The sequence below is a fragment of the Hibiscus syriacus genome, unplaced genomic scaffold, assembly GCF_006381635.1.
Source record: "Hibiscus syriacus cultivar Baekdansim isolate YM2019G1 unplaced genomic scaffold, ASM638163v2 tig00110785_pilon, whole genome shotgun sequence".
Taxonomy (NCBI): domain Eukaryota; kingdom Viridiplantae; phylum Streptophyta; class Magnoliopsida; order Malvales; family Malvaceae; genus Hibiscus; species Hibiscus syriacus.
This window is the reverse complement of record NW_024062862.1, coordinates 198,321-270,409: the sequence shown is the minus strand read 5'-3', so window position 1 is coordinate 270,409 and position 72,089 is coordinate 198,321. Positions and strand designations below refer to the sequence as shown.

Genomic DNA, 72,089 nt, shown 5'->3' with positions numbered 1-72,089 from the left:
TCCAAAATTTACGTGCACATGTTATCACGAGGGAAAACATCTGTGTCATTTCAGATCGCGGAGCTGGGATCAAAACAGCAGTAGAGTCTTTGGGTCCAATGTGACAACCACCCTTTGTCCAACATAGGTATTGTCTCCGACACATTGCTGTGAACTATCATGGAAGATACAAGAAGAATGATGAGCGTCAATTAATTGTGCGCATGGGTAAGTGAAACTGATGTAGTTTGTTTTCTTTCAATCGTTTTAATTTTGCAAAGAAAGCAAGTTAGTAAGTTATACATTTTTTGATCAGGTTACGAACTACTTCCTCGAACGTTTGAATCAATGCTTCAAGATTTGCGGGTGAAGAACGAGGAAGGATACGATTATATCAGGCTCGTCGATAAAGAAATGTGGACGAACACATATGATGGTGGATATCGATATGGACACATGACGACCAATTTGGATGAGGCAATCAATTCAACCTTAAAGGGTGCACGTCACTTACCTGTAGCGGCTTTGGTAAAAACTACATATTTTTGTTTGGGGCACTTTTTGCGAAGCTCAGGGGACAAGCTCAAACCTGGATGCAAGGCGGTCATGTCTATCACCCTAGATTAGTTGCAGATCTACAAAAAAAATTGATCCATAAAATGGAATGTTTGTAACAAGCTTCTCTATATGGCATGAAATATTTCGTGTCACAGAGTTGACGTGACCTCTTCAGGGGATTGAAGTTGTGTCTTTAAGAGTAAATCTAAGGGACAAAACGTGTTACTGCGGGTTTTTTCAAGCTCTGAAGTATCCATGCTCTCATGTGATAGCAGTTTGCTCGCATATATGTCAAGACTATAACCATTTTGTGGATCCCGTATACCTACTATTTGAAGTTTTTAAGGTATACGAATTTGAGTTTCCCCCCAAAGGTAATGACAAAGACCCTGATGAGGTTCAAGATTGGCTTCCGATTGTACCAAATCCGAGTTTATTGAGGGAGTGTGGTCGTCCAAAATCCAATCGAATTCATTGCGATATAGATATTCGAGAAAGATCTAGACAAGACAGAAGATGTGACCATTATAGAAACTCAGGACACACTAGAAAAACATGTCCACTTCTGTTGTCATCAAGTAACAATTGATGAGAAAATGATGTATTTGTTTATCAAATAATAATTCTTGTACTTTAATTTGCATTTACTTCAAGTTAATGTCATTCGATAATCGCTGATGAAGATTAAAAAAACGAACACAGTCATTAAATTTTATCAAACTAATAACAATTTGGTATTTAAATACAACAAACTTACAATAAGAATTAAATGGTAAATAATAACCAAATTACAAAAATGATATTAAATGGTAATAAACAAAATTAACTGAAATACATTAAAAAAAGTCCAACAAATTTAACAAAATAAAGTAAGTATTTAATGAGAAATAATAAAAAATTACAATTTAACAAAATAAAGTAAATACAAATATAATAAAAAAATCTATGGGCGGTGGCTGTCGGTCTCGAGGAGGATTTCTTCGTATCACTGGTTCTGACTCCTTGCTGTCGTCGTCGTCTTCCTGAGCAGGTACATTAGGTTGATGAGGAGCTGATGACGATGAAGCACCTCCATAGAATAAGGACGCTGGAGGTGTATGACTGACTATCCCACCGGCCTGCGAAAACTGGGAAAACTCATAAAACCCAGACATCACTGAGTGTGAAAACTGTACAGGAGGTGTATGTGCTGCGACCATGGGTGATGAGGCTGAACCCGCCAGATATCCAGCTTATGAACACCAAGTTAGATATGCAAACATAGACCCATAATAGCCTCTAGGAGGGGTTATCTGTGATGGTGGTGGCGGCGGTGTCATAAAACCAGGTGAAGGTAGCGACGGCGGTGGCGACATCTGGTAATGGAAAGGCGGCGACATCATATATGGTTGCGGCATCATAAATGGTTGTGGTGGCTGCTGTGAAGGTCCTGTTGGTGCAGTTGAGGATGAACCGAAAGCACCTACTCTCCGTACACGAGTCGGGAGATGATGGTGTTGTGTCGGTGAACGTCTCTGTCGACGTCGCGAAAAGGTCTGCCCTCGTGTATCCTCGGAAAGCATAAACAATTTCTCGTTACTTTTGAACCACTCATAATAACCGTAAGCAAACATCAAGAGGTCATCAAAAATGGGCTCTCTACAGGGAAGGCGCCGATGTCGATCCTCCCACAACACGACCCACTCATGATGCCTGACCAGCCAATCTGTATCTGTGTTGCCGCGTCTATCTAAGCTATGCAACTCGTCCATATTGCGAGGTGCTTCCGGAATTGGTTGAAACTGTCGGAGCACGCGATTAGTAGAGTGTCACTCGACGGTCGCATAACATATCAGAGGGACCATCGCCATCCAAACATCTGATGGGCCCTTAACTCTGGTGGGATCACCGCCCTCACATCATCAGTACAATATGGCACCCATTCAAACTAAAACAAATATTATATAATTTTTTATCAAAATAATAATCTAATTATATAACTATAATCTAAAATCGATTTTTAAACATTAAAATTCATACATGTGTGCCAACCTTCTGATCGATTAGCACCCTGATTTTTTTCTATCAGTAGACCACCTATTCAAGGAAAAAAATTATTATACGATGTATAAAATTATTAATATACAAACTCAATTTTATAATTACCTGAGAAGTAGTGGAAATACGAATGGGTTCTTCACAACGGGACATAAAAAAGGCAATCGATACCATGCCCAAGACTGCAGCAGCAGGAGACATCCACCGATGGCATTACGCCTGTAGTCAGTGGCTCCACACATCTCCCTGTACAACAAAGCCAAAACTGCCGAGCCCCAACTGAATGATCCGGCCAGACGAAAGTCGCTAAGATGTCGCAACCACATGCAGTGAACTAGGTTACGCGATTTGTCCGGCATCAGCAACCTTCCTATCAACTGTAGTCTGCATGCCCGTCCATACATCTTAACTTCATCATCAGAGGCGTCTGCGCTTAACTCCCGAAAATTGGCATCTAACCAATTTAACGGTATCCTACCTTCGATAAAACTTTCCGGGACACGTCATAGATTATCCCGACACAAAGTAGTCCATGAACCCTGTGAGATCTCTGATATCACATCTCCATCCACCGGAAGCCCTAGGTGCATAGCAACATCCTCAAGTGTAATCGTGCACTCTCCGCACGGAATATGAAATGTGTGGGTCTCCGACCTCCACCGCTCTACTAAGGCATAAATAAGGTCTGGTTATATCTTACAATGACCCTGATATCTACCTATGTAATCAAATCCAGCCTCTATTAAATACGGCAAGACACGGCTAGGTATCACTAACTTAAGATTCCTAACAAAATGATCTAATACATGGTCATTCTCCTAAAAAATAATAATTACACAAATTAATTCTTAATCTAATAATCATGCATTAAATAAATCAACAAATTTGTAATACCCTAATTTTGTCCGGGCCATTTAAATTCATTTGAAGACGACCAAGAAATAATTTGAAGGAGTTGATGCTCGATGAAGATTTAATTCAAGTGACGAATTATGGAAATTGAGAAACTTTGGTGCTTAATTGGATTGACATCGTATGCGTTTACTTTTGGAGATCGAAATATAAATTTGAAATTCAATCCAAATCCGAAATAAGTTCCAAGGGTCCATTTACATCTTACAAGTCCAAAATTGATTACAAATATTTATGGACTCCAACACTAGAGCAGCCCACGTGAGGACATCACCAAATTCGACCCATTTTGCACTATTTTCAGCTCTAAAACGTTGCAACGGTTGCCCACGTGAAGCATCAGAAGTGAGCAGAGCCTTGGCGTGGAGCACCACGCCCGACAGCACCCAACCCGGATCTGTTTGCACAGGTCACCAGCAGCCCCACGTGAGGCTCCTCTGCCCATCCGAGCACCAAGCCCGAGCATTCCTCGGCTCCCACATACTTGTGCACCCATGTGAAGCACTGCAACCGAGCATCACACGTGAAGACCCTGTGCCCAGGCTCCACTGAACGAGACTCCCAGAAGCTCCTGCCAGGACCATACCCGAGCAGACAAGCTCGGCTCCCCATCACCCGTGACCCACAACACGCGATAAACAAGGGGCTCGGAACCAGCAAGAAAGAGGAACCCATTGAGCAGTAACGAAAAAACAGAGGCAATTACGAACAGTAGCCAGCAACATACAAAAACGAGAGGAGGAAAAAAAAGAACAAGGAGAAACGAACAGCAGGGGAAGCCATGAACCATTAACAGAGGAGGAATCGATAAAAAAACTACTTTGTAAAAGGGGAATCAAGGGCTTTCGGTTTTTCAGCTTGAAAATGTAAAAGGGGAGAGGGGTTCCAACGAAAGGAATGTAAGAACGAATTACCCAGCAATCAAAATCAGAACCTAAGATTTTAAGGTATTCTAATTATCTTTTTTTCCTCTTTCGTTCTATGCTAACTCCATAATTGAATAAGTAAATAGAGATAGGAGTTGAGTTTACCTTAGCGGTTTGAGCCTCTAGATCGGGTTGCCGAATTGTAGCGCGTCTAGTCCTCGGTTTAAAGCATGGCAGCGTTGTTTGAGGAGAAGAGAGAGTAGAGAGGGACGAGTGAAACGACTGGGGTTGTGGTCTTGGATTTTCAGTTGGTTTCGGTATAGAGAGGTTTGGTCTGGTTTGGTATCGGCCTTGGTGGCCGTCGTGAGTGGTGGCTAGGGTAGATACGGGTTTCGTCGAACCATGGCCGTAGTTTCTAGGGCTGTTGGGGTAGTCCGCCGTGTAGGGTTGCGTTTAGAGCAGCACTGTTCGTGAAGCAGAGTCGTTGAGAGGATGGAGGCCGCGGTGGCCGGCTTTGGTTGTTCTGAATTTCTCAGTTGCTTTCGAAGAGGAAGATGAGAGAATGAGAGTTTGGAGAGTTGAGGAAGAACGGCGCAGGGGGGAAGAAATTAGGCTTAGCAGAGTTTTGATCTGTTTTAGGTTAGATATTATTTAGGTTTTAGTCAAAACGTCGTCGTTTCAGCTGATGCTTTCCTAGTTTCTAATTCTGACTCTGTTTTCTGCGCGCATTCCATTTCGGTCCCCAAGTCAGGCATAATCAAGTTTTATTGTGTTTTTAATATTGTCTCCTAATTTTCGGATGTTGCATCTTGGTCCATAAACCATTGTTTGCATGTTTGTAATTTTGTTTCCATATTTTACCCGTATTTAATTTCAGTCCCAAATGTTGTGTCATTTAGCTTTTGTTACTTTAGACATTTAACTTCTGAATTGTTGCATGTTCGTTTTAGTCCATAAATCAACATTTGCATGTTTATAATTTTGTCTCTTTATTTTACCCGCATTTAATTTTAGTCCTAAGTAGTGTTGTAGTTGAATCTTTACTGTTTTAAACATTTGACCCTCGTGTTCTGCAGGTTGCATTTTAGTCCTGAGTGGTAATATACTTAGTTTCTGTTTTCTTAGACTTTTGACTTTGAATGTTTTGCATGTTTCTTTTTAGTCCTATGTATGTTTAGGGTTTATTATAATTTTAGTCCATTATGGTGATGATTTGTTTTATTCTGGTTTCATTGTTTACTATGTGTACTACTCGTATGTTCATTTCAATGATTATTTTGTTTACATTTTGGATATTAAAATTCGATTTTAATGTGATTTGGTTTTTAGTGTAACATGTATAGTTTGGTATGTTATGTTTTTATTTTTTTTCGTATTTAAGTTCATTAGTATGTTACATATTAATATGTTAAGTAATGTTAGTGCATGTTAGTTTTTCATATATTATTTATTAATTAGATAATTTTTAATATCGTGTGTTAACCTCGTGTGCATAACTCGATGTATTTACATAATTTAATTAAGGGTAATATCTTTTTAATTTAAAATTGTTTTAAGTGGTTGTCTTAATGATTAGATATCCGCTTTGACGATTTTAAATTAAAGTATATCCCACCAGTACGCCTAATTAAATTTGGATTAATCACTTTAAAATTTGGGAATGAAAGAAAAAGAAATATTCGGCTATTTAAATTATTTGAGAAAAGATCGTTAGAACTCACCTAAAGATCTGGTCTCAATATTTGTAAATAATCGAATATTCTTTATCTTTCTAATGGCTTGGTAATTTTAATTTAACCTATTTTGTTGCTTTTTGAATGTTATAAAATTTGCATTTATTATGGTTTTAAGGGATCATTAATCAAATTAAGCTCGAACTCGTGAAATTCGTTGCCAAGACAATAATTAATCGACTAGGTACCGATTTAGGGCGTTGTGGGGGTGCTAATCCTTCCCCACACGTAATCGACTCCCGAACTCAGATTTTGATAACGCAGACCTCTACTTGTCGTTTTAATTAAAATTAATTTTTATTTAAAATGACAAAATGTTTTTGGGTGCCCAATCACACCCTAATCAAAGATTGGTGGCGACTCCTCGAACCTTATATTTTTACCGTAACGGAATTTCCAATTTTTCGAAACGAGAGGTTTTCTAAAATTGCATCGTTTTTAATTAAAAATTCAATTGAAAAGATAATAACTAAAGATGATGCGGTTTTCAAAAATCTCACCCCACGCCCCGTTTAAAAATCGTATCGACAGCTTGGCGACTCCGCTGGGGACTTTTTAGAGAGTCAAGCCTATAGTTGATTAATTAATTGTCTTTGCAAACGAAAGTTGTAAGTTCACTTCAATTTGATTTTTGATCCCTGATTTGTTTTAAATTGTTGTTTGCATTTTAATTTGCGTTTTAATTATAAATAAATAGTTGTACTAACGTGTGATCTACATGTTTCAGTTTTCTGACCTTCACTTTGTTGTGATTCTTTGATCGAGGCAAAGGATTATGAGTTTCCCCATTGTTGCTATAACTTTTTCTAGAGCCTTCTAACTGTGCTCTGTCCTATTAAGTAGGGGTGAAAGCTACGCTTACGTGAGAAAAATTATTTTTCTCCGTACGGGCTTTAGCTAGTAACCTCTGGGGTACATGCTTTATGTCTACGAGAAAACATTGAGTTTTATCGCATGGATATAGGGAAATGTATCCTCTCGGATGAACTTGATTCGTTTTAAGCCTATAATGGGTGAGAATCGAGGGTCTGGCAAGCCCAAGGGGGCACCAGCAAAGGACAATTCGAGGACCCTTTTTAGTGATACCGAAACTCTGCCCGTTTTATACTGAATCTCTGTCCGTGGTTCTTCAAAAGTCACAGAGGGGAAACTCATTCTATCCTTTTTCCTCAAATTTATTTATTTTTGCAAGAAGTATGAGAACTAGAAAAGCATGCGGTTAGGTTTTTATTTTCGCACAAAACATGTGAATTAGATACCATGCGGTTAGGATCTTTTATGAATGACAAAACATGTGGGTAGATATCATGTCGGGTAGGATCTACTAAAGCATGATCGGGTAGCCAGCATGTGAGGGTAGGTTTTATGTGATGTTTACGGTATCCACTATCTTGTTGTTTATCTTATGTGTACTAACCCGTTTTTGTTCTATGTCTATTTTATTGTGATTTTATTGCATTTGCATCCTATGTCATCGAGGGGTGTTATTCATAAGTGATTGACTAACAAGAAGGCTGACCATATTGAGGCAAGAAATTCTCCACTATGTAGTCAAAACCAGAAGATCCAGAGATGTTCAAATGATCCATGAAGGACACCCGATGAATGAAGAGATCTGAAGCTGATTGAAGAAACTGTAAAGGCCAAGATGTTGAGTTAAGGGATAGATACAATTGTACCAAGGACGAGAAGAGCATTCATCAAGACGAGAATGTCATTCATCAAGACGAGAATGCCATTCATCAAGACGAGAAGGCAATTCATCAAGACGAGAAGACCTTTCATAACGACGAGAAGACCTTCATAACGACATGAAGACCACTTCACATTGGAGGTGAGAATGGAGAGTTCAAGATTCAATTAAAGACATTCGACGTCATCAAAGGTGATGAAATACGCCAACAACTTTGGAGGTGCGATACCAGATCCCATGAAGAGTACGACTCAAGGAAATGAAGAGATGAAAAATCGCAGTTGTATTTTGACTACATGGTGTACTTACGAAATTCTTTTTGTCTAAGTGAACGGTTGTTCTTAAGTGGTCACTTTTGGGATTAACACCTCGTGTATTTGCATTTGCATTTTGCATTTTCGTATTGCATGTATTAATTTAAGCATTTTTACATGCATCAATCATGAAAATATGAGAGTAACTCGTGAATGATGATGTGGCAGAAGCTCTGAAAGCAATTGAAGTTATCCCGAGACGTGTTTCTGGAAAGATAGAGAGCAATGAATGAGATATTAGCACGAGTTAGTAGGATCGAGAGAATTCAAGAACGGCTCGTAAAGACCCAACAAGAAATGATTGATGAAGTAAAGAGTTCCAAGTTGAATCTAGGGAACAAATGTCCAAGTTGATGAGCATGATGATTACAGTGATATATGGGGAGAAATCATCAGATGACCCTGTTACACAAGAAAAGATGAAGACTTCGGGTGAGAATCTGAAGGTTAGCGCTGCAGCCAATGTGATGATAGCAAATGATCAAGAACCTGTTAGGGGATGTGGTAATCAAGTCAACTCCAAAAATCAAGTAAGATTCCAGAAGATGCTACGGAGATCATACTGGGAAAAGCAGAAGTTAAGGGTGAAACTTCTAATACGAAAGTGGAGCCGGACTCAAAGAAGAGAGGCATAGAGGATGTTCAAATGCCAGTGAAGAAGGCCAAAAAGAATAGAAAGAAGAAGAAGTGGATGTCTCTGATTTCGATTCCGATCTCATATTCAGACTTGTTACCCTTTCTTTTTGAAAGTGGGCTCCTAAAGCCTTTTCCTCCGAGGTATAATACTTATTTGCGTCCAGACTGGCAAGGTGTCAAAGATCATGCGGTTATCATTCTCAAGAGTTTAGTCACTCTACAGAAGATTGTACGATCCTGAGATATAAAGTTCAAAACTTCATCACGGAAGGGTGTTATGCTTTGAAAATGGAAAACCTAAGCTCCCCGGAAGCTCAAACTTGTCGATGAAGGGAGATATGCAAATCAATGTCTCTCCCAAGATGTTGGTCAAACGTTAACCTTCAAAGTGAACGTTCCAGTGGTCAGTCACAGGGTCTTCAATATGATCATAATAACGGCAAGGAGAAAGTAGGGTCAAAAGAGCTTTCATATAGCCAGATATATCCCAAGTTGCTCCAAGCCCAGCTGATTGCTCCACGTCTGGCCAAGCCTTTGTTGTCCCCTTATCCGAGTTGGTATAATGAGAAAGTTTCCTGTGAATATCATGCGGGAGCCCGAGGACACTCCATCGATAATTGTAGCAACTTCAAACGACAAGTCCGAGATCTTTTGGCTCAAGGAGTTATAGAGGTGGATGCTAAACAGCTGAAAGTCAATCCCCAGAATAGAGTTGACGGGGTCAAAACAAGTGAAGTACACACGGAAGAGAGTGTTGAAAAAGAGAAGAGCAAAGTCAAGGAAATCGAGGTATGTGAAGCAGAGATAAATTACCCAACTCTTGAGACCTCTCTGACACTAAAAAAGAAGATAGAAGTGGGAAGTGACAAGATAAAAGTCAAAGGAGAGGTAGTCCGAGACTGGCCGCAGAAGATGTCGTGGGAAAATACGACCCTCAAGGTTTTTCAAGTGCCCATTTCTGACTTGCTATCCCCTTTAATCAAAAATCAATACCTCACTCCAAGGCCATTAAGAATGAAGACTAGCCATCGCTTATGGCTATGACCCGAATAGTGCTTGCGATTTTCATCTAGGGGCATTGGGCCATCACACTGATAAGTGTATACCATTGATGGAAGAGATAGAAGGGCTCGTTGAAAAAGGAGTCCTGACAAGAGAAGTGATCGAGAAATGGGGAGTAAATGAGGGTAAAAACCCTAATCCAACGGGGCACCCGCTATTCTAGGGAAAGTAGGGCCTTTTGGTTGAACAAGTGAAGGTTGTGCTCCACCACAATCGCATTTTTCATTTGCGGCATCTTGTTTGAACATGTTTTTTTTTGTACTTTCTCATCTTTCTGTTTGTAAGGATATTTTAAATGAATTCATGTTACTTTAAGGATGGTGAGCATTGAATCGAATTTTCAACTTGAAATTCTTTGAATATCAATTGAATTAAAAGCTCTTTAATGATTAGAGTTATAAATCTTTGACAAAATGACAAGATTGAAACCCGATAAAACAAGGACCTTGACCTTACCCCCAGAAGATACAATCGAACACCATACCCTTTTCTTGCAGGAACCGATATAGCCTTCTCCTATCATAAGAGAATGAACCATAGGCTTGGTATTCAGGTATGCATAGGAGCGGACAACATGGGTCATCTTTTGCGTATGACATTACAAAATTGACTAGACCATTTTTGTTGACGACGTTCGATGATGATTATGATCTTTACGGATGAAATAGTCGAGTAGGTGAATCTAGTTTAGGTCAGTTGCTTGGAAATTGAACTCTAACGATGAGATTTTCTGACATTCAACAACACCTATGACAGGTTCTTCTTGACAAGCTTAAGAAATTGAATCCACATACTCATCAAAATATATAATATACATGTATACAATAAAGCTGAGCTATTCCACTAAGGCAATTGGTTATAGAGGAAACTTGAAAACCCTGGCTTTATGAATAGATTATACCAAACCATGACCTTGATCGGGTACCTGGCAATTCGGTGTATGCTCCACTGTGATTGTCAAGTCAAAGACTTTGTGATGAGATGAACCCTTCAGCTAGCCTGATAAAGGCAAATTACAATAAAGCTGATTTCAGCTAGCCCGATAATGGCAAATTAAATCAAGTTTATCTAAATAAGGAGTTGCGATAAAAATGGACTAAGGGAGTTAAGGAACACCTGTCATAGTCAATTTCACACGAGCACTCAGAAATTTCATTTTTAGATCGATATTTCTGCACTACCTTGGTTAGAGGAGTCTACGAAGCTTGAACAAATGGAAGATTTCAGAGAACTGAAATGGAAGTGTTCTGGAAAGTCTAGTAATGGAGTATACTATTTGCGTCATTTTGTCCGCATCCGATTAAAATACCAAGCCAAGAAAGAAGGGCATGTTGTGATGGTCACAACGATCAAGAAAGAGATGGTATTTTGGTGGTCGAAGCCTTAGAAAATAGGAAGCCAACCTAAAACCAACCCTCAATTTTGACACTTGTCAAAGATTTATAACCCTGAAAACATTAAAGAGCTATTGATTCTTTTGATATTATGTGAATTCATGTTTATGATTTGATTTGATTGTGAGTCTGAATTAAGGGACAATATTTTATAATATTCTTTCATTCTTTACTCCCTAAAATAAGGGAAAGAGAAAAGCATTTTCAAACAGGACAATTCAAATGTAAAAGGTCCTTGAAGCGGGTGAGGCTCATTGTGCCTCTATTGGAGAAAAAGAATAAGCGGCGCCATAACATGAAGCATTCCGCGACCTTGAAGCAGAAGGTCCAAGAGATCAGAATGGATGAAGAATAAGAGCTTTTAGCATTTCCAGATGACGTTGTCAATACCCATCAAGGAGTAGATGCTCGCCATATTTGAAAGGGGCACATATCTTCCCAAGACAGTTGTTAGAAGGGTTGATCACTTCTTAAGTAGCACGAGAAATGCCCTCAAACTATTTGACAACACTACTGTGTAGTGACACCAGAATGAGAACATTCAAGTTGTGATATGTTGGGGCAGATTGAACCCACATCATGTTGAGAAGACAAGATTCAGACCAGGAGGTATTAAGAATGAGCCTTACAATTTGAGGTGTTGGGGCATTTTGATGCCCGTACCAGTATAAATAATGTTGGGCATGACTGAACCCACATCATGTTGAGATGAAACGATTCAGACCAAGGAGGCATAAAGAATGAGCCTCACAATTTGAGGTGATGGGCATTTTGAAGGCCCTTACCAGTGTAAGATAATGTTGGGGCGAGACCAAACCCACGTCATGTTGAGATGAAAAGATTCAGACCAAGAAATTATTGAGAATGAGTCTCGCAACTTGAAGTGTCAGGGGGAGACTGTGAATTTTAGCAGAGCTTACTTTGTGAAGCAAATCAACTGATTATTGATCAATGTCAGAGTCCTGGAAGAAAACTCTGAAGTATATTGAGCCAATGGCAGAAATGGGGCAACACAATCATGCTTCTGACCATGTCGAGAGAGAAAACACTTTCTCCAAAATGTATACAGAAAACAAAGATGACAAGAAGATAAAAGAAGATCAATGGCTCTTCAAGATGCAAGTTGAAACTATGAGTTGCTCCGAGTATATAAAGCAGACCATAAAAGAATGATCCAGAGAAGAACTGGTTCGCCATTTTGAAGGCAAATGAACATTAAATCGACATTTATGCATTCATGAAAGCATCATTTGCATAAAGAAAATGCATTACACTGATACATTGAATTGCATTCGTGTTTCTTGCATAAATACATGATTTTGACAGATCTTCCGGCGCAAAGAGAAGATGCAGAATGTTAAAATCCCAATGATCGAAAGGAGATTTTAAACCTCAAATGCAAAGTGTTTAAAGAGGCATACCCTGAAAATAGAGAGGTCTAATCCCAGAAGAGCATTGCTTTGAAGTGAAGACCATCAGATGTAGAAGAAAAAACGAAGATTTTCGTGTGTGAAGAAAGACTTGCACACAGATTGGAGAAAGTCAATCCTAAGCCTCACTGGAGAATATGAAGCAAACCATCTGAAGCCTTCACCGAGAATAGTGAAGCATCAATCTGAAGCCTTCACCGGAGAATAGTGAAGCAAACCATCATAAGTCTTCACCAGAGAGTAGTGAAGCAACCATCTAAGTCTTCACCAAAAGTAGTGAAGCAGATCCATTTTAAGCCTTCTCAGAAGAGTGTTGGAACAAACCATCCGACCATCAGATGTAGGAGAAAAAGAAAAGTTTTCGAGTACAAAGAAGCTGATCGAGTGATTAAAAGGAAACGCGCGCGATGAGTCATTACCGATTCAAGGTCTCAGAAAGGGAGAGGTTCAAATGGCAGTCAAGTCAAGGAAGACTCTCGTATTCAATTGCGGCGAGACAAGCTCTCACAAGAGAAATGATTTCGAAAAGATTCTCTTAAATTCTAAATTTTGAGTATAATGTTTTTTGAATCTTCAAGCATACATTAATGATTGATAATGTTTGATTTTCAGGTTCGACCTTTGAAGCAAATCAAACTCAAGCCTTCACAGTAAAGTGGTGAAGCAAATGAAGATTATTTGAGTTCCATACTCCCTAGAGAAGAGGGAGCGAACCTGTTTGAAGATGTCCGAGTTCCATACTCCCTAGAGAAAGGAAGGAGCGAACCCGTGTGAAGATATTGAGTTCTATACTCCTTAAGAAAGAATGAGCGAACCTGTTAAAGATGTCCGAGTTCCATACTCCCTAGAGAAGGAAGGAGCGAACCCGCGTGAAGATATGCGAGTTCTATAATCCTTAAAGAAGAAGGAGCGAAACCGTTTAAGATGTTCGAGTTCCATACTCCTTAAAGAAAAAGGAGCGAGCCCGTTTGAATAGATGTCTGAGTTCCATACTCCCTAGAGAAAGAGGGAGCGAACCCGTGTGAAGATAGCGAGTTCTATAATCCTTAAAGAAAGAAGGAGCGAACCCGTTTAAGATGTTCAGTTCCATACTCCTTAAGAAAGAGGACGAACCCAGTTGAAGATGTTCGAGTTCCATACTCCCTAAGAAAGAGGGAGCGAACCCGTGAAGAGATGTTCGAGTTCCATACTCCCTAAGAAAGGGGCAAACCCATTTGAAGATGTTCGAGTTCTATACTCCTTAAAGAAAAGGAGCGAACCCGTTTGGAGATGTTCGAGTTCTATACTCCTAAAGAAAGAAGAGCGAACCCGTTGAAGATGTTCGAGTTCTATACTCCTTAAGAAGGAAGGAGCGACCCGTTTGAAGAGATGTTCGAGTTCTATACTCCCTAGAGAAATAGGGAGCGAACCCATTTGTTGAAGATTGTGGGCCTTATACTCCTTGAAGAAATAGGGGGCACGCGATCGTGGAAGATTGTTCGAGTCTTATACTCTCTGACGCGATCGTGGAAGATTGTTCGAGTCTTATACTCTCTGAAAAATAGGGGGCAGACGCGATTGATGAAGATTGTGAGTCTTATACTCTCTGAAGAAATAGGGGCAGACGCGATTGATGAAGATTGTGGGTCTTATACTCTCTGAAGATATAGGGGGCAGACACAATCGTTGAAGACGTTCGAGTCTTATACTCTTGAAGAAATAGGGGCAGACGCGATTGTGAAGATTATGGTTTATACTCTCTGAAGAATAGGGGGCAGACAAGTTTGTTGAAGATGATTCAAGTCTTATACCTCTGAAGAAAAGGGAGCGAACCCATTTTTCCGAAGATTTATGAATTCTATACTCCTGAAAAGAATAAGGAGCAAGTACGCTGATTGAAGATTAATCGAGTCCTATACTCTCTGAAAGAATAGGGAGCAGACATTTTTCCAAAGATTTCAAGTCTCACTTACCCCGAAGGAGGAGTGAAGGAGATCTCTTATCAAATTTTGAAGCAAGAAGATGGAATTGGACAAAAACGCCCAAGTACAATATGAGTCGTCCGAGCCATTTTAAGCTTCTTAGAAGAATGTTGGAGCAAACCATCGGATAAAAAAAAAAGGGGGTCGAATATTCTCGGGTTTGTGCACGTGAGATAGAGGCAAAGTCAAGAAATAAGACTAAAGAAGGGAAATAGACGGTGCGGTCAGACAAAATTAGGTTATTTTTTGTCTTTGCCAGTCTTGTGTTCACAACAACGAGCAAAGAGGGGCAGCTGTAATACCCTAATTTTGTCCGGGCCATTTAAATTCATTTGAAGACGACCAAGAAATAATTTGAAGGAGTTGATGCTCGATGAAGATTAATCAAGTGACGAATTATGGAAATTGAGAAACTTTGGTGCTTAATTGGATTGACATCGTATGCGTTACTTTTGGAGATCGAAAATAAATTTGAAATTCAATCCAAATCCGAAATAAGTTCCAAGGTCCATTTACATCTTACAAGTCCAAATGATTACAAATATTATGGACTCCAACACTAGAGCAGCCCACGTGAGGACATCACAAATTCGACCCATTTTGCACTATTTCAGCTCTAAAACGTTGCAACGGTTGCCCACGTGAAGCATCAGAAGTGAGCAGAGCCTTGGCGTGGAGCACCACGCCCGACAGCACCCAACCCGGATCTGTTGCACAGGTCACCAGCAGCCCCACGTGAGGCTCCTTGCCCATCCGAGCACCAAGCCGAGCATTCCTCGGCTCCCACACTTGTGCACCCATGTGAAGCACTGCAACCGAGCATCACACGTGAAGACCCTGTGCCCAGGCTCCACTGAACGAGACTCCCAGAAGCTCCTGCAAGGACCATACCCGAGCAGACAAGCTCGGCTCCCCATCACCCGTGACCCACAACACGCGATAAACAAGGGGCTCGGAACCAGCAAGAAAGAGGAACCCATTGAGCAGTAACGAAAAACAGGGCAATTACGAACAGTAGCCAGCAACATACAAAAACGAGAGGAGGAAAAAAAAGAACAAGGAGAAACGAACAGCAGGGGAAGCCATGAACCATTAACAGAGGAGGAATCGATAAAAAACTACTTTGTAAAGGGGAATCAGGGCTTTCGTTTTTTTCAGCTTGAAAATGTAAAAGGGGAGAGGGTTCCAACGAAAGGAATGTAAGAACGAATTACCCAGCAATCAAAATCAGAACCTAAGATTTTAAGGTATTCTAATTATCTTTTTTCCTCTTTCGTTCTATGCTAACTCCATATTGAATAAGTAAATAGAGATAGGAGTTGAGTTTACCTTAGCGGTTTGAGCCTCTAGATCGGTTGCCGAATTGTAGCGCGTCTAGTCCTCGGTTTAAAGCATGGCAGCGTTGTTTGAGGAGAAAGAGAGTAGAGAGGGACGAGTGAAACGACTGGGGTTGTGGTCTTGGATTTTCAGTTGGTTTCGGTATAGAGAGGTTTTGGTCGGTTTGGTATCGGCCTGGTGGCCGTCGTGAGTGGTGGCTAGGGTAGATACGGGTTTCGTCGAACCATGCCGTAGTTTCTAGGGCTGTTGGGGTAGTCCGCGTGTAGGGTTTGCGTTTTAGAGCAGCACTGTTCGTGAAGCAGAGTCGTTGAGAGGATGGAGGCCGCGGTGGCCGGCTTTGGTTGTTCTGAATTTCTCAGTTTGCTTTCGAAGAGGAGATGAGAGAATGAGAGTTTGGAGAGTGAGGAGAACGGCGCAGGGGGAAGAAATTAGGCTTAGCAGTTTTGATCTGTTTTAGGTTAGATTATTTAGGTTTTAGTCAAAACGTCGTCGTTTCAGCTGATGCTTTCCTAGTTTCTAATTCTGACTCTGTTTTCTGCGCGCATTCCATTTCGGTCCCCAAGTCAGGCATATCAAGTTTTATTGTGTTTTTAATATTGTCTCCTAATTTCGGATGTGCATCTTGGTCCTAAACCATTGTTTGCATGTTGTAATTTTGTTTCATATTTTACCGTATTTAATTTCAGTCCCAAATGTTGTGTCATTTAGCTTTTGTTACTTTAGACATTTAACTTCTGAATTGTTGCATGTTCGTTTTAGTCCATAAATCAACATTTGCATGTTTATAATTTTGTCTCTTTATTTTACCCATTTAATTTTAGTCCTAATAGTTGTAGTTGAATCTTTACTGTTTTAAACATTTGACCCTCGTGTTCTGCAGGTTGCATTTTAGTCCTGAGTGGTATACTTAGTTTCTGTTTTCTAGACTTTTGACTTTGAATGTTTTGCATGTTTCTTTTTAGTCCTATGTATGTTTAGGTTTATTATAATTTTAGTCCTTATGGTGATGATTTGTTTTATTCGGTTTCATTGTTACTATGTGTACTACTCGTATGTTCATTTCAATGATTATTTTGTTTACATTTTGGATATTAAAATTCGATTTAATGTGATTTGGTTTTAGTGTAACATGTATAGTTTGGTATGTTATGTTTTTATTTTTTCGTATTTAAGTTCATTAGTATGTTCATATTAATATGTTAAGTAATGTTAGTGCATGTTAGTTTTTCATATATTATTTATTAATTAGATAATTTTTAATATCGTGTTAACCTCGTGTGCATAACTCGATGTATTTACATAATTTAATTAAGGGTAATATCTTTTTAATTTAAAATTGTTTTAAGTGGTTATCTTAACTGATTAGATATCCGCTTTGACGATTTTAATTAAAAGTATATCCCACCAGTAACGCCTAATTAAATTTGGATTAATCACTTTTAAATTTGGGAATGAAAGAAAAGAAATATTCGGCTATTTAAATTATTTGAGAAAAGATCGTTAGAACTCACCTAAAGATCTGGTCTCAATATTTGTAAATAATCGAATATTCTTTATCTTTCTAATGGCTTGGTAATTTTAATTTAACCTATTTTGTTGCTTTTTGAATGTTATAAAATTTGCATTTATTATGGTTTTAAGGGATCATTAATCAAATTAAGCTCGAACTCGTGAAATTCGTTGCCACAATAATTAATCGACTAGGTACCGATTTAGGGCGTTGTGGGGGTGCTAATCCTTCCCCACACGTAATCGACTCCCGAACTCAGATTTTGATAACGCAGACCTCTACTTGTCGTTTTAATTAAAATTAATTTTTATTTAAAATGACAAAATGTTTTTGGGTGCCCAATCACACCCTAATCAAAGATTGGTGGCGACTCCTCGAACCTTATATTTTTACCGTAACGGAATTTCCAATTTTTCGAAACGAGAGGTTTTCTAAAATTGCATCGTTTTTAATTAAAAATTCAATTGAAAAGATAATAACTAAAGATGATGCGGTTTTCAAAAATCTCACCCCACGCCCCGTTTAAAAATCGTATCGACAAAATTATTACAAATAATTTAAATTAAATTAAAACGTTAAAATGTTACCGTATCAGCAAAGTGTCGAGATATATGATTTCTATCCAAGCGAAGTAGACCTCCTTCCATTATATATCTGCAAAAAAAAATATATTAGTAAAATATTAAATAAAGTAAAATGCTTAAATAAATTAAATACATAATATTAAAAATATTATAAAATATACCTTAAACAGAGAGAGTATTTGAGAGAATTTGAGAGAATATGGTATGATGAATGTAATGGACGAGGGGTATTTATAGGGAAGGTTGAGGGTATTTATAGGGAAGGTTGGGGGTAATTAAAGGTATAGTGCGTCCTCTGTACCACGCTATACCCCACGTGTCAGATAAACAGCTATAGCGCGTAACAGGGCGCGCGCTATACCCACGTGTAAGCCATGTCAGCGTATAGCGCGGTACAGGGGGCGTGTTATACCCCACGTGACGCCAAATCAGCATATAGCGTAGGGCAGGGAGCGCGTTTTACTGCTACGGGTGTTAGATCGGGAAATATAATCTGACCGGTGTTAGATCGATAAATATACCGGTCACCGATAATTTTCGATAAAAACGCTGAAATAAGTAAGATAAAAAATGTTATAAAAAATATAATATTTTAATTTGAACACAACTTAAAATATTACATTCTTCATAAAATTTTCAGTTGACAATAAAAAATATTATCCTCATCGTTACATTATTAGTTTACAATAAAAAAAATGTTACATTTTTCATAATATTTTAGAATCAATAAAAAATTACAAAATGTAATATTATAGATTGTGTCCAATATTTTTTTTTGATAACACTTTCAATTGAGTTTATTTCTGTCGTTTGTAATTTTAAATTATATATTATTATTTTAAATTTTCTCTAATTTTTTCGAGCTTTAATTGTTTTACTTTTTAAAGGCTAGTTTTTGTTTTAAAAGTCTTGTCAGCTGACATTAAATATTCTAACCTAACCACCCCACAAAGTTTTCTTTATACCATAGGTTATGCTTTTTCCTAAATAAAGAGGCTATTTTTTTTATAACATGTTAGATTTTTTAAATAAGTTTTAGAAGTTATAATTTTGATGTTCGTGAATGGAAATTGAATTGAAAGAGTTATTTTCATCTTTACAAGATCCAATCTATATTAATCAATCAATAGATTAATATCGATGATTATATCAAAAAATAAAGAAGTTAGTCTAGACAAAATGTCAACAAATTGTGAAATTCTTAATAATCAAAATTTAATTTTAACACCTCCCTTCTCCTATGGTTGTGTTCAATATTTATTAGAAACAAAATTCTTTTCTCCTTTTCCCTAGGTAGGAATTGTTAAAAAAAATAAAAATATATCATTAAATTAATTAAATGTCAACTTATATTCATTTTTATACTATTTCAGAATTTATTAAAAGTTAAATTTTCTTTTAAGTTATAATCAACCCAATTATACATCTAAAATTAAATTAAATAACGTAAGAGTTAAGTATTAAAAATTAATAAAAAATTAAAATTTTGAATACATCTAAAATGAAATTAAATAAGTCTAGGAATAATTTATACATGATGAAAATTCAACATCGTACGCATATTTATTGTATTTTGAAAAAAGAAAAGCATGCTTTGCTCAATGCTCTAGCCTAGTTGTAAGGTTTAATTATTTAAGCCTAACCATTACGTAAGGTTACCTTATAAAGTGGGTTAAAATTTAATATCTAATGAATGTTTAGGTTAGTTTCTAAAGAAAAATTAACTCATATTTAATACATAAAAGTCAATTTGTTATTGAATTTCTTCATGCATCTAAAGTAAATTAGTGTCGTACACACCACATGTAAATCCACTTATTATTTGATTAAATGTTGAAATTTTAATTTTCTAATTATAATTATATTATAATTAGAAATAAGAAAATTACGGTTAGAAATACAATTGAATATCTTGTTATCGTTCATTATTTTAACTATGCATACGCGTATGGTTCATTTAATATTTGTAAAAATCGAAATAAATGACGATTAATAATACATTAGAAAGATGTATTAAAAAAGTAAAATAAAAACCATAGTTTTAACCATACTCGAATAAATAAACAAAATAAACTTAAAAAAAATATTCCGTCTCTCACATAAAAATATCATTTTTGTATTTTAAAATTGACCGATTGAAAAAATCAACAACTTTTATTAAACATTTTACTTTTTTTACTTTTTTTATTTCCCAACAAAATAAATTTAACTTTTCAAAATTAAATATCATTCATTTTTTTATAATATATCTCTTACATAATTTTTTTTAAATTGCATAAAAATCAACAATAGACAATAAAAATGAGAAGGAGAGAGTAACAATTTATGTATGTAAAAGATTCAAACTTAAGATATTATATTAAAAAAATAAACCTTACCATCAAATTAAGGTATATTTTGTTTTATTTATATTTTTTAATAAATTCTCAGCTATCACGGAGCCCAATATTGTCAATAAGCTCTTTGCCCAACCTAATGTGTTGTCCTAATTATAGTAAACCTCTTCTTTCAATATGGCTATAGTTGTTCGAGAGAGAGGGATGGTCACTGTTTGAGTTGAGTTTTTGGCCTACTCAAATTTAACTTAAAAATTAATTTATATATTCACATTCGATTCAAGTTAAAGATAATCTTATCTAATTCAAATTTAGTATAAATTTTTAGGTTCAAATTCATATCTAACTCGATTGGATATATATATATATATATAATTTATTTTTATTAGGTAAAATAAAGATTTAATTAAAATAAAAAAGAAAAAATATTATTATATTAGTCATAAAAATATAATGGATAATTATAATATTATATTAGGCTTGATTGTTTCCTTTTGTTCACACTAACTCAAATCTAATTTGAATACAATCTTAAAAAAATCAACATGATTCAAACTCAAAATTTTAAAATAAAAAACTAATATGATGGAATAAAATTAAATTATTTTTAATGAATTTAATTAATTATATAAATCAATTAGATGAATGGGATACCTCCCATCAAGACAGTCTATCAACTGCTATGACAATTGACAACAATCAATGATTCAATCAAAATATTTGATCAATTAAATATTAATTTATCACAATTATCACGTACACAAAAACATTTTATATATAAAAATTAAAATATCGATAATAATTATATATAAAGATTAAAAAAATATAAATATATTGCAAATACTATTTTAACAAATCTATATTTTTAATAAAAAATCATTTAGAATTATGACAATTTAATATCTCAAAAGCATTGTTTGCAATTTGAGTATTTGGGTTTTCCAGAAGTATTTTATCACGAATAAGGGCTTGTGTAGTTGAAAAAATATCAGGACTATCTTTAGAAAATAAAATAGCTTAAGGGTTTTTTAAAATATATTACCCTTTTTTTCTAAAATTTTATATAAAACGTTAAATACTGTAGCAGATCCACGTGTATTTAAGAAGTACGTGTCTATTATAAAATTAAATTTATTTCAATTAATTAATTATTTTAATAATTATATATGTCCTATAATTTTAATTGTACTGATTCTATATTATTATTATATATGTTTCATAATTAAAAATATTTTTAAATCCATTGTTTATCGAATATATTTCAAAGTCATTAATTTAGGACGAAACATCCTTTTAATTTCGAATAAAATACCAGTTATATTCATAAATAACGCCACGTGATAAATTTAGTCCACATTCCATTCAAATTAATGTTATCAAAAATAAAAGATAAAATAATTATTTTTATCAAAATAAAAATAAAATAAATATTATCCAAAAAATAAAAGCCTAATTTTTTTTTAACACTAATGATATATGATTTATTAGTCGATTAATTTAGATCGAATCTTACAAAGATTAATTTTTGTGGCAGTTCTCTTAATCCATCTTTATCCATTTACCAAATCATTAATATCCAATAGATCCAGTTTACTCTGCTTGCAATGGGTTACTATTAAGTTATTCTCTATCATAACCAAAATTAGATTCTAAGGAAAGAATAAAAATCTGAGAATTTCAAAATGTGTTTCTTTTGTTTCATTGTTCCTAATCTTATCTTTTTCCTTTAGAAGAAACAAGATATTCAAAGCATATATTTCTTACCATAGTGCTTAGCCTTCTCAAAACTGAAAGAAAATTCCAAGAGAGCATGTTTATACAATATAACTTTATGATATCTTCTCCAATTTGAAGAACCAACTTTGAGAAAATAATATTTCTTTTACAATGAACGTTACGAAAACTTTAAGATTTAAGTTCGAATTTTATCTTATGTAAATTACGTATAATTACGAAAACTTTATATAAATAAATATCACTATCGATAGAGAAATATAGATATTGTGGTCACTAACATAATAATAGAGCATGGTAACAGTTGATAACTAGTTTTGTTACAACTTAAGTGTGACGTATCTAAGTGAATATGAGCGCATATAAAGATGACAAAGTCTATTGATGGTTAAAACATATGTATATCAACAAAATAACTAAACAACTAACAATTGGAGACAACGAGAAGATAGACTTTCAAAAGATACATAAGTAAAACTAAAATTTACATAGAGTAATAATAAGACATCTATATTTATAAATAATTGAGAAGCTTATTAAACAGAAGAAAATAAAAAATTGGATATGAAAATCAATTCATAAAGAGGGAGGAAGGAAGAGAAGGAGAACAAAATATGGTGGAAAAAGGACGACTGATTCTTAAACTGTCATAATGATTGTCAGTTTTATTTATCAATTTTAAAAACTTAAATAGGATCAGAGTGAGAGAAAAAGTTTAGTTAAATATGTATATTCATTGCATTACATATGATCCTTCAAAAACATGTTAGAAAATCAATCAAGGGTCTAAATATAATAGATAAATAAAATAATTAACAACAGTAAATTAAAAAAAGGACGTCAATAAATATATAAAAATAAAAAGACTTATTAAACAAAAGAAATTAAAATATCCAAATTCTGGATAGACGGGGAAAAAAAGAATAAATGAATATGAAAGAATGAATACGGAGAGATGAAATTTAAACAATAGATTTACATATCATCGAAGGCGACAATCAATTAAATTTATAAATTTTGATAAATAAAAAACAATATGAAAGAAAAACCAGAATTAAAATATTTAAATATACTGTTTTGTAATTATAGTAAATTATATTTATAGAACTCATCAAGTGATTTTAATGGTTAAAAAATATTATTTTTCTTATAAATTTTGAGTTAGAGTAATTATATTTGTAAGGTACGTACATTGTTAATGATTAAAAAAATTATAAATATATATTATCATATAATAACTTGATATTATTAAAAAATTATATTTGAAACTTTATTTTAAAAAATATGTTTTCTCTTTCCTTTATAGTAAAAAAATGGCTGTCCATTTTTCCCATATATATGGGTAAGGGGGAGGTAAGATAGTAGGCTACCCCAACACAAGTTGAGAGCAGCTTCCGTAAAAGACCTCCAAATTATGAAATGTCCTCCATGAGACTCGATCCCACGACTTCAAGGTTAAGAACCTTGTGCTCTACCAACTGAGCTAAATGGTCTTTCCTTTATAGTACTATTTAGTAAATTATTTAAACAGTCGATGCAGTCCACATATCCCACGAAAACAAAAACATCGCCATCTCATTGAATTTGACATTCAGCCTATAGCTCACCCGAAATGGTGCCTACCTACGCAAACCTCAGTGCTGATATTATAGTTACGATAATATAAAACATAATAAATATAATAATATAAAATTGTATTAAAATTTATACATTACAAGTAATTAATATTTTACGATTCATGTAATACAATGAATATTAAAGGGTATGAAAGAATTTTACCCTTTGTTAAATTACCAAAGATTAATAAATTATTTTATAATTTTTAGCCCTTGTTCCAATGAACATACGTATTTTTCACCATTCCAGAAAATAATAATATTAATTTAAACCCTTTTAATGCATACTTTTTGGCTTTAGTCCCAAATTTTTATAGGATATAGCTAACAAAAGTCAGTGTACTTGTTAAAATCATCGTTTTGATCATTAAATTTATAAATGTATAATATAATTATTAAAATTTTAAATGATTTTGAATTAGTTATTAAATTATTGAACATACAAATTATATTATTTTTATATATAATATTCAATGATTATTTTATAATAATTTGATAAATTTAATGTTCTTTTTATAACTTTAAAAATTAAATGATCAAAGCAATCATTTTAGCATAATTCAAGTATATCGATATACTTTATCAAAATTTATAAAACATTGTCTATGAATTTAGATTTTTTTCCTCCAATTGGGTAAACTTTTATTGGTCACATTAGTCTTTGAAATTGACATTTTTTAATATTCTTGATGATACGATATTATGATATTGTGTCACAATATATAGTCATATAACATATTATATTACAAGAAATCAATTCAAAGATTAACATAAACAGAAAAATTAGAGAACATATAAAAAAAATTATTTTTATCTCTATTTTATTCTTTTAAACATGATAAAATAAAATCTGAATATTATATACAATTCTATTTCTCCCTTTTTATCTTGTATGGTTCTATTCATTGATTTGTTGTTTAGGTTTATTTATCGGGAAAAAAATCCAAGAGAGATCATGACAACCAACAAATGTGCGGTTAGCAATGATGGAGAATTCAAAAGAAAGAAAGCAAAATAAAAGGAGGAATCATAATGTTGGTGGGTGGAGGAGCCTGGTTTCATGTTAAATGAATGAACCACATTTTGTTACAAAGGAAGGTTTCCAAATCAAACAATAAGGGTGAAACAGGCACGTGGACGGAATTAGGATTAAATTATGAGAAGGGTAAATTGTTTGTTTTAAAATATACAAGATTTACGAAGTAATTAAACCAAAAAATAAGAGATTAAAAGTTTAATTTCATTAATTTAAAAATTCAAAGGTCTTAAAAAAATAATTAAACCAGCTAAATTTGACGTACGAATTTAATTTTACTAATTTTAAAATTGATAGTATCATAAAAAATAATTATACCAAAATTATTTTTAAGAGACATTGAAAGTTTTACTGTATGACAGACTTAATATATGGTTAAGAAATGCTCTATCGGTTTTATTATTATTATTTTAACAAAACCAGTAAAAAATTACCTAAAACATTATTTTTTTCTACCGAATATATTACCAAACCCGGTAAAGCGTCTAATAATAACAAAATCGATATAAATAATAATGTTTTCAGTAATTTTTTACTGGATTTATTAAAAAAATAATAACAAAATTAATAGCGTTTTTCTTTAGTCATATACTAAACTGCCGCACGTGAGAATTCCTCGGGGCCATTGCCCCTCTCACCTGGAACATGGCTCCATCTCTAAACAGATAGGCACAATCTACTCAATAGTAGAGTTCAACATTATTAATTAGAGGTTATTCAAAAATATTAAAATTTGTTAGGAGTTAATAATGAATTATATATTTTTGAGAGAACAATAGATAATTTTATTATCATCTCAGTTATTATATTTTTGAAAAGGGACACTCTCTAATTCTGCTCCTGTCCACTACTAAGATTTGAGAATAAAAGTATAAAAGGCGAAGGCAATGCAATCATACAAAGTGTTAATCTTGTTATTGCTTGCCAACCGCAATATGTTTATATCAAAGTTGAAACCCACTTCAAGATGCTAATTCTACTTTAGTTAATATACTTTAATTTGATAAAAACTTTATTAACACGCTTTAGAGTTTAAAAAAATAAATAAAATTAATTAATAATCTTTAGAATATATGATTAAAAGCTCTCGGTTGATATGTCATCTCTTTCTTAGATTGTGAGTTCAATATCCATTAGGAAAATTTCTATTCTCCGTAGGAATTGTATAAAATAAATAAATAAAAATAAAAAACATTAGCTTGTGAATCTAGCTTGACCTACTAATCAATGATGCCACTTATATAAGGGAAAAGTTACAATTTTCTCAATGGTTTAGAATCCATGTGAAGTTAAAAAATTTATTTTGAAAATGTTGAGATAAATTTAAAAAAAATTGGTATCAAAGTTAAATTTAGTGTTAAATATCTTAAAACAAATTATTACTTTTTGGTAGAGGGTAAAAAAAAAATTAACTAAAGGATCAATAAGGACTAAATTGAATCGTTATATATTTTAATGGAATGAAAATGTAATTTCCCCATTAAACAAGGGGACCCAGACCCTCTATAATGTAATTATAATATTTTAGGGAAGGATACAATTTGTATCATCGTATTACTTTATACTTTTATAATTTTCGAAAGGAAAAATGGTAAGATTGAAGTAAGATTTAGACAGAAATGCTAAATAATTATTGAATATAATTATATTGAAATTAATATAAAACTAATTATTAAGTATTCAAATATATATGATATACTTTTATATATTATAGTATTAAATATATAATTATACAAATTATTGGATGAATAAATGAGATAAAACCTAATATTCTAACTTTAAATAAACCCATTAAGTGATTTATGTAGTTTAAGAGAGTATTGTTCTTTTTAGAGGTATTAGATTCAAGCAGTTAGCCTGTCTACAGAGTGTGTGTACATTCTTAATGACTAAGAAAGATTAATAACATATATTATCTTATAATTATTTTAGATTATTCTAAACAAAATTTATTTATTAAACTTATTATTTTAGAATATTATATCACGATGTTTTACATTTTTGCCAACGAAGTTATAGATAATACATATTTATTTGAAATACATTTAAAAAAGGTAATATGATTTTAATTATTAATTTTGAATATGACAGAGAGAAATGTCGGCATTATTGTTAATAATAACACAGAAATTTATATAACATAATTAATTATAAAAGGATTGAGATTTGAAAGGGAATTGGGAGTTGGACATTGTCAAAGTATATAACCTGGAAATCACGGCACGGCGATGCAAACAAAGCTTTCAAGTATTTCCTTGCTGAACTAATATATAAATATATTAGTTTTCATGTCAAAATATAATGTAACCCAGATGATTATTTAATAGGTTAAGATAAACATTATTACATACTTATCTTGATAAAATAAATAAATTATTTTAGTGATAATAAAACAATTAGTTACCCATTTGGTAAGTGGAGAGTTTGTATTTAAGGATGCAACAAGGTGGGATGCTCGGCATTGCAGCATTTAACTTGGTTAACTATATATCTTTAGGAAGCCAAGGAGCTCCTCTCAGTTCAATACCGGGGGCGGAGACGTGGATAGAACTGCCATCTCATGCATTCGGTTAAGCTTAAGATTACGAATGTTAATCTTTGATCAGTTTAATGGCTCAATGCTGTTCGACTTTAAACATGGTCGAAGTTCGATGTAATTATCGGATATTGAGAGATATGTGATAAAAAGAAGGATGTTAAGTTTGACCCGATGCATGACATGGGAGCATCAACTCTTTCCACGTGCTTTGCTCACCCATTGGACTGAAGGGAGCTCTTGCTTTCATTACATGTTTTCATTTGACCTCTCTTTTTTCTTCTTTTAGTTTTTCATATTTTGTTTGGGTAAAATACACAAATGGTCCCCTAACTATAAGATATTACTTTGTTAAATCCCGACTATTGAAAGTACAAAATGGTCCCCTGACTATAGAGCGTTGCTTTGTTGAGTCATTCGACTATTAAAAGTTACAAAATGATCGCCCAACTATTCATTATGTTCCAAACTCGTCATTTTTCGTTTAAAAATTAACGGTCTTCTGAGTAGGACGTTAATATGCTGACTGAGATATGATAGTCGTTTGAGATTATAATGTCAGATATTATCACATCTCAGTTAGCAAGTTAATGTCCAGCTCATATTGTCGTCAATTTTTTAACGGAGAAAAATGGGTTTGGAAGATACGAATAGTGGAGCGACATTTTGTAACTTTTAATAATCGGAGGACTCAACAAAGTAATATCTTATAGTCGGAGGACCATTATGTAACCTTTAATAGTTGGGAGACTCAACAATGCAAGACCTTATAGTCAGGGGACCATTTGTGTACTTTACCCATTTTGTTTTCACTTTTAACATTCGACTTTCAAATGTTTCATGGTTTTCTTTTTTCTTTTCCCAATTACAGACAGTCAAACTCGGGAGTTTATTTAAGAAGGACCGGCCTTTTAGAGATGATTACATGGAAGCTTCATGGTGACTAAAATGGAGATTGAGAGTCATCAAGCTTGCAAGTAGGAGCATCACGCTCGAGGAATTTTGCCTTTCAACATCCAAATTTATTGGGTTTAAATGTTGAGGCTTTTGCCATGACCCATCTCGCACTATGAAATGAAAATCACAGAGATAGGATGCAAGCCAAGGCCCAAATGACATACTATTGGGATTGAGTCCACTCAATGGATTTAATATCCTTCAAATAAGATTTATAGTTTAAATTTGTGAATTGAAAATATGATGTTGAAAGAGGGTTTTTTTTTTTCGTTTAAGGAGTTTCATCCGGTTCAAATGTAAACTTATATTATCCAAATATTAATCGGCATAACTAAGATATAATGTTAGATTTCTTAAATTAAATTAAAGACTTGAATCTTAACGTTTTCTATGAAAAAATAGATTAAGATGGTTGCCATCAGCCGCTACAGTATCAATCAGAAAAACTATTATTTAAATTTTTTATTTAAAAAAGTTAATTAAGTTGAGGTTAATTAAATTTATATCGTGTGTGGAATAAATAAATATACATTTACAATTCATAAAACATTTCATGTTAATAATAATTAGAACTTTCGAAACTTTTAAAGTAAAAGTGGTTTTCAAAATTATCGCCGGTGATATTTCTTGTTTTTTCTTTAATTTTAATATTACATATACGTTTTTTAGTTTTAATAATTATGTCTTTATGTTATGTTTTTCTCTGTCTTTATGACACATTTTCTCTAATTTTATGACATATTTTTGGTCGTTTGACGGTTGTTTTAATTTATCATTTTTCTCATAGTTGAATTTGACATCATCACTACTAATCAAGATGATGTTTATTTATCATCTTGTTGATCTTCTGTGCTTTAAATTCTTAAATTGGATTTGGATACAACGATCGTGGATATTTTTCACGTCGCTCAACTCTTATTTGCTGTTTATCAATGATATTTCAATAGTTTTATTTCCTTTTGTAGTTCGTTTGTCAATACAGTTAGATTTGTTAGTATCTATATTTTATTCGATTTTTTAGTTAGGTTTTTAGCCTTTTATTTGTATGGTCATTGTGTCATCTTAAGTGGCTAGTTTGTGTGTTAATAGTTATAAAAAAATATATTGATGTTTAGTTTGGGTTTATGATTGTAAACATCCGTTATAGTTTTAGATATTCTCTCTTTATAATAATAAAAGTTAGCGGCTTCTATGAAAGAAAAAAACAAGAAGTGGTTGCCAAATTGTTAGCTTAAATAATGCCGATGATGAAGCATCAATGTCGGATAATGGACACAGCCAACGGGAAAATAGAGTTAGTTTACCGTTCCCTACTTTGGCGCTTCATTTCTCCAAGTATTGGGACTTAGAAAAGACCAATGGTAGACGGAATGCCAAACAATTTTCAAATGAAAAAGACAACAACGTTGTTTCAAATTCCCACAATTCTCATTTATTTTTAATTGATTTCACCTTTGAATTTGATCAACGTGCGCAGCTCTAAATTGATTGGGTCCATCTCTTTTCTCATCAAAGGTTTGAACTTGGGGATTTTTCCCATGTCTAAAAGATTTCATGTTGGTTTCTTTCCCCAGGCTGCAGATTGTTTGTTGTCTTGGCAATGTCGATGTTAACAATGTTGACGATGATCTGTAAACTGTGTAATGTTTTAGCTTTGTATATAGGATTGTATCTTGTCTGTTGTGTTGTAAAAAAATGCCCATTACTTGGATTTAATTGTTTATCAGGACTGCTTTCCACAGAATGTAAATGAGGGACTAGAACTTGATAAGCAGGCTCCAAAGGACATTTTCTTAGAACCAATGGCCAACAATAACCCCAAGTGTCAATGTAAATGAAGCTGACATTCCCTTCTCTTTCTGCAATTTTTGTTTTAAATTGTTTAACTAAGCTGTTCTTTTTTCTTGTGTGTGTCCTCGTCAGCTAAGTTGCCCAACAACAACAACAACAATAGTTATATTACTAAATCTGGAAGCATTCACGGGGATGCATCCACACGTGGTCCTCTCACTCCGTTATCTGGAGAAGACAGGAGGAAGGCTGCTTCCTTAGATTTGAAAATTAATCGTAAGTTTCATTCTCCTTAGGCTCTGCTTGGTTGGTTGGAAAATAAAAAAGAATGTGAAGAGGGAGGGAATAAATGGAAAGAAAATAAATTTTATGCGTGCTTGGTAGGAAATGCAAATGAGGGGAAAGCCTTAAAGTCAAGCATTGCCCTCTTTCCCCTTGCATAAATATGCCTATGTGCCTCCTGGTCTGTGCTTGTTAATGTTGTATCTGTGATGGTTTATATGATTCAAATGCTTTCACATGTACAATGCTATAAGTAATGAATGTGTAATATTAAGTACAATTCTAGTTAACTGGCTAGCTAGTTAGATTTATGTTTTTTTTTTCACCTGCTGCAGAACAATCAACTACAGGGCTTCCTCATGGCGGACAGAAATTTCATGAGGTGTTTCAATGGAAACAAGGGCGCTATGCAGATCTCCCCACGACAAAAATTTCAGAGATAATGAAGTCAAACAGTTTGGATGTAACATTCACTATTTTTTACATTTGTTTTGGGACCTTTTAGTACCCAAAGGAGTTGTTTGTATGTTTCATGCCTTGTCACATTTTTTTGCTTGTAGAATGCCCCAACTCAGTCACTTTTAAGTGTTGTGAATGGAATTCTGGACGAAAGTTTTCAAAGAAAGAAGGGTGAAATTCCTCTTGTATGGGATATTTGAACTTCCTTTACATTTCACGCTTTTGTATGCTTATAGATTATTTCGGCATAAAAACATGATGACGTTACCTTTGTTGTTCAGCGTGTGGCATGTCTCCTGAGAAAAGTTGTGCAGGAGATTGAACGTCGTATATCAACTCAAGCAGATCATCTAAGAACTGTAAATCCTATTCTAAATATCTTGCTTTTGGTACATTTTTCTCAATTTCGAGATCTATGGATTTTTCATGTGGTTAGTGGCCTACAGCAAAACAATCTTTTCAAAATTCGAGAGGAGAAGTACCAATCAAGGATCAGAGTACTTGAGGCCCTGCAGCAGCTGAGAATGGCGAAGAATCTAAGGTCCAAAGAATAAAAGATTATTTGTAGATTCGAAAATGCATTTCTGTTTTATTTTTATATGCTAAACTGTGTATTTCATGGCCTTATTTGTTACAGCCTGTCGCAAACCATCGTCAGCAAACAAAGGTTCGAAGCAGAAAGATTCTTTCCTGTTGTTCAACAGCCTTGAACTGCTTTTGAGCTATTCTATCACAGACATCATTATTTAGCTGTTATTCATCCATTACTTACTGCAAATTATCAAATGAGTTTCTTTCAAATGAATTTGCCAATCACAATCTCCAGTGTACCCTGGATGTGGAGCTTCTTTCCTCCCTGTTATTACCTTTTACGATCACTCTTATATCAGTTGGCTAAACAATATAAAACAATATATATTTTTAGATATAATGGATGCACCTTTCAGTTGCTAAAGAAAGTAAGCTCATGCAATACCGATACCTTTCGATACTACTATTTTTCTCATGGAGTTTTTTCTCTCTCTTTGTTACAGACTGAGAACTCCAAAGTGGAAGATAAAAGGAAAGTTGAGAACTCCAAAGTGGAAGAAAAACGGAGAGTTGAGAACCCCAAGGTGGAAGAAAAACGGAGAGTTGAGAACCCCAAGGTGGAAGAAAAACGAAAAGCTGAGAACCCCAAAGTGGAAGAAAAACGTAAAGTTGAGGAGGATAAAAGGGAGTTAGTGAAAGAAACTTATAAACACAATAATGAAATTGCTTCGCTGAAGGAAGAACTAGAAATGGCCAAAATGATACACGAGAAGCGCTGCTTAGAAATGGAAAAAGAGACGGAGGGTGTCAAAGCAGTACTTCAAGCGAGGTTAAAAGAGCTCGAGTCTCTCCTTGCTGATTCAAACAATAGAGTGAAAGAGCTTGAAATAACTACCGAGTCAAAATGTCAGAAGTGGAACATGAAAGCGAACATCTACCAAAGCTATATGGATTCTCAGTTTAGTAAAATGCGGGTATATACGGGTTCCTACCATTTTGGATTTGTATTTTTTTTCTTCAACACCTTTCATGCTAATTTGTGCAAGAATTCAGGAGTTAAGGTTAACTTCTTATACAATCAAGCAAGAACTTGTGAAAGCACAGAAGAGCTATTCTGAGGAATTTAATCAATTAGGTAGGTTTCTTGTTGGGAAGTTATTTCAGCTTGGATTGTGAGTGATAATAGTTCCTATGAGAACCTTTTTTCTTGTTCAGAAAAAAAGCTTAAAGCATTAGCAGAAGCGGCAGGGAACTATCGTGAAGTTCTTGCTGAAAATCGGAAGCTTTTCAATGAGCTTCAAGATCTGAAAGGTTCCTATAAGTAGCTTTTCCCTATTGTGTTCTCTGTAATTTTGTTTATCACTTTTTCTTTAAACTTTTTCTATTTCCAGGGAACATTAGAGTTTTCTGTCGAATAAGGCCATTTATTCCTGGACAAAGTGGAAACAAGACAATAGTAGACAGTATCGGTGACAGTGGACAGTTGGTTATTTCAAATCCATCCAAGCCAGGGAAGGAAGGGAATAAGACATTTAAGTTCAATAAGGTGTTTGGTCCAACTGCTACTCAAGGTGTTTATCCCCTATCATCACCAAATTAATATTGTTGGTGGAAAGGGACTCTTTACTTGACCCATACTCCTTGCAGCATGAACATGAATATGTTTGTTTTCGAAAATGTTGCAGTTATCTAATTTATACAACTCTTTTAAACAATTACAGCAGAGGTATTTTCAGATATTCAACCTTTTATTCAATCAGTAGTAGATGGATTTAACGTCTGTATATTTGCTTATGGTCAAACTGGTTCGGGGAAAACCTATACAATGGTAAGAATCACTTTATTCTTAAGTTTTCATGAAGTTGCACCAACATTTGAACAATCTGATTTATTTCCTTTGACATTTACAGACCGGTCCTAATAATGCAACTGAAGAGGAATGGGGTGTTAATTATCGTGCTCTGAATAATCTCTTCAAAATCTCCCAAAATAGGAGAACCACCATTGAATATGAAGTTGGGGTTCAAATGATTGAAATTTATAATGATCAAGTGCGTGATTTATTAGCAGCTAAAGGTTCTGGGAAGAAATATCCTTATTAAACAAGTTAGATTGTTTCAATAATGGCTGTTGGTTAACCTGTTTTACTAATATTGCTTTACACAGTCTCGAAACTTGTTGGCTTTGGATGCATTGTTTTCCTTTCAATGTTAAAGTAAAATATTTTATTCTTTGGTATGGTTATCTTTGTTTTTCCTTAATCTGCACACAGTGGGGGTTACAAATATTTCTCAACCTAATGGGTTAGCTGTACCTGATGCTAGCATGCACACTGTTCTATCAACCTCTGATGTAATAGATATAATTGATGTTGGATTCAAGAATAGAACTGTTAGTGCTACTGCAATGAATGAAAGAAGTAGTCGTTCTCACAGGTTCTTATATTTACTATTTTACTCAGATCTCCAGTGTCAGTATTTCCCATGTGCCTTACAATTTAGTTTTGTGGTTACAGCGTTGTCACTGTGCATGTTCGTGGGAAGGATTTGAAGTTGGGCAATTGTTTGTACGGTAATCTGCATTTGGTAGATTTAGCAGGCAGTGAAAGAGTTGATAGATCCGAGGTAACAGGAGATAGGCTTAAGGAAGCACAACATATCAATAAATCATTGTCTGCCCTTGGAGATGTAATTTTTTCTCTTGCACAAAAGAGTCCTCATGTGCCGTATAGAAATAGCAAGCTCACTCAAGTACTTCAAAGCTCTCTTGGTACTTCATCTATATTCTTAAATGTCGGAAATCATCTCCAGGTTTTAGAATGAAAAATTTATAATTGCTTGGAGAAAACTGGTGTTATGGTTCATCTACATTCAAGTGTTTCGTATACCCCTTAAACCGATCTCTATCTACATGGCTTTATATGTTTCCAGGAGGTCAGGCAAAGACCCTTATGTTTGTGCAGCTCAATCCAGATGTTGGTTCCTATACCGAAAGTCTGAGTACTTTGAAGTTTGCTGAACGGGTTTCTGGAGTTGAGCTAGGTGCTGCACGAAGTAACAAAGAGGGGAAGGATGTTAGGGAACTAATGGAGCAGGTTCAGTTTTCTTTTCCTCTTTTACGCTTTACATTTTTCTTACACAAGGTTATAATTTTCAATATGAAACTTAGCTGCAGTGTTATATGCACGATCACTAGTTATGGTCGTTACAAGGTTTATTGGCTGATATGCATGCACGTAAAGAATGAAGTTAACAAGTCAATAGAATTTCAAAAAGTAGACTTATCTTTATCAGGAGGGGCAGCAACATTGCCGGAGTAGATGAGAATCTCCCGCCAGCAATAGGCATGAAATGAAAGGGGCAGATCAGTTGGCAATGATGCAAAGCTTTTTGGATCTAGTAAAGCATTCTGAGCAGATTTTATTTAGTTTTAGTTGGGGTATTACCTCCATTATGTTTTAGCAACTTTCCCTGTATTCTTCACTAGAAAAATGCTCTTGCTCCATAATAATCTTTATTTTTAAAGATTACGGAGATGGATGTATAGATCATCATCCTTTTCCATTTTGTTTTAATCAAAGAGAATTGTTCTTGAAGCATCCGTGTAAGCCATTTGTATTATTGTTTTCTAAGTTTAACCAACTCTGCAGATGGCATCTCTCAAGGACACGATAGCTAAAAAGGATGAGGAGATTGAGAGGTTGCAAGTACTTAAAGATTTAAAAGCCGGATACCCCAGCATCACCGGTGAGCACCACCGAACAAGTTCATTGAGGTATGGTTCATCCTCTATTCCCCTCGTGAAGCCAAAAACTACCTCTTGTGGGAAGAAAAAAAAGGCTTAGGACGTACTGAGAAAGAAGCTTCTGATCTTGACTACTGTTCACAGTGATAAGCACTCAGAAGCTGAATCCCAGCAGTCCACGGACGATGAAAAATCTGAAATATCTGATGCTGGTCTTTCTGTGGGAACAGAAACTGAAGGCTCAACTGATTACCCGCGTTCCCCTCAAGGCAGTACTCTGCAGGGGAAGTGAGTATCTGATGCATGTTTGGATGCTCCATATGTGTTTGATTTCATTGAGCATATCTCAAATGTGATCGATCCCATTCTTTATTTCGATAAGCCACGCTCAATATGAGTTTAACTTTCTTTGCAGAAGCAAGGTTAAATCGAAGATTCGATATCTACAAAAACCACCACAAGGGCTATCAGCACCAAGACCAGAATCTCCAACGGCTTCACCTGGTATGTAAAACTCATCTGAATTCTGGACAAAGATTAGACCTCTTCAAATGGTATATATCCTCCTAAAATCTCTCTTCCACGCATCCTTTCAGGCATTAAAAAGAGTCTAAGCTCCAATTCACTCAAGCCTCCTCTTATCCGAACTGTAAATAAGACATCCAAATAATTGCAGATGGTAACAGTTATTGTTTGTAGTCTGATATTCATCATTCATCTTTTGTGTTATTAATTATACTTCCTCACAGTTTGAGGACATCTGAATCTGCTCCCCCTCGTATATCATAAGGTAGCCAGTTTTGCATTCGTTGGAATTGGCTACAAAATTTTATTTATTTATTTTTAGTATAATTCTTTTCTTTTTGGCCCCTGGATCACCACTGTAATTTATGTTCACTGGAGAATATGTATAAAATTTGTGTATATTTCCCAGTGTTGGTTCCTTTCTGATGTACTCTCTTGTAAACTCATAGACATGATTTATGTATTTTTGTATATTTGAATATTTTATTACAAATTCTGTATGTAAACTATAATAAAATTATCGATTTGGTATTTAAATTACTTCGTGATAAATTTTCAGGACAAATATTTATACTAATGAAAAAAATCGAAATTAAAAAGTGTTTCTCTTAAAGATATTTATCAAGTTGATGCTTGAATTATATCTCCCATTTATAAACGAAGAGACAATATTATATTGCATTATTTCCCATTTAGAGCAAGGACACATAAAGGATTTGGACTACCCATTTGCGTAGGGTTTCTGAAACGCTTCAAAGTACAGCTGCTCTGTGTTGGTGAAATCTTATGCCATTGTTTTCAACACATTTTATGAAACTTTCTAAACAAGAAAAGTGTTGAAAAGTAGAGCTATACATATATATATATATATATATATATATATTGTAATCTAAGGGCGTGCAATTAGGTATAACATCTAGAAATTAAAGTTAAAGACGAGAGAAAGCAAGCTTTAGCCCTCCAACATATCCATCAATCTTTCTCAACTCTTTTGCTTCCTCTGATGTAATTTTTTTCCCATGTTGTCTGAATCGGAGTTGAAATCATAGCATGCGCCTGCTGCCATCAGCTTCATCAAAAGAAACTGTAACATTTCATATAAAAACACATGAATTTGTGCTACAATATTACAAACCATTTGAATCAGTTTTCTGTTCTATTTTCCCTGCAGTCATTCATACATGCATGCATGCATACAAGTATTGTCCATCGGAATGAATCATTGCTTGAAAGAAGAAAATGGAGAAAGAATGATTTGCTGTTTGAACTTGCCTCAATCTGATTGTGCAAGAACTGGACATAATTGATAATCTCATCTAACATTACTGCCATGCCCATATTCTGCAAATTATCAACTCAAAGTATTATATGTGCATGATGCAACCCAGAGAACTATAATTGATTACCCTATAGCATCCTGGGACTGTCTTGCAAGCTTCTTAGTCTCTCATTTGTTTTCCCTCTTCTAACCTGTTTGGCAGAAAAGAAAATACATCATTTTCAATACTATATATATATATATTCCAATTAATTTCATGAGAAAGGAAAGATTGAGTTATAAGTGTATAACCCTTTCTGCCATAGAGTGACTATTAGTGGCTTGACCTCTTCTGGCTCTAACATGAAGCACTTCTTTTGGTTCCTCTTGTTCCTTGCCGTTACTTCTCGATCTTTTCTCTCTTCCTGGATTCTTCATGTATACAGCAAAACCAAAGCCAAAGGTTTGAAAAACACTGGAAAATCATTGCATCTAATTACATGCATAAAAAAACGAGGAATCTGTATATATATTTACATTTCTGATGCTGATTCCACTTTCATAAACATGAAAAGATGATGAGTTCCCACAGCTACTTTCTGATGCAAAATCCAATGTTTTTCTCTTTTGAGTTTCATGGAATTCATTTTCAGCTGAGAAAATGGAGTGGGAAACTGACATTGGGGTGTGGTAATTGATAAAACCAGGCAAGTTGTCTCCCCGGTTGCTTGGAGTTTCAGGTGATTGATTGTTGAACAAATTGTCATTGCAGGAGAAAGGTGAAAAGCTTTGGGAATTCAAGGATTCTGGCTCGGTAAGTGATTCCATGGCCAAGAATGTGAAATCAGCCATGATAATTTTATGAGTGGTATTTTTCCACACTGCCAAATGCGTGTTTTGGATAATAAGAAATGCTACTAGTATTTATAGAGTAAGATCAAAGTTTAATGCATGCATGTAAATATTTAATTACTTATGATATAACGGTTTAAAAATTATGTATTATATAAAATACCCGTAAATAATGTGAATTTCAGTTTATTTTATATTTATTTTTAAAGAAAAATAATGATCCCATAAAAAAATGTCGGTTAAAAGCGGTATAAGTTTAAGAGATAAATATAAAACAAATTTTAATATATATATATATATATATATATATATATATATATACACATTTTTAAAATGTATAAAATTTCAGTAGTCTCATAAAAACTCTACGAATCAAGACATGATAATTTTTTAACCATTTACTAACTAGATTGTTAACACAAATAAAGTCATTAATAAATCTCAACTTGGGGATGGACTTCTATCACTTGGAAATAACCCAAGCCCTTAACACATGAAGATGAAAGTGCGTTAATTAATCAAGTAATTCAATGTTGGGTTATTTTGTACCCACCCCTTGAAACCTAATGTGGCCAAGTCCAACAATAATATGAGCAGACCAAGTTGCATGGGCAATAGGGGTCGGAATAGGCCAGGCCGACCTACAGGGTCCTACGACCTAGCCTACATAAAGTCTGGTCTGGACTGGCCTGTTTAATAAAAAGGCTAGGCTCGGATTTTTTTAAAAGTATATTAAATTAAATAAATCATGCTTAGGCTTATTAAAAAATCTTATCAGCCTGATAGGCCATCCTATATATATATGTATATATACTTATATTATTTTTTTGAGTACCAATATGATATGATCTCGATTATATGTTTCGAGTCATATATGTGAATGTCCGATCGTGATTCAAGTAAAAAACCCCGTAATGATAGCTTGAACTCTGAAATTACATAAATATAAACATAAGAAGGAAATGATATGAAATAATAATTGAAATGATGGAATGAAAAGAATGAGGAAGTTGTTTGAAGGTGATGGAAGAGTGATGGTTGTTGTGGTTAGATGATAATGAAAATAGATGGTAAAGTATGAATGGCGTTGTTGTGGCAAATGATGTTGTTGTGGCAAAGTGTGTAAGGATAAAGCGGATTGTAACCCGTTAGCTATTTGGAGCTAAGAACCAACAATATAAAAAAAATTTGGAATCGAAATGGTAGGGTATGGAACGTGACCCACTAGCTATATATGAGCTAGGAACCAACACTATAACAAAAGGAAATGGATGAAGACTACAAGACTATCTTGAAGCTGATAAAGTTCTACAAGAGAACAAGAATGAAAGAGACCTCTCAAAGATGTTTTATATATTCAAATGTCTCCCTACAAATGATCCCAAAGGTGTCTATTTATAGTATTTCTAAGAAGCATATGAAAAGACTCAAAAGATGAAAACATTCTCATCAATTTAGCAATAAAATGCACTTGAATGCTTTGTCTTCTTATCTTCAAAGTTGGATGAATAATCTAGATCATTTTGGGGATGAATCTAGACAATTTGAAGCTGAATTTGGCCTTAATTTCGTCCAAGGGGTGGAAGACTCTTGCTATTCCATTCTGAAAATTGTCTTGATAAGTGAATTAAATCACCCTTCATTGCAAGCTCCCTTGAAGAATATGAACAGCCCTTGAACTTAGATGATAACAATCAGCTTTGAATGCCTTTAATAGGTGAATTAAGAATCCTTCAATGGCTTGTCACTTGGCTGAAGTTGAAAAGACTCTCCCTTGGCTCAAACTCATCCAAATCATCCATGCATAAAATTCCCGTAACAAAATTCCAGCCTGCACTGTCTTCAATAAATCGATCATATCTCAAGCTCCCGATATCGGATTAAGGTGATTCAAAAGGTGTTGGAAAGCTAAGAGTTAGAGGAATAATGTCCAATTGATTTCTAGAACCAAACACATCTGTATCACATCCAGAATTGGAAGACATTCTGACTGACATTTTGCATATGATGAAACCATTTAACTTCTCTCATGCACCTAGACACAAAGGTGAACTTTATTCAATATTTAATTAAAAAACATGCATGAAACAATTAAGAGTTAATATAATAAAAGAACTAATTTGATGAATGAACTAGATGATTTAAATGCAATGCATGCTTGAATGAACAACACACTTATTAAATGCAATGAATGTTATGCAAACTTTAAATTCTCATGCAAATTCATGCATAAGCAAAGTAAAGTATTCCTCCCTTATTATTCATTTTTCATCACGTTCCAAACGTGATGTAAACATACTCTCCATAGCTGCTTGAAATTCCTTAGCCCTTGCTCGTGTGATGGGGCCACTTGGGTACTTCTCCGGGTCTTTGCTATTGGCTATCATATCAGTCCCTCCCTCTTTAAAGCGATTTGTCCCCAAATAATCACCTATATCATAAGGAGACAAGTCAGCAACATTGAAGGTTGCACTGACATTAAACTCACCTGGAAGATCTAATTGATAGGCGTTGTCATTGATCTTCTTGACTATTTGGAATGGTCCATCTCCCCGAGGCAGTAATTTGGACTTTCGTTGTGCCGAAAACCTTTCTTTCCTCATGTGCAGCCACACCCAATCCCCTGGCTCAAAAGTAATTCGCTTACGACCCTTATTTGCTTGCTGCTCATATTGCTTAGTTCGTTTTTCAATGTTCTCCCTTACTTGTTGATGAAGCTTCTTAACAAACTCATCTTTGTTAAGTCCATCTTTATTCACAATTTGATCAGCAGGTAATGGTAACAAGTCTATCGGTGTTAATGGATTAAACCCATACACCACTTCGAAAGGCGTACGCCCCATAGTAGTATGGATTGAACGGTTGTATGCAAACTCCACATGTGATAAACTCTCCTCCCATGTTCTCAAATTATTCCGAATGATAGATCGAAGTAACATGGAAAGTACTCGATTCACCACTTCAGTTTGACCATCTGTTTGAGGGTGGCAAGTGGTGGAGAATAGTAACTTAGTACCAATCTTACTCCATAGGTCTCTCCAAAAGTGGCTTAAGAACTTCACATCCCGATCAGACACAATTGTTCTTGGTATACCACGTAGCCTTAAAATTTCCCTGAAAAACAAAGTAGCAATATGTGAGGCAACATTAGTTTGTCACAGGGAATGAAATGAGCCATTTTGGAAAATCTATCAACAACTACAAAGATGAGTCTTTGTTGTTCTTTGTGTAACGTCCTCCATACCGGGTTAGTGATCAAATTGTGAAATTTTAAAATTTAGTGACCAAAGTAGATAAATTGAATAGTTGAAAGATTTAATATGAATGTTTCATGTAGAATGGATAAGCAAAGAATGAAAAATTAAGAGGGCAAAAGAGTATTTTAGTAAGAGAAATAACTAAATATTCCTTAAGGTTATTTTATAAACCACGTGGAAAATATTTGAGAGAAAACAAGGTTCCAGATATTTCTCTCTTCTTCTTCTCCAACCGTGAAGCTTGCAAGCAAAGGTGAGTTGTCTTCTTTTGGATTAATTCTTATGAGTTAAGCATGGGTTTGGTTAATGAAGATTTAGGAAATATGATGGAGAGAAACAAGGACCTAGAAACTCAAAGAATTGTAAGTTAAGGGAGATTAAAGGTTGGGAGCCATTGAATGAAATCTTAGATTAAAGGTCATAATAAGAATTAGAAGATGGATTTGACTTGTCATCAAGCTAATTAAGAAGTATGAGGTGATAGAATTAAAATTAGAACAAGTTGGAATTTGAGTAAGATTATTAAATTCTATATGGAGGATTAGTTTTTTTTAAGTTTTAGAGGTATTGAATGGATAATAATTAGTTTAAGTAAGTGTATGAAAGTTAAGAGTATTAAAGGGAGTAAAATATGAAGGTTTGAGCTGAAATGAGATGATTTTCGAGCTCAAAATAGGATTTCTAGGCTAGGGGAATCGATACCCATTCAAGGGGAATCGATACCCCTCAACGAATATGAATTTCCAGAATGCTAGAGGGGAATCGATACCCCCAGGGGGGGAACCGATTCCCCCATAATGAAAAAAAAGAAGAAGAAAGAAGAGAGACTAAACTATTAATCCCTTAAATTGGTAGGCTATTAGAGGTTAATTTCAAGACTTAGGCATCTGATAATCATCTTGAAAATTTTGCTTATGTAGATATTGAGCCTAATCGAGTTCCGGAACCATCGACAAGTAGGATCAATCGAGGGAAAGACAAAGAAATCTAGGTGAGTGCATATGCATAGCATGAATATGTATTTTATTCAGTTCTAGACTTGTGATAAGTCTAGATTCAATATTTTGATACATGATCGTAGTTCATATGATGATATATGACATGAATCCATACCATATGCATTATGGGACATGAATATGAAAGAAAAGTTATATGAGTTATGTGATAAAGGTATGGAAATAATATGTCTACGTGATATAAATTAGATAAATTGTGAAAGCCCATGTTATGTAAATGAGAACTATAGGTATAGTTGGCATGCCAAGGGTAGAGGGTCTATGTGGTCATTCGGGACATATATGTATTCTTTGGAACACGTGTGAGGTCTGGTGAGACACATACTTGATCCTTGGTATATGTATATGATTCTTAAGGAATGATATGTGGTCATTCGGGATATATATGTATTCTTTGGAACATGTGTGAAGTCTGGTGAGACACATACTTGATCCTTGGTATATGTATATGATTCTTAAGGAATGATATGTGGTCCTTCGGGACATATATGTATTCTTTGGAACATGTGTAAGTCTGGTGAGACACATACTTGATCCTTGGCATATGTATATGATTATTAAGGAATGATATGTGGTCCTTATGACATTATTATATGGCACTACGGTGCAATTCTACGTGGCACTCTGGTGCAATTCTACGTGGCACTTAGGTGCAATTATATGAGCTGTGGTGACAGCATAGTGCACAACCTCACAATACTCACATACCTTAGGTTCTCTGTATGGTACCATGGGCTAATGAACTTACTAAGGCGAACTTATGAATGTGAATTTGATAAGTATATGTGTAAGAAACATGGTTTTGGTTATTGCATTGTTTACATACATCTTATTATTGCAACCCATCTCATTTTGGCAATTACTTTATGTTTATTGATATTATTATTATATCATTGCCTCACTAAGTCGATGACTTAGCGCGTGAGTGTTTCACACGTAGGATCCGATAAAGTAGACGATCGAGGTTAAGCAGCTGGACAACATTACTCCTGCAACTATCAGATCAGAAGCAACTTAATCAGTAGGTCATTTTGTTATAAAAATGGATGTTGGGATGTAATTAAAGAGTTAAGTTGTGTATGCTCTGAATATTTTGGTAAACTTATATTACCATATGTATATTATTGTATTTTTCGTAATATAAGTTCAAGTATTTTACTATTATTTGTAATGAGTTGTGTTTTAAAAGTCAATGTAATATCTCTGACTCATATCCGGGTTTGGATACGGGTTGGGGGTGTTACACTTTGTGCGAGGAAGCCCTAGCACAAAATCCATTGAAATATCCATCCATGGTGCTTCCGGTATGGGTAGTGGTGTGTAAAGTCCATGTGGCATGACTTTAGATTTGGCCTTCTTGCAAGTAATGCAACGCTCACATAACCTTTCCACATCTCGTTTCATTTTGGGCCAATATAGATGTTCTTGAAGTATAGCCAAAGTCTTTGCTATCCCAAAATGTCCCATTAATCCTCCTCCATGGGCTTCCTTAGTGAGCAATTCTCGCATGGAACCTTGAGGGACGCATAATCTCCCTTCCTTGAATAGAAAACCATCATGCTTAAAGTATTTATCAATCGTCCCTTTCTCACAAGCTTTATAAATTTCCCCAAAATCAGAGTCAGAAACATATAAGTCTTTAATAAAAGTAAAACCCAACAACTTAGATTTCAAAGTGTTTAAAAGAACATACCTTCGTGACAATGCATCGGCAACTATATTATCCTTACCTTTCTTGTACTTGATAACATATGGAAAAGTTTCAAGAAACTCTACCCATTTGGCATGCCTTTTGTTGAGTTTATATTGCCCCCGAATATGTTTCAACGCCTCATAATCGGTGTGAATGATGAACTCCTTAGGCCAAAGGTAGTGTTGCCATGTTTCCATTGCCCTCACAAGAGCATACATCTCTTTGTCGTAGGTAGGATAGTTAACCGTAGCTCCACTTAATTTCTCACTAAAATAGGCTATAGGACGTCCACCTTGAGACAAGACTGCTCCAATTCCTACACCTAATGCATCACATTCAATTTCAAAAGTTAAATTAAAATCAGGTAGAGCAAGTAAAGGGGCATGCATTAAACAATCTTTAATTCTATTAAAGGACTTCTCTTGATCTTCCCCCCAAAAGAATTTAGAATTCTTCTTAATAACACTTGTTAGTGGGGCGGCTATGGTGCTAAAGTTTGGGACGAATCTCCGATAAAAACTTGCAAGTCCATGGAAGCTCCTAACTTGAGAAATGCTTGTTGGTCGTGGCCACTCTTCAATGGCTTTAACATTCTCTTTGTCAACCTCTAAACCTTCAAAACTCACAACGAAACCTAGGAAAACAACCCTGTCAGTGCAAAACGTACATTTTTATAAATTAGCAAACAATTTTTCCTTCCTCAAAACAAGTAAAACTGACCTCAAATATTGAACATGTTCTTTCGTGGTTTTACTATATATTAAAATGTCATCAAAATAAACCACACAAAACTTACCCAAGAATGGCCTAAGAACATGATTCATTAACCTCATAAATGTGCTTGGTGCATTAGTTAAGCCAAAGGGCATAACCAACCACTCATAAAGACCTTGCTTCGTTTTGAATGTTGTTTTCCACTCATCACCTTCCCGCATTCGTATTTGGTGGTAACCACTCTTAAGATCAATCTTGGAAAAGAGGTTAGAACTGCTAAGCTCATCTAACATGTCATCTAAGCGAGGAATAGGGTGACGATACTTTACCGTAATTTTGTTTACCACTCGATAATCCACACACATGCGCCAAGTTCCATCCTTCTTTGGCACAAGTAGAACCGGCACGGCACATGGGCTAAGGCTTTCCCTCACGTAGCCTTTTTCCATCAACTCAGATACTTGCCTTTGCAATTCCTTAGTTTCTTCGGGGTTGCTTCGGTATGCTGGTCGGTTTGGAATGATGGCACCAGGAACAAAGTCTATTTGATGTTTTATGCCACGAATAGGTGGCAACCCACTTGATATTTCTTCCGGAAATAGGTCATCAAACTCTGCAATAAAGACACAACAAAAGCAGGCAAATTTTGATCAAGGTAGTTAGTGTTAAAAAAAAATTTCTTGTACATGAGCACAAGTGCTTCCTTTGCCGTCATTAAACACTTTTTCAACTCTCTCTCTTTAGAAATAATGATAATTTTCCTTGCCTCATTTTGATCACACTCTTTTTCTTTTACCTCCATTTTGGTCTCTCTCTCTTTGGCTTTTTCAAATTTTCCTCTCAATTGAATTTGGTCTTCATATATTTGCTTTGGTGAAAGTGGAGCTAAAGTGATCTTCCTGACCTCATGGGTGAATGTATACTGGTTGGTATAACCGTAATGGATCACTCGCCTATCAAATTGCCAAGGCTTTCCAAGTAGTAAATGGCTTGCGTGCATTGGTACAACATCACATAACACATTGTCTTTGTACTTCCCTATGGAGAAAGCAATTCGAACTTGCTGGTCACCTTGAGTTCTCCTCCATCGTTAAGCCATTGCAGTTTATAAGGTTGTGGATGCTTTGTTGTTGCCAAGTGTATCTACCATTAAGGTACTAGCAAAATTAGTGCAACTACCTCTATCAATAATAACAAATCATACCTTTCCTCCAACGTGGCAGCGAGTATGGAAGATATTTTCACGTTGTTCATCTCCTCCATTGGATTGCACGTTTAGACTCATTTTGACAACAAGGACCTCTCCTTCCACGGTATGGTCTAATTCTTCCATATCAATGGTAGCATCTTCATTCTCATCCTCTTCTTGTTCTGATTCAACTTCTCCATCATCTCGAAGAAGCATGGTGTTGCGATTTGGACATTGGCTTGCAATGTGTCCACGCCCCAAACACTTAAAACATTGTATGTCACGAGAATGATTTGGAGTGGCGGCAGTCTTACCCTTGCTGGTTTCGGCAATGGGCTTACTTTCTTTGGGCGGTCCTCCTCTTTTGTGGGATGGCAATGGAGGAGTCTTCTTGTATGAACTTTACCCCCATTTTGAAGTTACACTCCTATAAGATCGTGTGGCACCCTTCCTTTTGAGTTGTTTTTCTACCTTTATGGCCATATGCACCATGTCTTCCATCTCCATATAATGTTGCAACTCAACCACGTTCGTAATGTCTGGATTAAATCCCGCTAGGAATCTTGCCATTGTGGCTTCTTGATCCTCATCGATGTTGGGTTGAATCATGGCCACCTCCATCTCTTTGTGATAATCTTCAACACTTCGGTTACCTTGTAAAGGTTTTGAAGACGGTTGAATAACTCCCGATGGTAGTGGGTTGGAATGAATCGCATTCGCATCACTGCTTTCATTTCATCCCATATAGTGATAGGATGTTCTCCATTGTGTCTCCTACTTGATGTCAATTGATCCCACCATATTAGTGCATAATCCATAAACTCAAGGGCAGTGAGTTTTACCTTCTTGAGTTCGGAATAATCATGGCACCCGAAGATGTACTCTACCTTCTTTTCCCATGCTAAGTAAGCCTCAGGATCTTGCCTTGGAATGGTGGAATGGAAATCTTGATATTAACAAGATTATCATCCATTAATGGACGAAACCTTTGGGGCCTTATACCTCGATTTCCCATTCTTTGTTGTGATGCACGATCTTCTTCTGGTCTTTCCACTTCTTCATTTCCTCCTTGATTGACATCTTCTTGCTCTCAAAATCCTTGAGTACGCTATTCTTCAATACGGTCAATACGTTCATGGAGAGGTTCCAACTCTTCCCTCAAAATCCTAGTCAATTCATGCACCATGGCTTGCATTTGTAGGTTTGGTTCAACGGTACCTGTAACTTGAGAATTGTCTCCCGAATGATGAGACATAATTAGTAATAAAAAATAACCTCACACAACAAAAAAAAACCTCACCAAACACTCCAAGAAAAGTCACTCCCACTCGTGTTTCACTCGGGATGGCTTTTACCCTTAATGATCACTCTTGGCTTTTACCACTCGTACTTTGATTTCAAGTCCTTTTGGGAACTTTCTCAAGGCTTACAAGGTCTAGTGGACTTCGGCTGAAACAATTATGGTTTGGTAGTAACGATAGTGAAAAGAAATTGGCTACAAGGAAAAGAGATGGTAAGCAAAGGTAACAAAAATTGAACAATTGAATATAAATATGAAGTAAATATATTTTTTTTCTTTAAAGATGAAAAGAATTACTCCCTCACTCTTTAAACTTTTTTTTTTGATTTTGTATTGACCCGGAAGAGAGAAAAATGATACGCTTACTGAATTGACTAGCTCTGATACCAAATGATATGATCTCGATTATATGTTTCGAGTCATATATGTGAATGTCCGATCGTGATTCTAGTAAAAAACCCCGTAATGATAGCTTGAACTCTGAAATTACATAAATATAAACATAAGAAGGAAATGATATGAAATAATAATTGAAATGATGGAATGAAAAGAATGAGAAAGTTGTTTGAAGGTGATGAAAGAGTGATGGTTGTTGTGGTTAGATGATAATGAAAATAGATGGTAAAGTATGAATGGTGTTGTCGTGGCAAATGGTGTTGTTGTGGCAAAGTGTGTAAGGATAAAGCGGATTGTGACCCGTTAGCTATTTGGAGCAAAGAACCAACAATATAAAAAAAATTGGAATCGAAATGGTAGGGTATGGAACGTGACCCACTAGCTATATATGAGCTAGGAACCAACGCTATAACAAAAGGAAATGGATGAAGACTACAAGACTATCTTGAAGTCGATAAAGTTCTACAAGAGAACAAGAATGAAAGCAACCTCTCAAAGATGTTTTATATATTCAAATGTCTCCCTACAAATGATCCCAAAGGTGTCTATTTATAGTATTTCTAAGAAGCATATGAAAATACTCAAAAGATGAAAACATTCTCATCAATTTAGCAATAAAATGCACTTGAATGCTTTGTCTTCTTATCTTCAAAGTTGGATGAATATTCTAGATCATTTTGGGGATGAATCTAGACAATTTGAAGCTGAATTTGGCCTTAATTTCGTCCAAGGGGTGGAAGACTCTTGCTATTCCATGCTGAAAATTGTCTTGATAAGTGAATTAAATCACCCTTCATTGCATGCTCCCTTGAAGAATATGAACAGCCCTTGAACTTAGATGATAACAATCAGCTTTGAATGCCTTTAATAGGTTAATTAAGAGTCCTTCAATGGCTTGTCACTTGAATGAAGTTGAAAAGACTCTCCCTTGGCTCAAACTCATCCAAATCATCCATGCATAAAATTCCCGTAACAAAATTCCAGCCTGCACTGTCTTCAATAAATCGATCATATCTCAAGCTCCCGATATCGGATTAAGGTGATTCAAAAGGCGTTAGAAAGCTAAGAGATAGAGGAATAATGTCCAATTGATTTCTAGAACCAAACACATCTGTATCACATCCAGAATTGGAAGACATTCTGACTGACATTCTTGCATATAATGAAACCATTTAACTTCTCTCATGCACCTAGACACAAAGGTGAACTTTATTCAATATTTAATTGAAAACATGCATGAAACAATTAAGAGTTAATATAATAAAAGAACTAATTTGATGAATGAACTAGATGATTTAAATGCAATGCATGCTTGAATGAACACCACACTTATTAAATGCAATGAATGTTACGCAAACTTTAAATTCTCATGCAAATTCATGCATAAGCAAAGTAAAGTATTCCTCCCTTATTATTCATTTTTCATCACGTTCCAAACGTGATGTAAACATGCTCTCCATAGCTGCTTGAAATTCCTTAGCCCTTGCTCCTGTGATGGGGCCACTTGGGTACTTCTTCGGGTCTTTGCTATTTGCTATCATATCAGTCCCTCCCTCTTTAAAGCGATTTGTCCCCAAATAATCACCTATATCATAAGGAGACAAGTCAGCAACATTGAAGGTTGCACTGACATTAAACTCACCTGGAAGATCTAATTGATAGGCGTTGTCATTGATCTTCTTGACTATTTGGAATGGTCCATCTCCCCGAGGCAGTAATTTGGAATTTCGTTGTGCCGGAAACCTTTCTTTCCTCATGTGCAACCACACCCAATACCCTGGCTCAAAAGTAATTCGCTTACGACCCTTATTTGCTTGCTGCTCGTATTGCTTAGTTCGTTTTTTAATGTTCTCCCTTACTTGTTGATGAAGCTTCTTAACAAACTCAGCTTTGTTAAGTCCATCTTTATTCACAATTTGATCAGTAGGTAATGGTAACAAGTCTATCGGTGTTAATGGATTAAACCCATACACCACTTCGAAAGGCGTACGCCCCGTAGTAGTATGGATTGAACGGTTGTATGCAAACTCCACATGTGGTAAACTCTCCTCCCATGTTCTCAAATTATTCCGAATGATAGATCGAAGTAACATGGAAAGTACTCGATTCACCACTTCAGTTTGACCATCCGTTTGAGGGTGGCAAGTGGTGGAGAATAGTAACTTAGTACCAATCTTACTCCATAGGGCTCTCCAAAAGTGGCTTAAGAACTTCACATCCCGATCAGACACAATTGTTCTTGGTATACCATGTAGCCTTAAAATTTCCCTGAAAAACAAAGTAGCAATATGTGAGGCATCATTAGTTTTGTCATAGGGAATGAAATGAGCCATTTTGGAAAATCTATCAACAACTACAAAGATGGAGTCTTTGTTGTTCTTTGTGCGAGGAAGCCCTAGCACAAAATCCATTGAAATATCCATCCATGGTGTTTCCGGTATGGGTAGTGGTGTGTAAAGTCCATGTGGCATGACTTTAGATTTGGCCTTCTTGTAAGTAATGCAACGCTCACATAACCTTTCCATATCTCGTTTCATTTTGGGCCAATATAGATGTTCTTGAAGTATAGCCAAAGTCTTTGCTATCCCAAAATGTCCCATTAATCCTCCTCCATGGGCTTTCTTAGTGAGCAATTCTCGCATGGAACCTTGAGGGACGCATAATCTCCCTTCCTTGAATAGAAAACCATCATGCTTAAAGTATTTATCAATCGTCCCTTTCTCACAAGCTTTATAAATTTCCCCAAAATCAGAGTCAAAAACATATAAGTCTTTAATAAAAGTAAAACCCAACAACTTAGATTCCAAAGTGTTTAAAGGAACATACCTTCGTGACAATGCATCGGCAACTATATTCTCCTTACCTTTCTTGTACTTGATAACATATGGAAAAGTTTCAAGAAACTCTACCCATTTAGCATGCCTTTTGTTGAGTTTATGCTGCCCCCGAATATGTTTCAACACCTCATAATCGGTGTGAATGATGAACTCCTTAGGCCAAAGGTAGTGTTGCCATGTTTCCATTGCCCTCACAAGAGCATACATCTCTTTGTCGTAGGTAGGATAGTTAACCATAGCTCCACTTAATTTCTCACTAAAATAGGCTATAGGACGTCTACCTTGAGACAAGACTGCTCCAATTCCTACACCTGATGCATCACATTCAATTTCAAAAGTTAAATTAAAATCAGGTAGAGCAAGTAAAGGGGCATGCATTAAACAATCTTTAATTCTATTAAAGGACTTCTCTTGATCTTCCCCCCAAAAGAATTTAGAATTCTTCTTAATAACACTTGTTAGTGGGGCGGCTATGGTGCTGAAGTTTGGGATGAATCTTCAATAAAAACTTGCAAGTCCATAGAAGCTCCTAACTTGAGAAATGCTTGTTGGTCATGGCCACTATTCAATGGCTTTAACCTTCTCTTTTTCAACCTCCAAACCTTCAAAACTCACAACGAAACTAGGAAAACAACCTTGTCAATACAAAACGTACATTTTTGTAAATTAGCAAACAATTTTTCCTTCCTCAAAACAAGTAAAACTGGCCTCAAATACTGAACATGTTCTTCCATGGTTTTATTATATATTAGAATGTCATCAAAATAAACCACACAAAACTTACCCAAGAATTGCCTAAGAACATGATTCATTAACCTCATAAATGTGTTTGGTGCATTAGTTAAGCCAAAAGGCATAACCAACCACTCATAAAGACCTTGCTTCATTTTGAATGATGTTTTCCACTCATCACCTTCCTGCATTCGTATTTGGTGGTAACCACTCTTAAGATCAATCTTGGAAAAGAGGTTAGAACTGCTAAGCTCATCTAACATGTCATCTAAGCGAGGAATAGGGTGACGATACTTTACCGTAATTTTGTTTACCGCTCGACAATCCACACACATACGCCAAGTTCCATCATTCTTTGGCACAAGTAGAACCGGCATGGCACACGGGCTAAGGCTTTCCCTCACGTAGCCTTTTTTCATCAACTCAGATACTTGCCTTTGCAATTCCTTAGTTTCTTCGGGGTTGCTTTGGTATGCTGGTCGGTTTGGAATGACGGCACCAGGAACAAAGTCTATTTGATGTTCTATGCCACGAATAGGTGGCAACCCACTTGGTATTTCTTCCGGAAATAGGTCATCAAACTCCTACAATAAAGACACAAAAAAAGTAGGCAAATTTTGATCAAGGTAGTTAGTGTTAAATTTTTTTTCTTGTACATGAGCACAAGTTCTTCCTTTGCCGTCATTAAACACTTTTTCAACTCTCTCTCTTTAGAAAGAATGATAATTTTCCTTGCCTTATTTTGATCACTCTTTTGCTTTTACCTCCATTTTGGTTTCTCTCTCTTTGGCTTTATCAAATTTTCCTCTCAATTGAATTTAGTTTTCTTATATTTGCTTTGGTGAAAGTGGAGCTAAAGTGATCTTCCTTGGCTCATGGGTGAATGTATACCAGTTGGTATAACCGTCATGGATCACTCGCCTATCAAATTGCCAAGGCTTTCCAAGTAATAAATGGCTTGCGTGTATTGGTACAACATCACATAACACATTGTCTTTGTACTTCCCTATGGAGAAAGCAATTCGAACTTGCTTGGTCACCTTGAGTTCTCCTCCATCGTTGAGCCATTACAGTTTATAAGGTTGTGGATGCTTTGTTGTTGCCAAGCCAAGTGTATCTACCATTAAGGTACTAGCAACATTAGTGCAACTACCTCCATCAATAATAACAAAGCATACCTTTCCTCCAACGTGGCAGCGAGTATGGAAGATATTTTCACGTTGTTCATCTCCTCCATTGGATTGCACTTTTAGACTCCTTTTGACAACAAGGACCTCTCCTTCCACGGCATGCTCTAATTCTTCCATATCAATGGTAGCATCTTCCATTCTCATCCTCTTCTTGTTCCGATTCAACTTCTCCATCATCTCGAAGAAGCATGGTGTTGCGATTTGGACATTGGCTTGCAATGTGTCCACGCCCCAAACACTTAAAACATTGTATGTCACGAGAATGATTTGGAGTGGCGGCAGTCTTACCCTTGCTGGTTTCGGCAATGGGCTTACTTTCTTTGGGCGGTCCTCCTCTTTCATGGGATGGTAATGGAGGAGTCTTCTTGTATGAACTTTGCCCCCATTTTGAAGTTACACTCCCATAAGATCGTGTGGCACCCTTCATTTTGAGTATTTTTTCTACCTTTATGGCCATATGCACCATGTCTTCCATCTCCACATAATGTTACAACTCAACCACGTTCGCAATGTCCGGATTAAGTCCCGCTAGGAATCTTGCCATTGTGGCTTCTCGATCCTCATCGATGTTGGCTCGAATCATGGCCACCTCCATCTCTTTGTGATAATCTTCAACACTTCGGTTACCTTGTGAAAGGTTTTGAAGACGGTTGGATAACTCCCGATGGTAGTGGGTTGAAATGAATCGCCTTCGCATCACTGCTTTCATTTCATCCCATGTAGTGATAGGATGTTCTCCATTGCGTCTCCTACTTGATGTCAATTGATCCCACCATATTAGTGCATAATCCATAAACTCAAGGGCAACGAGTTTTACCTTCTTGAGTTCGGAATAATCATGGCACCCGAAGATGTGCTCTACCTTCTTTTCCCATGCTAAGTAAGCCTCGGGATCCGTCTTGCCTTGGAATGGTGGAATGGAAATCTTGATATTAACAAGATTATCATCCATTAATGGATGAAACCTTTGGGGCCTTATACCTCGATTTCCCATTCTTTGTTGTGATGCACGATCTTTTTCTGGTCTTTCCACTTCTTCATTTCCTCCTTGATTGACATATTCTTGCTCTCGAAATCCTTGAGTACGCTCTTCTTCAATACGATCAATACGTTCATGGAGAGGTTCCAACTCTTCCCTCAAAATCCTAGTCAATTCACGCACCATGGCTTGCATTTGTAGGTTTGGTTGAACGGTACCTGTAACTTGAAAATTGTCTCCCGAATGATGAGACATAATTAGTAATAAAACAATAACCTCACACAAAAAAAAAACCTCACCATACACTCCAAGAAAAGTCACTCCCACTCGTGTTTCACTCGGGATGGCTTTTACCCTTAATGATCACTCTTGCCTTTTACCACTCGTGCTTTGATTTCAAGTCCTTTTGGGAACTTTCTCAAGGCTTACAAGGTCTAGTAGACTTCGGCTGAAACAATTATGGTTTGGTAGTAACGATAGTAAAAAGAAATTGGCTACAAGGAAAAGAGATGGTAAGCAAAGGTAACAAAAATTGAATAATTGAATATAAATATGAAGTAAATATATATTTTTTTCTTTAAAGATGAAAAGAATTACTCCCTCCCTCTTTAAACTTTTTTTTTTCTTTTTGACTTTTTTTTTGATTTTGTACTAACCCGGAAGAGAGAAAAATGATACGCTTACTGAATCGACTAGCTCTGATACTAAATGATATGATCTCGATTATATGTTTTGAGTCATATATGTGAATGTCCGATCGTGATTCTAGTAAAAAAAACCCGTAATGATAGCTTGAACTATGAAATTACATAAATATAAACATAAGAAGGAAATGATATGAAATAATAATTGAAATGATGGAATGAAAAGAATGAGGAAGTTGTTTGAAGGTGATGGAAGAGTGATGGTTGTTGTGGTTAGATGATAATGAAAATAGATGGTAAAGTATGAATGGCGTTGTCGTGACAAATGGTGTTGTTGTGGCAAAGTGTGTAAGGATAAAGCGGATTGTGACCCGTTAGCTATTTGGAGCTAAGAACCAACAATATAAAAAAAATTGGAATCGAAATGGTAGGGTATGGAACGTGACCCACTAGCTATATATGAGCTAGGAACCAACGCTATAACAAAAGAAAATGGATGAAGACTACAAGACTATCTTGAAGCCGATAAAGTTCTACAAGAGAACAAGAATGAAAGCAACCTCTCAAAGATGTTTTATATATTCAAATGTCTCCCTAAAAATGATCCCAAAGTATTTCTAAGAAGCATATGAAAAGACTCAAAATATGAAAACATTCTCATCAATTTAGCAATAAAATGCACTTGAATGCTTTGTCTTCTTATCTTCAAAGTTGGATGAATATTCTAGATCATTTTGGGGATGAATCTAAACAATTTGAAGCTGAATTTGGCCTTAATTTCGTCCAAGGGGTGGAAGACTCTTGCTATTCCATGCTGAAAATTGTCTTGATAAGTGAATTAAATCATCTTTCATTGCATGCTCCCTTGAAGAATATGAACAGCCCTTGAACTTAGATGATAACAATCAGCTTTGAATGCCTTTAATAGGTGAATTAAGAGTCCTTCAATGGCTTGTCACTTGGCTGAAGTTGAAAAGACTCTCCCTTGGCTCAAACTCATCCAAATCATTCATGCATAAAATTTTCGTAACAAAATTCCAGCCTGCACTGTCTTCAATAAATCGATCATATCTCAAGCTCCCGATATCGGATTAAGGTGATTCAAAAGGCTTGGAAAGCTAAGAGATAGAGGAATAAAGTCCAATTGATTTCTAGAACCAAACACATCTGTATCACATCCAGAATTGGAAGACATTCTGACTGACATTCTTGCATATGATGAAACCATTTAACTTCTCTCATGCACCTAGACACAAAGGTGAACTTTATTCAATATTTAATTGAAAACATGCATGAAACAATTAAGAGTTAATATAATAAAAGAACTAATTTGATGAATGAACTGGATGATTTAAATGCAATGCATGCTTGAATGAACAACACACTTATTAAATGCAATGAATGTTATGCAAACTTTAAATTCTCATGCAAATTCATGCATAAGCAAAGTAAAGTATTCCTCCCTTATTATTCATTTTTCATCACGTTCCAAACGTGATGTAAACATACTCTCCATAGCTGCTTGAAATTCCTTAGCCCTTGCTCGTGTGATGGGGCCACTTGGGTACTTCTCCGGGTCCTTGCTATTGGCTATCATATCACAATATATATGGGCTTTATTGTCGGGCATGGTGTGGAGAACAACAAAGTATGAGAGCTGCTGTCGGGCTGAATCCTTGCGTGGGGAACAACCAGGTATGGTCAAAAATTGGTTATTATACCCTTTATATTCCTCATTATTTTTATTGGCTTATTTTGCTATTCCTTTTAACGTTTCCTATACATGGTCTATTCCCACCCTATCCATAACTTCCATTCCTATAATCAAGTAAGACTTAATAACAATTTAAGTGGTGTGAGTCATGTGCTGGGACATCAAATAATGACAGGTTTGGACCCTACACCTTATTAAAATACAATTGAATTGGTTGTTGGGAAATTATTATATTTTAATGAATAATGACATGTTTAGGGTCCCTAGTCGACAATCGATTCATTCCTAGGCAACTTACATGGTTCCCAAGGGAGGGGAATATAATTGTGGCAATCATGATATTAAGGTGTGGGTTTCAACAATTATTTTAGCTATATTTTTAACTCATTTTAATGTTTTTTCTTGCTTTTTCCCATCCCAGTTTTAAAAAGGCTATCAAATCAGGCCAGACTTTTAAAAAGGTCAGGTCAAGCCAAAATAAAAGCCTTTGATAGTCTATAGGCCAGGCTCAAGCTTAAAAAATTCATCGTAGGTCAGACTCGGACACTTTAAAACCTTGCCTGACCTATTCCGACCCCTAATGGGCAATTCCAATGTCGTTTAGGCCTATGCCCTTCAGTTTCGTGTCTATAAATAAATGAACTTAAAACAGAAATTCAATTTAAATACCAACTAAAAGAGTTTACTCAGCATAATTAGTATATAATATTAATTTCTCTAGTAAAATCAAGCCTAAATTTAAATAAAATTAATCAAGACAACGATGTTATAGTATTACTTTATAGACCGTAGCTATAGACATTCAAAGAAAAAATTCATTTGTAAAATTTAAGGCAACCATTTACTCCAATCCCCTAAAATAGGATCTGTTTGACTTTAGAATAAAGATGGTCTTTTAGGCCCAACACTTGCAAGCAAACAAGTACACGTTTGTTCCAAGCTGTGGCACGTTAACCTCACAAACATTGGTAGGATGGGAAGGATTTCTCAAAATTTGAACTTTAAATTTCATTCTTATGGGTTGAGTCCTCAACCAACAACTTATGGATGATTTTTTTCTTTTATAATGATCAAACCTTGCATAAGGTGAATAACCAGATACATAGAAGGTTATTAATATATTTCATAGGATCTATGTACTTATATTGTACATAGTATTATGAAATTTAATTTATATTTTAGGTAAAGTACACAATTGGTTCGTTGATTATAAGATATTACTTTGTTGAGTCCCCAACAAAACGACCACCGAACTATTTTTTATGTTATCAGCTCGTCCCATATTGATTCAGATATGATAAAATTGATCTCATAGACTCAAACGACTATCATATCTCAGTCAACATATTATCATTCAGCTTAGATGATCGTTAACTTTTTAACGAAAAAGACAAGTTTTGAACATAATGAATTGTCGAGTGATCATTTTGTAACTTTTAATAGTCGAGGGACTCAACAAATTAACGTTCTATAATCGGGGGACCATTTTGCAACTTTCAATAGCCAAGGGACTCAACAAAATAACATCCTATAATCGGGAGACCATTTGTGTACTTTATCCTTATATTATCCATGTATATATTATCATACATTATAATCAAGGATAGACACGCGATTTTATGATGTGAGTTTAGGAAATCATATATAAATACTATAAGTGTAAAATTATAAAGTTTAAGGAGATCTAAAATCAAATCATTTATATAAAATGCAAAAAGTACATAAACTGCGTGAGAATTTAAATTTTTTAGGGAGTTTCCAATACCCTCGGTCCATCCCGATTATAACAACATTTATATATTTAAGAATAAGACCCACTCAAAAAAATAAAAAAAATAGTAAAATAACTAAAATAATTAGATATCCAAATACATTAGTAATCAACAGGCTTTGAATTTCACAGTTGACTTATAATTAATGAATATATGATAATATTATTGCCTTTTTTAACAATTTTTACCTAAGGGGAGAAAAGGGAACTTTACTCATATTGGTGTTGAATCCACAGTTTAATAATAAAAGAAAAAAGAAGTCAACTGAAAGATTTAACTACTTGTTCTAAAAGTTATTGATAATAAGATTATTGTTTTAAATAATAGATATACTAACTAAAAGTGTTATGTAATATTATAAGTTTCATAATAATTAATATACGAAGAATTAAATTAATTACGTAAACATGAAAGGTTGATATTGTTATCAACTCAATCGTAGGTCATGATTTTCTTTTTTTTTTATTGGTAGGTCATGATTTTCACTAGACCACTAGTGATCAAATTAATTTAAGTCATTTAATTAAAATTAAATATTAATGATTTAATTGATAATATTTTTAATTGAGTGGTTAGAATAAAACTGATCACATAGTTTAATGACTTAATATGTAGTTTACCCTAAAACATAAACTCAAAGAAGCCGGCTTAGGTTCCATCCAGTGTTTCACTATAAAACGTCTATTTTCGGCGCAAACCTAGGGTTTTTCTACTGGGCCGCTCAACGTGTCTCTTGTCTCCACTTTTCTTTGCTAAGGTACGCCACCTTTCATCGTCCTAGTACTTGCTTGGTTGCCTAGAAATTGCAGGAAAAGAAAAATAGAAATAGTATAGTTTGTGTTCATCTTTGGTTTTCTACTTCTGTGATTCTTTGTTTTCATTCATTCAAAAACTTGTTTAAGAGTCATAAATTATACTAGCTGATTTTTATAAAAAAAATTCTAGGATAAAATCCTGCAATTGGAACACATTGAAAACTTCGGCTGTTATTAAGCTTGTTGAATCTTGAATCGCTATAATGGTTACACTCATAACAAATTAATCGAGTTATTGTATTTATTCTAAAAGTTGGATCTTAGCTTGTAAAATATTTAGTGAAATTAGGAATGTTCTTTGGAGAATATGTATGTCGATTGTATGTGCTTTATCCTTTTTCTAGTTCAATATGATTATATTTTCATGTATGTAAATTTGTCTTTAACTTTTTTTTATGAAACCTACAACGAAGATCTTGAAGATGTATACATCAAGGAAGAAGATCCACAAAGATAAGGATGTTGAACCAACTGAATTTGAAGAGTCGGTTGCGCAGGTTTTGAATAACACTTTACTTTCTGTTGAATTTTAAATCTACCGCGAATGTGCAAACCTGGGTTTTGATTCCACTATTTGCGTGTGTATTTTAATAGGCATTCTTTGATTTGGAGAATACCAACCAGGATCTGAAAAGTGACCTCAAAGATCTTTATATTAATTCTGCAATGTAAGAATACTTCATTGGGATGCATTAATTATAAAGTTACTTGTGTATTTGTCAATTATATGATTATATGACTTGTTCATCTGCAGCCAAATTGATGTTTCTGGGAGCCGGAAAGCTGTTGTTATCCATGTCCCCTACAGATTGAGGAAAGCTTTTCGCAAGGTTCATGTTAAGCTTGTGAGGGAACTTGAAAAGAAATTCAGTGGCAAGGTTAGGAATGGACTAAGCTACATTTTCCTTCATATTTGTTTTTCTTTCCCTGTTGGAGACAGTTTGAGTGAAATTTGGAAGTTGGTCTTTGCATTTATAAATAGTTAATTACATTGCCATTTTACAAAGTTCATTACCATTTTTTAATTTTTGTACTTTGCATAAAATGCTACTGGTGGAATGCTTCTTTGCAGACTCTTATGCATTGCAGTTCCACAAGAAATGAAACATTATCATGTTTTGTTGTATTAGTCATATATGATCCATCTTTACTGATTAAATATAGGATTCTTTGTTGTATTTATAATGATGATTATCAATAGGTTTTATTGATAAGCTTGATATGTTCATCTTCTTGGCTTTAAGCTTTAACTTAGCTTATGCATGTATGATAGGATGCGATTCTTATTGCCACCCGAAGGATATTGAGGCCTCCAAAGAAGGGTTCGGCTGTTCAGAGGCCACGCAGCCGCACATTGACTGCTGTACATGAGGCAATGCTAGAAGATATTGTTTTGCCTGCTGAGATTGTAGGGAAGCGAATTCGATATAGAATTGATGGATCGAAGATAATGAAGGTACAACACTGCTGCTATAATATGAAACTGAGAATTTAGAAGTTTTCTGTTCAATTAGTCTTGTAAAATCATGATACTTGTCCTCTTTCGATGATCATTATTATATCGCATGTTAAGCTTCATTTTGCCACGCTTTGTGTACAGGTCATTTTGGACCCCAAGGAACGAAACAACACAGAGTATAAGCTCGAAGCCTTTTCAGCAGTTTACCGGAAGCTTGCGGGAAAGGATGTTGTGTTTGAGTTTCCAGTTAAAGAGGCATGAAGTTATTTTTGTCAGCGACATTTACGAGTTGCTAAACTAGCGGAGAAAAGTGTTATGTTGGATTTATTTTCTTTGTTATGACGTATATTTCACCGTGTTTTGGCATTTAATTATGTAGGACTAAAGCTTTTTTACCCTACGTCTTTGACAGCTTTAGTGATGAAATATGCCATGAAGCAAAGTAGCATTCAATTATTGGATTAATCGTTTTAAGGTTGACCGATAGCCTTGGATTAAGTGAATAAACAGTTTTTTCATGCTGCCCGTATTCATTCGCTTACAACAGTATATGTTTCAGATATCATTCATTTGAAACACAAACAAAGATGCCTCTGAACCCTTAAACCAGCAAAAAGAAAATGGAACTTCCTGTTTGATGCATAATACCTCTGCAACCATAATCTTTAAATAATTATGATAACATATTCAGAGAATATGCAAGCATAACCCAAAATAAAATTTAGGGTAAAGTATACAAATGGTCTCTTGACTATAGAATATTTTTATGTCTCTTGACTATTGAAAATTATAAAATAATTTTCTGATAATAAGGCGTTTTGTTGAATGGCGAGTCTTCCGATTATTAAAAGTTACAAAATGATCGCTTGACTATTTATATGTTTCAAACTTATCATTTTTCGTTAAAAAATTTACGGCAATCTGTGTTGGACGTTAACTTCCTGACTGTGAAATGATAAAATATGATTTCGTAATCTCAAATGACTATTATATCGCAGTCAACATGTAAACCTATAGCTTAAACGACCGTTAATTATCTAATGCAAAAGAACGAGTTTGGAACATAATAAATAATCGGGTGATCGATTTATAACTTTTAATAGTAGGGATTCAACAAATGAATGTCTTATAGTCAAGAGATTAATTTATAACTTTTAATAATTGGAGATTCAATAAAGCAATATCCTATAATCGGGATACCATTTATGTATTTTATCTTAAAATTTAAAGATAAAATCTAACATAAAATCAAGGACTTAAAACCTTATCAACTCTCCAAACATCTCAATTGCTACGTTATTAACTCTACCCTTAATGTTCCTATGTTATATAATACTCTTTAACGTTTCATCAATAATAATATATATTATTTTAAAATATATTTTAAGTGTTTAATATAAAAATAAGTGTTTAAACCACATTGTTTTCTTATTTAAGTGTTTAAATTATTTTTCGTTAATTCAAGTGTTTAATGTTACAAACATTATCATTTTAAGTATCTCGACCGTAATAGTTATTAAAAAATCTCATTAAGTGACACATGTTGTATTATGATAATGTCACACCCCAATTTAGGGGCTAATTTTTTAGAAATTATGAATTATTGAATTTAAGTGATATTTGGAAGAAATTGAGGATTAAATTGTAAAATTTCAAAGTTGGCAAACTATTTTAGGAAGTGTAGGAAATTCAGGGACCTAATCCTGAATTTATCCATTTTTCTTATTTGTTGAATTATACTCTCTCTCCCCCATGTAATCTGGTTTTTCCCATACTATTTTTCCCATTTTCTCTCCCCTACCAACCCTAATTTGACCTCTTATTTCTCCACCGTCCGACCACCGTTCATCGATCCAAACCTACCATCATGTTCGTTGTCGACCGATGAACAAAAGCCCTCAAACATATCGTCGTGAATCGACATCGTTCGTCGCAAATCTCAATCGGAATTATCGTTGATTTTAATTAAATCTCCGTTGGTTATCCGTCGATTCAGGTCGATACGGCCACCCATTTTCGACACCTCCCACACCATCGTGTTCCTTGCATCGTTCCGATTCTACTAGTGTACTTCTTGTCTCCGTCGTCGCCGGCGTGTGAGTGAGGTGAGGAAGTTTAAGTTTTCGAAGTTTCGAAATCAAGCTCTCCGCTATTCAAAATTGTGAACTGAGCTTGGTAAGTGTCTCAAAATGCCTTAAAATATTTTTAGAATATTTTACAGAATTTTTTGGACCCTCTAGGCCTCCGCACGCGCCCCCACGTGTTATCCCTGCAAGTGTGCTTCGTCTGGCAGCATGGGGTAGTCGATTGAGCTGAGCCGTTGAACCGAATGAGTCAACTAGCGTTGAGTTTACTCGGCTGAGTCAACTCACTGGTCACTCGTTGATTGTTGACCATTGAATTTGACCAAGTCAAACCGTTGGTTGTTGACTTTGACCAAAAAGTTAAAATTTTTGAAAAGTTATATATTATGTTTTTCAACGTCATGAGTCTGATTCAGAAGTATGTTTCGCCAAATTCGAATCCGATAACCTGTTTTCACTGATTTATCACCCTATTCAATCCGTTTTTCGCAATTAAGCTTCGTTTTTCATGAAATTTCTATTGATATGTATTGGAAGTTGATTTCAAGATCGAGGGCATTCGAATGAAGTTTAAATGGTCGATCAATATGTAACCCCCTCAAATCGATGAGGGTAACCCGATTCGATCAAGGTATCACATTAGGGCCACCTGAGCGACCCACCGTAAAAATATTGAAAAATTTAAAACTTTTATTAAACATGTAAACTCGTAAAATGATTTATCAATATTTAGAAATAAAACAAATTTTCAGACTCATATATATAAAACAAAATACAATTACATGCCCCTTAATCACATGTACCATCCTCTACAAGCAACGTCGGAAGAACTCCCTTCCTGTTGTCGATAGATGTACTGGTACGATTCTTTTAACCTGAAAAGGTGAGTAACAAAGTGAGCTTTTGAAAGCTCAGTAATACAGAACTACCAGATGATGCTGAAGAACATACATATACAAATAAACATATATTTCCTTAGTTCAGACATCTACAGTTTTTTAGCTAAGATGAGGTCCCACTGATATCTCAGGTAGTAACATACAGTAAGCTTCCAGTTCAGAGGGAAATATTTCGATTGACTGAGTTCAGAAGATCAGAATAGGTTATCTAGTGTATTCCCGTAAAACCAGTGAAAAGATACATATCTTTTATTTTAAAACAGTGGCAGTTTAAAACATATTTTTATTCAAAAACCATATTAATCCCTCCAACCGAACACTCTATACCCACTTACACACCAAATAAGGCCCTGAGCACAAAGTAGAGGAGCCTGCAGTAACGGTAATGACAACTTCCTCTAACAACACCCTCCCAATAAACATTTATCAAAAACTATAGTAATCTCTCAAACTGAACACTCCATAAACATTTTCTGCCAATAAACGGAGATATCAGAAATCAAAACTGAATTCAAGTCAGATATCAGAACAGAATCCATGTCAGGTATCAGAACAGAATCTAGATCGGAAATTAAAATAGAAACCAAATAAAAAAAATCATGTAATTAGAGAACACACTAGAGTTTCCAAATATTATTCAGAGATATTGGATAATCTTATCGGGTAGAGAAACATGGATCTTCAATATACCGATAGAAGGTCGAATTTTAGAATCACTATTGGAAGAGTTCATTAATTGACAGAATCATCATTTATTCAGAATGTGATTTGAGCTGATAAGGAAAAATATGAAGATTCATGACATTTACAGTCTGTGTCGATCTATCGGATTATCGAAATATCTCAAGCTGAACAACTCCCAAAACTAATGCATGTTGATCAGTCCATATTCTAATAGTTATTTACTCTTTAATACCAACAATTATTGTCCATATAACATATTCTAAGTCATCGCTGAATGGATCTTAAGGAGACGAACACATATTCTAATAGTCTTTATTTCATTTCCATGTTTCAACTATATCAGGAAATGCTGATGTACTTGATTTGTGTTTCATAGCCGATAGGGATATACATCATGTAAGTTCATCCAAGTTTCCAGACTTATCCCAATCACTTACTTAATCCTCAGTCATTGAGGTTACTTAGCCCATTTAGCAGTCAAGTCTATTCCAGTTACTTCAGGGTTTTCTAGAGTAATTCAGACGTTTCTAAAATTTCGAATACATATTGTACTTCCGTTCAGTTTAATTTGGTCTTCGTGATCGATTTGTCTAATGAATATCCACTTCTTAGTACCGAATGCGATCTAGAGTTGAGCTAAGTACTTCCAAAATTATCATCGATCCAAACATGAGAAGACGAACACATATTCAAGTGATATTTATATCATTCAGGTACTGAAATGTCATTAGGGTTGATCGACTTACTTAAGCTATGTTCCATAACTTTTAATGGTAGTACAACACCCCTGTTTATTTGGATTTCTTAATTAATCCAAGACATTTACTTAGTCTAGGCCATAGGGTATTTTGGTCATTTTGGTGCTCAATGTTATCCCAATTATTTCAGAGTTTGAGGATATCCAATCATTCCTGGGCTTGGTAATATTCTTGGGTCATTTCCATTCCAAGGGTATTTTAGTCATTTTATAGATTCAGGGTATTTAAATACTTTCCTTTCGTTCGACCTTATTATTTAATTTAAAATTATCATATATTCCAGTCCATTCGAATAATTCTGACAAAGTAGCACCCTCGATAAATTATTCTTCAGGTATTTACTTATAACTTAGAGATTTTCGGGTCAAATGCCTTCTCAGATGTTACGAACGAATTATCAAGAATTTTCTATACCAAATTAGGATCTTAACAATTAAATCAGTAATTTATTGGTTTAGGTATGAATTCTCAGGGTACTTTCTCATTCAGAGTCAACTCGGACTATTTTTACCTCTCAAGGGCATTTTTGTAATTCCTTAACCATGTAACTTCAGTATTAAAACTCTTAACAGGGATAAATAAAATTTAGAGATCATAGGGTTAACTGTTTTTCCGAATAATCTCTGAACTTGAAATTATTCCTTATCGAACTTCTAGTATATTGTACAAGTCATCTTGGGTTTAGAAATCAGTTACCCAGATTGTCTAAGCAAAACTAGCATTTTCTATGCACATCAGTAGTTTCATCATATCAATATATCTTTACAAATTCTTATCTAACTTCCAGGGTCAATTCTTGTCTTTTTACAACATAAGGGTATTTTCATAATTTTACCTAATCGAAGTATTCTCATAATTTATCACTTAAAACGTATTTGGTTCGAGTCCATCCATAATCAAATAGGCATAATAGTCCAATCATATATATCCATACATTTATTCATTATCAACATGTTCCATAAAGCATAAAGAGGTAGTAATGTATTACCTCGATTTTTATGCCATACTGTTAGACCATTTAAATTCCATTTGAACACCCTCGATCTTTAATTCAACTTCCAATAATTCCTCAAATATATAACAATAGAAATTTAATAAAAAAACGTAGCTTAAATCTGAAAAACGGATCGAATAGGGTGATAAATCAATTAAAAACAGCTTACCGGGTTCTAATTTGGCGAAACAGACTCAGAACGTCGAAAAACGTCAGAATAGGTATACCCGGAAAAAGTCAACGGCTAGTTAACGACCGATCAAAGGTCCGGTCAATGCGGTCAACGGTCAGTCAATGGGTCGGGTCGGGCAGTCGGATCGGGTCAAACCTGTAACACCCCAATCCGTACCCGACCCAAATACGAGCTCGAGATGTCACATTGACTTTTAAAAACGATATTCTTACGAAATATCAAAACTTTTGAACTCATTTTAAGAAAATATAACCATATTCTATTAATTGTGTTTCAGTATAAAAATTCAAGTCAAAAGCGTATTTATGAACAGTACCATGAATAGTAATGAACAATACCCTGAACATTATCCTACTAAAGTACTCGAATGCTAAAATTCCAGATTGTCAGAGGGGAACCAATTCCCCTGCTACAGGGAACCGATACCCTACTATAGTACTGCTACAATACTTTCATAAAACATGTATAAAACTCATAAAATTTAAAAAGCTCATCATTATATATTTACCATTTACATATATACATTTAAAATATTTCAAAACTTGATCAGAGCGTATCCAATACACATCTTTTCAATTTATTACATGCCAACTAAATTCTTTTCTAACAAAATACATGTAATTCGATCTACATTTATGATCTGATCTTCGATAAGGATAACTAACCTGTCTTGTTCCTCTTTACTTCTCTTTTTTGCTTTCCAAACCTACGTGTGAAACAATCACACGGTAAGTCATAGACTTAGTGATGGATATAAACATATAATGGAAACCATAAAACATTACGTAAAGAAATACACTTAATATCATATAATTCATATCAAATGCATGGACATTTATTACGATCATATCATATAAAAACATATATCATTTCTGTAACATATACCCACATGCACATATATCCTTATAAACACGTTTAACATTTCATATTCATTATCATTAATCCTTATAATTTAACAATATTATACATAACATATCATGCATTAACCAAGCAATACACTATTACATAAATCCTGTGATCTATTCCATACAACAAATCACATATACATATTATGTTCAGTAAACTTATTAAATTTCTTTGTTAGCCCATGTACACTATTGAGAACTGAAGGTATGTGAGTACATTGAGGTTGTGCACTAATGCTGTCACCACAGCTCGTATAAGTCCCGCTGAGTGGCATATGAAATTTGTCCCGAAAGACCACTTTATTATCCTGAAGGACCACTGTATTGTCCCGAATGACCTATGAAACCCTCGACTCTTGGCATGCCAACTATACCTATAACTCTCGTATCATATAACATGGGCATTATTATTTATCATTTCAAATATTCATATAAGCTCATAGCTTCGTTCATATATGTCTGTAATCATGTAATTCATATCATATCACATGTACCTTTTTTCATATATCTCATATCATATAATTCATGTTCTATCCTCTTATGTTCACATGACATATAATGCATACAAATTATATTCACATATACCTTTACTCATGAATTTATACATCATACAAATCATGTCATTCATCTCATTCTCTATATCCTTATTCCATAACTTATTTTATTTCTCGTGTTCTTATGTAAGCACATATATATCACACAACACATAGAACAACATATTAAACATATCACATATACATATAATTATGTAACTCATGTCACATACAATAACATTTTAAGAGTTACTTCTTGCCATAGTAACTCCGTCACTGGCTCATCGCAAGCCAATGTTCGTTCTATAATTACAAATTAAATTGCACTCACCTTAGCCTTGTTTTGATTCGATCCTAATTCCTTGATTATTCCAGAACTTGTTTAGGCTCAATATCTATATAAATATAACATTTCAAAACAATTATCAGAAGCATAAACCTTAAACTTGATGTTAATAACTTAAGCTAGTTTAATGAACCAAAATTCTATTTTTTCCATTAGGGGGTATCTGTACCTCCTGCATAATCTGGAATTTTTTCGTTCAAGCCCAGAAAATCACTGTTCATGCACGAAAATTCACTATATCAACTTAAATTCTTCATTTTCATTCCCTTTCATATTATTAACTCAAATATACATACTTAAACTAATTTCTACTCATTTATCTCATCTTAAACCTCAAAATCTTCTTCTCTTTATGAACTTCAATAATCATACAAAATATTCAATATACTCTAAATTCAATTCTATCACTTCATATCTCTTAATTAAGCTGATGACAAGTCAAATTTAATTTCAAATTCAACTTATCAATTATTTTACAGAAATTCATTTAAAAACTCCTTCACTTAAATCTTTCATAACTTCTTCATCTTTTTTATTATAAGATAACTTAAGCTTTCCTTGAGCTTAGTTATCATCTAATAATCAAAACCCAACTATAAAATCAACAAATAATCAACAAAATAAAAACTCATCTTTGCTCAGCACGTTGGAGAATAAGAAAGCAAGAAGAAGAAGAGTTTTCCAGATACTCTTCCCCCAACGTGTTTATCTCTTTTTAAAGAGATAAAAAAATATCTTTCATGACAAATGACCATTTTCCCTTTAATTCCTTTAATAATTACTAATAACTTTCAGGAAATATCCACAAATAAATAATTGAACTATTCAACTATTCTGGTATAATCACCAAATTCTTAAATTTTACAATTTAGTCACTAATCCGTAGTTTGGGATGTTACAAAATCGGCTCAAGGCTGTCCACCACGCGCCATACATGCCCTACGCGTAGGGGTGGCGGGTGGGGGCGCGTGCGGTGGCCTAAGAGCCCCGAAAAATCCTGGAAAATTTCTAAAAATATTTTATGGCATTTTGAGACACTTACCAAGCTCGATTCATAATTTTGAACGACGGAGAGCTTGATTTCGAAACGTTAGAAACTTTGACTTCCTCACCCCCTCACGAGTCGGCGACGACAGAGACGCGAAGGTCACCAGTGAACTCAGAACGATGCAAGGAACACGATGGTGTGGAAGGTGTTGAAAATATGTGGTCGGATCCACGTGAATCGACGGAAAACCAATGGAGATTGAGTTAAAATCGACGATACTTCCGATTGAAATTTACGATGAACGACGCCGATTCATGACGAGAGGTTTAAAGGGTTTTGTTCTTTGGTCGACAACAAATACGATGGTGGTTTCGAATCGTCAAACGGTGGCCGGACGGTGAATATATCGAAGCTCAAAATAGTTGACCGGTAAGAGGAAAATGAGAAAAAAATTCTGCAAAAACATACGAGGGAGGGGTTTATAATTCAACATATAAGAAAAATGGGTAAATTCAGGACTGGGTCCATAAATTTCCTACACTTCCTAAAATGGTCCACTAACTCTACGATTGTACAATTTAATCCTATATTTCTTCCAAAAATACTAATTAAATTCAATACTTTAAATTTTCTAAAATTTAGCCCCTAAATTAGGGTGTGCAAGTATGACACGAAAATCGAAGTAATACATTACTACCTCTTTATGCTTTATGGAATATTGTTGATAATGGATAAATGCATGGATATATATATGATTGATCTATTATGCCTGTTTGATTATGGATGGATTTGAACCGAATACAGTTTAAGTGATAAATTATGAGAATACTCCGATTAGATAAAATTACGAAAATACCCTTATATTATAAAAAGACAAGAATTGACCCTGGAAGTTAGATAACAAGTTTGTTAAGGAATAATTTACAGTTTAGAGATTATCCTGAAAAGCAATTAACCCTAGAATCTCTAAATTTTAATTATCCTTATTAAGAGTTTTAATACCAAAATTATCTGGTTAAGAAATTATGAAAATGCCATTGAGAGGTAAAAATAGTCCAATTTGACCCTGAATGAGAAAATATTGTAACATCCCAAAATGCGGGTTAGTGACTTTATTGTAAAACTTCAGAATGTGTTGATTTAAGTAGGATATTTGAATACTTCAATGATTTGTTCAGAAATATTTCTTAAAAGTTTATAGTAATTATCCAAAGAATTAAAGGGCAAAATGGTCATTTAACCATTAAATGATTAAATTATGTTATGTTGAGGATATATACGGGGGGAAATGGATAAGAAGAATATCTCTTCTTCTCCTCTTTGTTCTTCCATACGAGAGAAAGCCACAACAAAGGTGAGTTTTCTATTTTCTTAGTTATTTGTTGTTTTAAAAGTTGGGTTATGATCATTAGATGATAATTAAGCTTAAGGAAAGCTTAATTTGTTCTAAAACAACAAGATGAAAGGTATAGGAGAGATTAAAGATTTTGAGTTTTGAATGAAATCTTGAAATAGAGTTGATAAGTTGAATTTTAAGTTGAATTTGACTTGTCATCTATGAGAATAAGAAGATAGAAGTGTTGGAATTAAGTTTGGATAACATGGAAAATTTAGTATGATTCTTGAATTACATATGAAGGATAGGATTTTGAAGTTATAGATGATTTTCATGGATATAAGTTGATTTAAGTAATAGTAGTTGAGTTTAATGTCATGAAAGGGGCTTAATATAGAAGAATTGAAGGAAAATTTTATGATTTTCGGGCTTGAAATACAATTTATGGGTAGAGGGAACCGATACCCTATGAATGGGAATCGATTCCCCCTCTTGGACGAAAATTTCCAGAATTTTGGGGAATCGATACCCCTTAAAGGAAAAATGAAATTGGGTTCAATAATCTGGCTTAAGTTGTTAACATCAAGTTTAAGGTTTAGGCTTCTGATAGTTGTTTTGAAATGTTATATTTATGTAGATATTGAGCCTAAACAAGTTTTGGAATAATCAAAGGATTAGAATTGATTCAAATCAAACAAGGCTAAGGTGAGTGCAATTTTAATTGTACTTATATTATTGAACGAACATTGGCTTGCGATGAGCCAATGAGGACTTACTATGGTAAGAAGTGACTCCTAAAATATTATTTGATATGTGATTATTATATGTATATGTATACATGATATGCATAAACATAAGAGCATGAAACATAAGATATATGATATGATATACATGATTATATGCATATGTGATATATGCTATGAGATATGACCAATGTGAAATGAAATAAGCTATGTGAATATATGAAATGACATATGAATATGCAATACGTGATACATATGATATGATATGAAATACATGGTTACACATACATGTGATATGTGACAGAAGAGAAAGAACAAGTGATGAGAAATATATTCATAATAAATGCCCATAGCATATGATACGAGAGCTATAGGTATAGTTGGCATGCCAAGAGTCGAGGGTATTGTAGTCCTTCAGGACGTAGTGGTCCTACGGGACATATATAGCAGTCCTTCGGGACGAATACTGAACAAATGTTCGGTGCCCCATGAGGGAATTTATACGAGCTGTGGTGACAACATTAGTGCACAACCTCAATGTACTCACATACCTCTATTCTCAATAATATACATGGGCAAAAACAACAACAATTGAAATATAAATTAAAGTGAAAGTGATGCAAAAAGGTAAGTTTCATGTGTGCATGAATTGGTTATATATGTCATAGGAAATATATCCATGCATATTGAAATATCATGATCAAATGGTAAGAATGCATATTCATGAATCTACTGTTACATGTTTATTTATTGCCTCACTAAGTCTATGACTTAGCGTGTAAGTGATTTACACGTAGGTATCAAGAAACGTGAAGAGCAAGAATAGAAGGGGCAAGGATAGTATTATTACTAGAAGATCAGATCAGAAGTAATCAACAAAGTATGTATTTTGTTGTGTATAGAGTGTTGGCATATAATAAGTCGTTAATTATGAGCACTCTGATCGAGTTTTCATTTTGTGGTCTCTTTTATGTAAATTAAAGTAATTTTGTTTTAAACAAAGTTTTAAATTCCCCGGGGTATTTATTTAAGTGTCAAGGTTTTGAAAAGTCAATGTGACACCTCAGACTCGTATTCGGGTCGGGTACGGGTTGGGGTGTTACAAATACTTTGAGGATTCATAATTAACTCGATAAATTACATATTTAATTTTTAAGATCATGTCTTTGTACAGAAAATTTCTGATATTCCGTTTGTAAAATATGAGAAGGCACTTGACCCGAAAATCTCCGAGTCGAGTAAATACCTGAAGAATAATTTATCGATGGCGCTCTTTTGTCAGAATTGTTTGAAAGGACTGATGTAAATGATAAGTTTGATTTAAATAATAAGACCGTACAGAAGGAAATGATTGAAATACCCTAGATTTGTAAAATGACCAAAATACCCCTGTAATAGAAATAACTCAAGAATATCTCCAAGCCCATGAATGAATGAATGGATATCCTTAAGCTTTGAAATGAATAGAAAAACATTGAGCACCAAAATGACCAAAATGCGCTTATGGCCTAGACTAAGTAAATGTCTTGGGTTAATTAAGGAATTCAAATAAACATAGGTGTTCTACTACCCTTAAAAGTTATGGAACATAACTTAAGTGAGTAGATTAACCCTAATGCTATGTCAATACCTGAATGACATATATATCACTTGAATGCGTGTTCGTCTTCTCAAGTTTAGATCGATGATAATTTTGGAAGTACTTAGCTCAGCTCAAGTCTAGAGCGCATTTGGTACTAAGAAGTGGATATTCATGAGAAAAATCAACCACGAATATCAAAATAACTTTATTATATGACTAAATTGAACTGAACGGAAGTACAATATGCATCCAAAATTCAGAAACATTTGAATTACTCTGGAAAACTCTGAAGTAACCGGGATAGACTTGATTGATAAATGAACTAAGTAACCTCAATGATTGAGGATTAAATAAGTGATTTGGATGAGTATGGAAACGCTGATGAACTTACATGATGTATTGTCTTTATGGGTTATAAACCACGAATCAAGTACGTCAGTATTTCCTGATATCGTTGAAACGTGAAAAATGAAATAAAGACCATTGGAAGATCTATTCAGTGATGATTACGAAGATGATTTATGGATAAGAATTGTTAGTATTAAAGAGAGAATACCATAGAAGGGCAATGAATTGAGAGTCAATAGGCATCAGTTATAGGAGTTGTTCGATAATTCGACAGATTAATATAAATAATAAATGTTCTGAATCTTCATTTCTCCTTTATCAGTTC

General features: G+C 34.7%; 2 protein-coding genes and 1 pseudogene across 2 annotated transcripts; 2 read left to right on the top strand and 1 right to left on the bottom strand.

Moving 5' to 3' along the window:
- The first annotated feature begins 30,021 nt into the window (after positions 1 to 30,021).
- On the top strand, positions 30,022 to 35,974 carry LOC120140541 (kinesin-like protein KIN-14P). Its single transcript, XM_039155510.1, is given in 22 exon segments — positions 30,022 to 30,052; positions 30,146 to 30,289; positions 30,631 to 30,758; positions 30,856 to 30,939; positions 31,036 to 31,113; positions 31,201 to 31,266; positions 31,269 to 31,295; positions 31,392 to 31,421; positions 31,789 to 31,836; positions 31,870 to 32,259; positions 32,339 to 32,420; positions 32,501 to 32,596; positions 32,677 to 32,856; positions 33,007 to 33,113; positions 33,196 to 33,374; positions 33,556 to 33,720; positions 33,801 to 34,054; positions 34,216 to 34,379; positions 34,935 to 35,059; positions 35,174 to 35,317; positions 35,445 to 35,533; positions 35,626 to 35,974. Coding segments are annotated over 22 exon segments (2,682 nt in total). The 5' UTR covers positions 30,022 to 30,024; the 3' UTR covers positions 35,700 to 35,974.
- A 509-nt stretch (positions 35,975 to 36,483) lies between these two features.
- On the bottom strand, positions 36,484 to 37,664 carry LOC120140513 (annotated as a pseudogene).
- A 20,154-nt stretch (positions 37,665 to 57,818) lies between these two features.
- Positions 57,819 to 59,729, top strand: LOC120140438 (40S ribosomal protein S7-like). Its single transcript, XM_039155424.1, has 6 exons — positions 57,819 to 57,854; positions 58,326 to 58,409; positions 58,507 to 58,580; positions 58,667 to 58,790; positions 59,186 to 59,368; positions 59,513 to 59,729. The coding sequence occupies exons 2-6, from the start codon at positions 58,335 to 58,337 to the stop codon at positions 59,630 to 59,632; spliced, it is 576 nt and encodes a 191-aa protein (XP_039011355.1). The 5' UTR covers positions 57,819 to 57,854; positions 58,326 to 58,334; the 3' UTR covers positions 59,633 to 59,729.
- Positions 59,730 to 72,089: the final 12,360 nt, after the last annotated feature.

Excerpts from the sequence above, each read along its gene's own strand:
- LOC120140438 (XM_039155424.1), top strand. The coding sequence starts at position 58,335 with ATGTATACATCAAGGAAGAAGATCCACAAAGATAAGGATGTTGAACCA. Across the intron at positions 58,791-59,185 it reads AAAAGAAATTCAGTGGCAAG|GATGCGATTCTTATTGCCAC; the intron begins GTTAGGAATGGA and ends CATGTATGATAG. Across the intron at positions 59,369-59,512 it reads ATGGATCGAAGATAATGAAG|GTCATTTTGGACCCCAAGGA; the intron begins GTACAACACTGC and ends CTTTGTGTACAG.